Source organism: Myxocyprinus asiaticus, chromosome 5 (assembly GCF_019703515.2).
Source record: "Myxocyprinus asiaticus isolate MX2 ecotype Aquarium Trade chromosome 5, UBuf_Myxa_2, whole genome shotgun sequence".
Taxonomy (NCBI): Eukaryota; Metazoa; Chordata; class Actinopteri; order Cypriniformes; family Catostomidae; genus Myxocyprinus; species Myxocyprinus asiaticus.
In genome coordinates, this window is record NC_059348.1 from 38,854,061 (window position 1) to 38,926,149 (window position 72,089).

The following is a 72,089-nucleotide window of genomic DNA, read 5'->3' on the forward strand; positions in this document are numbered from 1 at the left end:
TCCTTTAAGATAGTGGTCCTCAAACAGGGGGCCTCAGCAAACTTTCAAGGGGGCCACACGATGACTAATAAAAAAAAAAAGAAAAAAAAAGTTTATTATTCATCAATTAATGACTTCGCAATGGGGGGCCTTGGAGTTAAAAAGGTTGAGAACTTCTGCAGAGGAAGAGTAATGAGTAAAATGTATCAGAAGACCACTATCTCACTCAAACTCTTTGTAAATGAGCTCCACCCTGTGGCTGAATACATTTAGTTTGTCATTGTATAGGTTCAGGAGGTCTTTCAGCATGTGTTTTCTTTTTTTTTTAAAATACAACTTCAGGACATTGAATTTGATAAACAAGCTGCAAGAACAAATAATCTTATTTTCTTTTTTTTGTTTTCTTGATTTTCATTAGTCGTGCTATCATGTTTCTAACAGCTATGCAAGGTAAAACACAATGGCATGTAGGGTGTCCAATTAACTCTAGTTTAAAAATTTAATATTCAATTTGATTACATCAGGTTTTTAAATCAAGTCTGCTGTTTCTAAGATACAGCAGTACTGTACAGTCATCTTAACTGCAGCTGATCCTCTTTGTTGCTGTATACAGTTAGAAGTAGGCCCAAATATTTAAGGGACAAGAATATGGAAAACTCAATCCTTAACTAATGATGCCATAAAGGAAACCGCTAAGTTACAGTTTTTACAGGATTTCACCAAATCTATCAAAATACCAGTAAATTAGATCTTTGCCTTTATTAGAAAAACATACAAAATAGAACTGAACATGTACGTTTTTTATTCATCAGCTGTACTTTTTTTTTTTTTGTCAACCATTATGCTTTGTTTAAACAGTTAATCTAGCACCTCTTAGCGTATATATATATATATATATATATATATATATATATATATATATATATCTACAGGTGTGCGTGTGTGTGTGTATTTACATAGCCAGCCATTTAAGAATATGGTGTGGCTGGGGTATATCAATATGTTTTATGTTGTCAGGATTAAAATTTTTTTTAAAAGACTTGGAATGATTGGAATTAATACAAATTTAAAGATACTTATATAATTTGGCATAAGCCCCGTCCTTCATTTCAGCGCTCAGATACTTGAAGCGATGACGGCAGGGGAGCGAAGATTACTCCCACCCAGGACAGGACCTAAACATTTGAAGATGGGGTGGAGGGGGGTGAAAACAACAGAAGTATGCAAACAATGAGAGACAGCTGTGCAGGCTTATAAAGCGGAGGCTGTATTGTGATTGTATGAGATGCCTGTTAGAATGAATCCTGAGATCTTCCTGCTAGAACTATGCTTACGCTTCGATTCGTATGACTCTGGTTTCAGTGTAATCTTATTTACATTAACATTAAGGCATTTAGCAGATATTCAAACTGACTTGTGCATGAGAGTGCAGTCAAGGTATGCATACACATTTTATCAGTTTGTGTGATCCTTACAAAATTTAATCCATGACCTTGGTGTTGCCAGTGACATGCTCTTTTAGTTGATCTACATGTTTTTTATGAGTATGTACAAGGTCCAGTTTACTGTTAAAACAGTACAGTAGATTCATCAGATAGTTAGTTGGCTTGGTTGGTTTTCCATTCAATTTTGTACAGTGTGGTTGGGTTTCCTGTCACTGTGGGCTGCAGGGCACAGTAATACAGAGCAGAGTCTGTTACTGCAGCAGAGGAGATCTCCAGATCCACACGGTTATTCTCTTCATTTAATTTAGCAGACATTCCAGGAATTGGAAGATCAGCTGGCCGCTCAAAGTTGGCTTCACTAACTAAAAACAAGAATTCTGGTCTGGATCTTGCATATTGCCGATACCACAGGAGAGAATCACTGCTGTAAGTCCCACTGTAACTGCAGGACAATGTGATGGAGTTACCACTGGCAACAAATTCAGATGAGGAGCAAGGGGCTATTCCCTGTCCAATTGCATCACCTGAAACAAACAAACAAGCAGCATTGTTGTCATCAACACAAATCACTAATGATTCATGTCTGATTACCTGTATTTGAAACAAGGAATAGTTCATTAAAAAGAGCGTTCACCCAAAAATGAAAATGCTGTCATTATCTACTCACCCTAATTTATGATTTGTATGATTTATTGTATGTAGGCCAATAGCATGATTTCTTCCATGCAACACCGAACATTTTTTAAGTTCTGCTTAACGTTTTCCTTTGTGTTCCTCAGAAAAAAGAAAGTCGTACTGTTTTTAAATAATATGAGGGTAAGTAAATTATGGCAGAATTTTTATTTTTGGATGAAATCCTTTTAAAGTATTCCACTTGAATGTCAACTATCTTACCTGCAAAGAGAAGAATGAGCCAGATACTGCATAGGAACATCATGACTGATAATCTCAAGCTGCTGAAACTTTAGGGTTGACTTATTTTAGCTGATCCAACTCACATCTTCTCTTATTTAGCTGTTAGGCCCAATGCAATTGTTTACATTTTTCGGTGAACACTGCCCTCTACTGTACATGTTTAACAGTACAGTAACAGTAACCTCTACTGTACATGTTTAACTAATGCATTAATTAGCTTTTGCAATGACAAGAAGTTCAACTGATGCATTAGGTGATTGCTGTTTTTCCCACTGGAAGGTCCTAGGCTTACCGATTTTATATACTATATATATACAGGTGCATCTCAATAAATTAGAATGTCGTGGAAAAGTTCATTTATTTCAGTAATTCAACTCAAATTGTGAAACTCGTGTATTAAATAAATTCAATGCACACAGACTGAAGTAGTTTAAGTCTTTGGTTCTTTTAATTGTGATGATTTTGGCTCACATTTAACAAAAACCCACCAATTCACTATCTCAAAAAATTAGAATATGGTGACATGCCAATCAGCTAATCAACTCAAAACACCTGCAAAGGTTTCCTGAGCCTTCAAAATGGTCTCTCAGTTTGGTTCACTAGGCTACACAATCATGGGGAAGACTGCTGATCTGACAGTTGTCCAGAAGACAATCATTGACACCCTTCACAAGGAGGGTAAGCCATAAATATTCATTGCCAAAGAAGCTGGCTGTTCACAGAGTGCTGTATCCAAGCATGTAAACAGAAAGTTGAGTGGAAGGAAAAAGTGTGGAAGAAAAAGATGCACAACCAACCGAGAGAACCGCAGCCTTATGAGGATTGTCAAGCAAAATCGATTCAAGAATTTGGGTGAACTTCACAAGGAATGGACTGAGGCTGGTGTCAAGGCATCAACCACACACAGACATGTCAAGGAATTTGGCTACAGTTGTCGTATTCCTCTTGTTAAGCCACTCCTGAACCACAGACAACATCAGAGGCATCTTACCTGGGCTAAGGAGAAGGAAAAACTGGACTGTTGCCCAGTGGTCCAAAGTCCTCTTTTCAGATGAGAGCAAGTTTTGTATTTCATTTGGAAACCAAGGTCCTAGAGTCTGGAGGAAGGGTGGAGAAGCTCATAGCCCAAGTTGCTTGAAGTCCAGCGTTAAGTTTCCACAGTCTGTGATGATTTGGGGTGCAATGTCATCTGCTGGTGTTGGTCCATTGTTTTTTGAAAACCAAAGTCACTGCACCCGTTTACCAAGAAATTTTGGAGCACTTCATGCTTCCTTCTGCTGACCAGCTTTTTAAAGATGCTGATTTCATTTTCCAGCAGGATTTGGCACCTGCCCACACTGCCAAAAGCACCAAAAGTTGGTTAAATGACCATGGTGTTGGTGTGCTTGACTGGCCAGCAAACTCACCAGACCTGAACCCCATAGAGAATCTATGGGGTATTGTCAAGAGGAAAATGAGAAACATGAGACCAAAAAATTCAGATGAGCTGAAGGCCACTGTCAAAGAAACCTGGGCTTCCATACCACCTCAGCAGTGCCACAAACTGATCACCTCCATGCCACGCCGAATTGAGGCAGTAATTAAAGCAAAAGGAGCCCCTACCAAGTATTAAGTACATATACAGTAAATGAACATACTTTCCAGAAGGCCAACAATTCACTAAAAATGTTTTTTTTTATTGGTCTTATGATGTATTCTAATTTTTTGAGATAGTGAATTGGTGGGTTTTTGTTAAATGTGAGCCAAAATCATCACAATTAAAAGAACCAAAGACTTAAACTACTTCAGTCTGTGTGCATTGCATTTATTTAATTTATTTAATACACGAGTTTCACAATTTGAGTTGAATTACTGAAATAAATGAACTTTTCCACGACATTCTAATTTATTGAGATGCACCTGTATATATATATATATATATATATATATATATATACTGTACATATGTCAAACACACGCACACACAAACAAGCTGTTTCTCATGCCAGAGAGAATATCTACAACAGTTTTTCCACTTTCTTGAGGACAGAAGATGATCCAACTGATGATCTAACAACACATCATGGTATTTGCTTACAACGAGGCTCTTGCTCCCATGAATTGTTCTCTCTTCATAGTGCCATTCGAAGTTATGATCAGCGCCAGTTACAACACAGCCAGACGCGCTAATCAGAGTAGGTGGAGGTGCATTCTCGTTCTTGAAAGAATTTGATTGGACAGAATTAATGCAGTAAGTTGTGAGCCATAAATTTTTCTGGGTCTGTTTAGCAGGAAGAGAGAGAGACTGCAGATTTGTAATGCTTATAAGCGCAAACAAATTTTTTTTTCAACTTTTAGAAATACACTAGCATATAGATGGCCTGAAAACTGATAGATATGGACTAAAAGCAACAAAACTTCAATTTTGATTTCACAGGGTCTTTTAAGGTGAATTTTTAATGAGTAAAATGTCCCACCCTAACCTTTAACCTTTACATAAACCTTACCATTAGTGTCCTGAAAGCACAGCAGAGGTAAACAGACATCCTTACCCGTAACTAACACCTAAACCTAAAGGCGCATTCAAATTTACCTTTGCATGGCGAAATTCCCAGGGTGAACTACAGTCATCTTAATGGGAATCTCCACGCTTGTAAATTTTGCCAATGGACTTCTAGTGGCAAAGAATTTCATGTGGAGTTCAAGTTTGGTAATGTTCAACAGGGGAATTTGCTGCATTGACCAATAGGAAGCTGCTTGGTTTGGCAAAGACCTCTGTGTGTACACAGCTACACTGAATATTCACAGTGGACAAGGAAATCGTTTAGAGGCAAGTTTCTTTTTAACTTAAATTTACCATACTAATATAAATTGCAGCATTAAAAAGAAGTAGTTTTTTCATTGTCCGACCAAGCCTTCTTTGCCAGTGGAATTTCGCCATGCAGTGGCAAATGTAACAGGGCCTTTACCGATAGTGTCCTAAAAGCAAATCAAAGGTAAAGAAAACAGACATCTTTACCCTAAACCAACACCTAAACCTATGTGATAGTGTCTAAAAGCAAATGTGACAAATGAAAGCACTTTTTCTGAAGAAACTACATACAAGCTTGCATGCTTGTGTAACCAGTCCTGCTCGACCCACTCCGAACGGGATTCAAACCAGCATATGCGGTGTGGGAGGCAGGTGCGCTAACAAGGAGGTTAAAGGCTACAACCCCTAGTGCACCTCTTGAGGCCAGGGGAGTGATGTTTACACACTGCACAGCTACCTACCAGCTGGCTAACATTACACTTGGCTGGATTCGAGCCATCACCTTCCTAGTCCAAAGTACAACACTGTATCAGGTGAGCTACTGTGCAAGCTAATCATGCTGGAATTAGTGTGTAAATGTAAGTGGGTCTGTAAAACAAGTGTTTTAAAATGCATAGTTTTTCAAATGATGCGTTAGAGCAATGGTTCTCAACCTTATTTTGATGAACGCCCCCCTACTTTCACTTACTTTCAAGGGTAAATTCAAGGGTGGTGATGTAGAATTCTGTGCCGAATTCAAATGGTTTCCACTTCTCGCGCCTTGCTTCTCATTGATTCTCGCAAAGCTGTGAGTTTAAAAGCTGGAACTTTAAGAGTTTTTTCTCTAGCACTGCTCTGTCCATTGAGCTGTATCCAGCTACAGAGCCATTAGCCAAGGTTGTGCCTCCGCCTGTGTATTTGACGCTGCTAAACCAGATACTTCAGATGCTTCGCTAGACTTCAAAATCAGATGGACCGTGGTAAAAATGCATACCAACCCGTATAATTGAGAACCAATTGATATACTCCAAGTCTAGATAAACGTTTTAATGCAAAGAGGAACTTGATGATAGATTTGATTATTATGACTGAGAAACGCCCCCCATTTGTAACCTAACGCCACCCTCTCTACTAATTTACTCTCAGTGCCCCTTGGCATCCTTTGAACGCCCACTGGGGAGCGGTACCGCCCCTGTTGAGAACCTCTGTGTTAGAGTAAAAGTGTTTGGATATAACACAGCAAAGTGTGAGTAATATAGCAAAAAATAAATGTTTATAAAGTCATAATCAGCCATTGCACAGTTATTGTAGCACCTAGTGTTAATTTCAACAGGAAACTGCTGCAAAATATATAATGCGCTATGTAAAACTCAGTTTGCAAAAATTAAGTTATAGTAATGTTTTTCTATGAGACTATGTTTTCTTATTTATAGAAACCGTCTTTTCACATTTTCTGTGATAATGTTTTTTGTGGGGGTGGGGGGAAATCTGTGGAATTCTGTGGGAATAACACATAGTGAAATGTGTTGAGCTGAGAGAACAACTTATTCTTGTCAACAACTTGTCTTATTGATAGCTTAAAGCAAAATAAAATTATTCAAAGTGTTGAATAAATGAAACTACAAGGAGCTGGGAATGAGCTGACCTTTGAAATAACATTCAATAGCTTTCTGTGGAATTCAGCTTGCACATTGTGTGAGCCCTTACAAGTGGACCAATATTCACTTTATGTAATTAAAACTTTCATAGAAGTTTTTGCACAGTGTTGTTGTGTTTCCTGTCACTGTGGGCTGCAAGGCACAGTAGTACAGAGCAGAGTCTGTTACTGCAGCAGAGGAGATCTCCAGATCCACATGCTTATTATCTCCCAGTTTGCCATCCAGTCCTTGGATAGGGGTGTCCGCATGTATTACACTCCATTTAGATGACACAATGACAAGGAGTAGAAATTCAGGCCTGGATCCAGGAAACTGTCGATACCATTGCAGACTGTCTGCATTTCCATCATATTTGCATGAGAGAGTGATCTTCTCTCCCTCAGTGGCATGTACTTTGTTCTGCAATGGTGTTATTGACTGTGCAAAACCTGTATTTGTATATTGAAAATAATTCTTTCAGTTAACAGTCACAAAATGTTTACAAAATTTAAATCAAATAGCAGATGATGAAATAATGATCATTCATTAGTATGTACTAGCATACATTTTTTTTTGTTGATACAGTTTATTACTGTAACTCCGTTGAGCAAAATTTCACTTACCTTGTGTTACTGTTAACACAAACAGACAGCACAGAAACATCATCTTTGCACAACAGCAAGCAGATGGAATCTGATGACAGATCTGATGTGCAGTTTTGTTTGATCTTTTAAAGCTCCACCCCAAACTGCCAGTGTATCTTTAAGAGAGTGAAAATAATCAGATATACAGTATAACAGGTTATGTGTGTACCAGATTCATTTTATTGTTGAAATATGATTGATACATATAATGTTTCATGAATTGAAAGGGGGTCATATCATTTTCTATGATCTTTTGAGATACTGTAGAAGAACTTTATCAAGACAATCTGTACTGTAAATTCCAGAACTCAAAACTTCCTCTCAAGTCCAAATTGAGTACTTATTACAGTGCCCTAACTTTACCCCGAACCCTAACTGCGAAACTTCTAAAATTAATGCAGCAACCACTTAGAGCAGAGTCCTTTAACAGAGGGTCCACAAAGGTACTGCAGGGGATCTGCTAATTAGATTTTGATATCATACTAATTTTTGTGAAAAATGAAAATGTGTTAAACAAAAATTCAATGTTAAAGGAATAGTTCATCCAAAAATGATAATTCTCTCACAGTAGTACAGAGCAGAGAAGTACAGAGCAGAGTCTATGACTGCAGCAGAGTTGATCTCCAGATCCACCTGCTTATCTCCCATTTTCAGTTTGCCATCCAGTCTTGGAATAGGGGGCTCTGGATGTATGGCACTCTTTATGGATGACTCGATGACAAGGAGCAAAAATTTAGGCCTGGATCCAGGATATTGTCTATACCAGTGCAGACTCTTTGCACTGACATCATATTTGCATGAGAGAATGACTGTCTCATGCTCCATGACATCCATTGTGTTCTGCAAAGGTGTTATTGACTGCACAAAACATGTCTCTGCATATTGAAAATAATGTCTTCAATTAGCAAGAATGATAAGATAAAAAAGTTACAACAAAATGAAAATTGTTGTGGAACCTAACTATGCGAGAGCTGTGTGTACAAGTGTGTTGTTAATCCATCACAGATATAAAGTATATTCATTGGCTTATACAGAAATCAAATAGCAGATGATGCTAATTAAAAGCTTATTCATACAGATTACTGTATGTTTACTAGCTTTTAATGAATGATGTCACTTACCGTGTATTACTGACAACACAAGCAGACAGCGCAGAATCATCATCTTTGCACCATAAATAGGAAATGAAAGCTGGAGACAGATCAGATGTGCATTTTTGAGAGATCCTTCAAAGCTCCTCCCAAAGATCTCATTTTTAGTTGCAGTTTGTGCAGCATATTTCAGCTGATTATTTAATTTATCTTGTCACAATGTGATGCATGGCTTTGCACAGAAGCTGATATTGAATGATGAGGGAGTTAAAGAAACTATATTGGACACGGAAGCAAAGCTACAGAGCCGGAGCAAAGCACTGTTTCTCATTTAACATTTGAAGGGGATTTTTACATAGAGCCTTAGGGTACATTTACACGACAATGATGTACTAAAAACTGAAAAGTTTTCCGTTTGCGTTTCTGAAAAGTTTCGCATATACACGACAACGTTGACAAAACGATCCCCGTTCACACGGATCCGCGAAAGCTACTAAAAACGCTGTATTATGCATGCCAGGCCAGTAGTTGGGGATGTCACTTTGTAAAGAAACACTACACGCCTGCGCACATAAGCATTCTTCCACAGAGCGATGAATACAAACAATGCAGATGGCAAAAGCATCGAGCAATTTTGTCTGGACGGACAATGAGGTTGCTTTATTTCTACAATTACTTTGCTGGAGAAATGTCAATAAACTCAAAATCTTGAGCAGCACAAACACAGTCTTGTAGTCCACCATTGTAGTTTTGAATGTCTCGCGTGTTGTTTTGAGGTACTCACGTGCATGCCTATAGGCTGAAAGTGTAATACGCGTGCGCATGACGTCATCGTTTTCACAAAATCGCATTTTTGTATGTTTACACGGAGACGACAACAGCATCATTTTCAAAAACGTGCACTTTGAAACCTGTTTTCAAAAGTTTGCGTTTTCAGGCCCCAAAACGGCAGTGTCGTGAAAACGAACAGCCAAAAAAGTTTTCCGTTTTTAGTTGAAAACCTTGTTGTGTAAACGGCCCCTAAGGCAATGAAGATATTTAGAAGAATATCTCTGCTCTTCTGGTACATACAATGCAAGTGAATGGGTGGCAAAATTTGGAAGCTCCAAAAGTCACATAAGTCAGCATAAAAGTAATCCATAAGACTCCAGTGGTTAAATCAATGTCTCCAGAAGTTATATGATAGGTGTGGGTCCATTTTTACTATAAATACTCTTCCCTGCTCAATCAGTCTCCACTTTAACTTTCACTTTCACATTCTTCTTCTTGTGTTTTTGCTGATTCACATCCTTCATGCATATGGCCCCCTACTGGGCAGGGAGAAGAATTTCTGGCAATAATTGACTTAAATATTGATCTGTTTCTCACACAAACCTATCATATCACTTCTGAAGATATGGATTTTAACCACTGAATTTATATGGATTATTTTTGCTTTTATGTGATTTTTGGAGCGTACATTTTTTTTGGCACCTATGATTCACTTGTATTGTATGGACCTACAGAGCTGAAATATTCTTCTAAAAATATTAATTTGTGTTCTGCAGAAGAAAGAAATTCATACACATCTGGGATGGCATGAGGGTGAGTAAATAATGAGAGAATTTTCATTTTTGGGTGAACTATTCCTTTAATAAGGGTCAGAGAGAGGGTGGAAAATAGTCACAAAAAACTAAATTATGACTGTTTGGGCAACAAAAACTTTACATTATAACATTAAACGTTTATTATAAGTTTGATACATTAGTTATAATATTATTAATGTTATAAGTGGACCTCAGGGAATAAAATGATACTTGAATCTGAAGCATAAAATTTAATCAAACCTCCAAAAATCTTGATTTAATGAAAATTGCAGTCATTTAAACAGACAATGCCAATATTGGAGCTAAAGCATTGATAATAGATTAGTTGGAATGTTAAGGATGCATGGAAGGGACTGTCACTTAATAATAATATTAGATTATAATAATATACTGTAGAAACACTCCATAAGATCCAATCTCTATCACAGAGGTTTTCTGTACAGTGTGGTTGCTTTTACTCTCATTGTGGGCTCGAAAGCACAGTAGTACAGTGCAGAATCTGTGAGTGCAGCAGTGGAGATCTTCAAGTCTACCAGCCTCTCCACCTTATTCACTGTGGCATCCAGTCTTGGGAAAGGGGGATCTGCATGTATCACATTACTTGATGACTCATAAAGAAGAAGCAGGTATTCAGGTTTGGATCCTGGATGCTGTCGATACCACTGTAAACTACGTGCTTGGCTATCATATTTGCATGAGAGAGTGATTGTGTCTCCCTCCATGGCATGTTCTTTGGTCTGCAATGATGTTATTGACTGAGCAAAAGATTCATCTGCAAAAATGTATAATACCATATCAACCATAATATCTATAATCTTATTACCAAACTATTTCAAAATAAATGAAAAATCAAATTTATTGATCAAACTATGTTTGATATTCACTAACTATTATTAAGGAGTTAAAGAAAGATTATATCACTCACCATGTATGACTAATAGCACAACCAACATACAAAGAGACATCATGTATGCACTGCTGGAGAAAAAGTTCAATAAATAGGAAACCATGATTCACAGAGAAATCTCTCCACCTGTAGACCTCTAGAGGCTCCACCCACACATCTCGGGATGATAATTTTTTTTTTTTGCTTGTACCACTAACAGTTTTGTGAGTACTGAGGCCACAAACACACCAGTATGTTTTCAGGTTGTGAATGCATTGATTTTGCTACGTTAACGCCTCGCACACTGGAATGGCCAGTTCCCCTCCACCAAAAAATGAGACTTTCGTAACGCTCTCCAGTACTGCATACTTTGAAACACATTTTCAAGAGAAAACATATTAGTGTGGATGTTGCATAAAATAAATGAAATACTGAAAAGGAATAACTGAAGATATTTGGATTCATACATCCATATGTGCCAGTACTGTAGCTCAAGCCCATTGAGCAGAGACACTGAACAGAGTCATGCTTCCATTTTTTTTTTATGTTTTAGGAGCCATTGCATTATAGTTACCAATGTACAGTATATTATATTGAACATTTTCTTGTATATTCACTGTTGCACACAGGGCAGCGTATGGGTATCCACCTTTTTCCTGAATGCAGTAGTGTTCCATGATTCTTAGCGGAAGCCTGTTTTTGTTTTTCAGTCTCCAATTTTTTCACTTGCTTTTGCGTTTACTTTTTGCGGAAAATGTGTGTTTAGCGTGTTAAGTTTATACAAATTGCCAAAGAAAAAAAAAAGCCGCCCAGTGGTTGGTCAGAAAAACTATGGATAACAGGTGGACATTATGACTCTGACTGTGATTTGCTTGAACTTGGATCTTGATGTGCATCATTGGTGAAATACTGTGTAACTACTTATCGTAGATTACATTGAGTCAAATTGTAAATAAAGACCCTAAAATTTAAACACTGAATGGAAATTATTTTAGGTCTTTTGTTAGGAATATCCCAATCAGCAAGTGAGCCCTTAAATGGTAACGTTTGAGTCAATAAATGTCTAATTTTTATAAAGAGCTGACATCTCCTGCCACTGTGGGCTTCAGAGCACAGTAGTAGCTACAAAGCAGAATCGGTTAATGCAGTGGTTGAGATCTCCAAATCCACATCCTCATTTAATCTAGATATTCCAGGAATTGGAGGATCAGCTGGCTGCTCAAACTTGGCTTCATTAACCAGATACAGGAACTGTGGTCTGGATATTCTTTGGTACTGACAATACCACAGGAGAGTATCTGTAGAGGCTGATCCATTAATATTGCAGGACAGGGTGACTGAGTCACCTTCAGATTCAAATTCATTAGGGAAATTGGTGCTATTCCCTCACTAGAGGCATCACCTAATATAAAAGGAAGGAAATGGGGTAATAATGAGTGGAGGAGAGGGAAAAAGAAGTCTTCAAGTAACTAAACAAAAACACAACCAGCTCATATATATTCAAATAGCATAAAGTATTACATTTAAAATATTTCATTCCCATCTGTTTGATTGCATTTATCTGATCTGTTAAGAGATAAGCCACAGAAGTATCATGTCTGACAAGAAACTTGTAAAAAATTAAGTTAAACTATCTCTAACTTCTGCATGTCTCAAGTAAATGCTTTATTTCTCATTCCCTTGTGTGTCCTTGAATAATTTTCTTTACATTTTTATTCACTTTTGGGTGAAGTGTGCCCTCTTGTGGATCATTTCAGCTATCACATCACATGTTTGTAAGCATTTCACATTTGCTCAGAGAAAATACATTTCCTAGTAAGGGAGACCATAAAGACATCTCACAGTGTACATTAGGGCAAGGGTTTTCAAACTGGGATCTGCAGAACCCCAGAAGGACGCTAGGGGGTCTGCCTAAAAATGTGTGAGGGGAAAAACATTTGTTTTTATAATTTTTTTAAACAGCAGTGATAACCTAATCTGCATATCCATATTGCATTGTATATTATTTTAGTCTTTTTAGAATTTATTTATAGGAAAATAGAGTATAGGCAAGTTGGGTTGCCACAGCTCTTATAAAAAGGAAAAGGCAAATTATAATATATTTATAATGAATAGTTTATAGTTATATGGTCACAGTTTTAGAGTAAAAGCAATGAATTAGAGTGTATCTCATGCAAACACATGTGAGTTACTTTTATTAAGATGTTTTTACTGGAAATAGTTCTGTAACTTCAAAACCATTTGTTTATAGCTGAGGAAAGTTAAAGAAGTGACTGTCTTCTACAGTGATGACCATACAGATTACTGTATATTTAGAGCTTCATAGAGGTTTTTGTACAGTGTCGTTGGGTTTCCTGTCACTGTGGGCCTCAGGGCACAGTAATACAGAGCAGAGTCTGTGACTGCAGCAGAGGAGATCTCCAGATCCACCTGCTTATCTCCCATATTCAGATTGCCTTCCAGTCTTGGGATAGGAGGAGATGCATATATTACACTCCTTGTTAATGTCTCAATGACAAGAAGCAGAAATTCAGGTCTGGATCCAGGATATTGCCGATACCACAGCAAATTATCTACGCTCCCTTCATATTTGCATGAGAGAATGACTGTCTTCCCCTCAGTAGCATGTGTTGTGCCTTGCAGTGTTGTTATTTTCTGTGCAAGGCATTCATCTGCAAAATGTTGGAAGAAAATGTTGATCAGAAAGAATAATTGTGAACATTGGTGAATTATTTGAAAATAACAGGTGCATATAATAATATAGAATGCTAAAATATATATGATTTATAATACAATACATATTATAAATGGTCTCTTACCTTGTATAACTGACAGCAGAAGCAGAGAGCACAGAAACATCATGATTGCAAATTAAATTCAAGACTGAATGTCTGCATTTGAATGTCTCTCTAAGCTCCACCCACACATCTCATCTCTATGTTTAAAGGTTAAAGATGTAAATGGCCAGGATAAATACATTTTGCAAAAAAAAAAATAAATAAAATAAATAAATAAAAAAAAGAGAGAGAGAGAGAGAGAGAGAGAGAGAGAGAGAGAGAGAGAGAGAGAGAGAGAGAGAGAATGCATGATTTTATTTGTGTGTGATTACATAGTGTGATATGGATGCTGAATTTTCCTACTGTCAGGAAAACTGAACTACAGTATGACTGTCTGAGAGTGGGGTATATCACCTTTTGGGCAAACAACATTCACACTTCCCTCTCTTTTTGCTTATTATGATTTAAAAATAAATTAAAGCTGCTTCTTGGCTCATTAAAGGATACAAGAAATCAATCTATTAGTAGTCACAAATTAAAGGAATAGTTCACCCAAAAATGAAAATGTTCTCATTATTTACTCTGCTTCATGCCATCCAAAATATGTATGACTTTCTTTCTTCTGCAGAACACAAATTAAGATTTTTAGAATAATATCTCAGCTTTGTAGGTCCATACAATTCAAGTGAATGGGTGCCAACATTTTTGACATGACAAAAAGCACATAAAGCACTCATAAAATAATCCATACCACTCCAATGTTTTAATCCATGTCTTCTGAAGTGTTATTATAGCTGTGGGTGAGAAACATGAATATTTAAATCCTTTTTTTTTATAGAGATTCTTCTCCCTGCCCAGTAGAGGGCGATATGCATGAAGAATGTGAATCACCAAAAAGACAAGTAGAAGAATGTGAAAGTGAAAGTTAAAGTGGAGATTGACTGAGCAGGGAGGAGAATTTATAATAAAAAAAAGGACTTAAATATTGATCTGTTTCTCACCTACACATATCATATCACTTCTAAAGACATTCATTAATCACTGGAGTCTTATGGATTACTTTTATGATGATTTATGTGACTTTTGGTGCTTCAAAATATTGGCACCCATTCACTTGCATTGTATGGACCAGCTGAGAAATTCTTCTAAAAATCTTCATTTGTGTCAGCAGATGAAAGAAAGTCATACACATCTGGGATGGCATAAGGGTGAGTAAACAATTAGATCATTTTCATTTTTGGGTGAATTATTCATATAATCAGTTAAAGCCCAGCAATACAGGTACCAGGAATTTTTATTTACACATAACAGGCTACAACAGGGCTAAAGGCTCCCCAAGGGATAAAAGGCTCCTTTGATTTCATTTTCTCCCAGAACACTTAACAGCAACAAAAACTACCACAGTACTTTCCGTAACACCTGTTTGTCCATGAGATCATTGTGTACAGTGTCTAAAGTTTGATTTTGAGGTAATTTGATCTAATATTTAATCATTTTTAAAATGTTGCTAATTTATGTTGCTAATGAGAATCCCTGAAATGATCACATTTAGACAAAATGCTTATTCTTCATTTTTAGTTTTGTTCAAGGTGATTGAATCAAAAGTGTTTTTAATAACAGCCCAATAAGTGAAAGGATAGTATTTGGGGTAAAAAGCCCCCCGATGCAGGTGCTTAAATGCCCTTATTAAACACATTGTTTTCTTATGTGTGTGTGTGTGTGTGTGTGTGGGGGGGGGGGGGGGGGGTGGGGGGGTGGGGGGGGTATTGATTCATGAAGAATTTTCCAAGTGGGCTCACATTGACTGATCCAATCACAATGGAGATTTATTTATAGAATACTTGAGATGTTCTGAAATGTCAAATGTGATTGAAATAAACAAAAAAAGAAAGGTTAACCCTTTTCTGATGTGGTTATTTTTTTTTGATAAGGTTTATCTTAATTTGTTACTCAAAAAGCATCTTGCTGTCCCATAAGACAAATTTTGCCTAAACTATTGTCCTTATATTTACATGATATCACTATAACCCCCCTGGGTGCCTTTTAACACAAGTGTGGGGTAAAAGTCTCCTTCGCCAGTAAAAAAAAAAAAAAAAAAAAGAATATATATATATATATATATATATATATATATATATATATATATATATATATATATATATATATCCATGTCCATGTCCATGTCCATCAATATTGAATAAAAATATATGTATTGTTTCAACTTGATACACTTTGTGACTAGAAAAAATAGCACTTTTTCCTTAAATTGTGCTTTTAGACCTGTTGTACTTTAACAGGCATATTATGCAGTCATGCAAGTGATCTATTCATTATCAATGTATATTCACCAATTCTATAGATGTTGAATTGAACTTAAGCTACAAACAGAGTAAAATATTCATCTTATCCTCATTGTGTTAATGTTAAATGTAAAATAAATTCCTCTGTTTCAAGTTTTTGTATAGTGTTGTTGGGTTTCCTGTCACTGTGGGCTTCAGGGCACAGTAATACAGAGCAGAGTCTGTTACTGCAGCAGAAGAGATCTCCAAATCGATCTGTTTGGTGTCTTTATTAATTCTTGGTGTTAAATGTGGTGGTATGTCTTCACTCTTCATCCCACTTTCATAGATGTAAAGGAGGAACTCTGGTGCAGATCTGGAATATTTACGGTACCACTGGAAAGTACTTCCAGGATCTGCGCTGTAGTTGCATGTCAGTGTTACGCTGTCACCTTCTAAAACTTGTTTTTCTGAGCCATGGGAAATTATTGTGTTTGCTAGGATGTTCCCTATGAGAACCAGTAAAACAAACAAACAAACAATATGGTGAAGACCTAAAGTCACTGATTTTCAGAAGGAAACTAGTATTTTCATTGAGCACATAACTTTGCATTCTTTTGAAAGGAAATTTTGTTTAATTTAGTCATTTATTAAATCCAAGTAATTAATGATAAATGAATAATAACTCACCTATATAAAGAACCAAAATAACAATGACAAGAAAGCACATGTTGGTTGATGCACTGAAAAAGAATGACAGTGAACTGATTCAACAGACAACAAGCCAGATCAAATAACCAGAGAGCTCCACCTCTTGACAGAATGTTGTACCCACTGGAAGAGAGAGAGAGAGAGAGAGACAGAGAGAGAGAGAGAGAGAGAGAGAGAGAGAGAGAGAGAGAGAGAGAGAGAGAGAGAGAGAGAAAGAAATGACAATGATTGTCAAATTAGATAAGGTAACACATCAGGAATAGCAGGTGGGTTTGTTGGAACTTAGGCGAGATCAAGATAATAGGCAATAACATAACATTTATAAAATAAAAACAGAACCAATGCAAATATAATTGATTAGTGTGTTGAAATTGCATTATTTTTTTTTGCTATACTATATTTACGCCTCATTTCCACACTGGAACTGCATTCCCCCTTCTGTCACTCGACGTTGTGTCGATGTAGTGACACTAGGGGTCGCTCTTGGGAGCCCCAAACACCTCTAATCTTTGAGAAAAGGCCAATGAGAACTGGCGAGTGGAATTTGCATGCCACTCCCTCAGACATACGGGTATAAAAGGAGCTGGCTCGCAACCACTCATTCAGATTTTTTCTTCGGAGCCGAGCGGTTGTATGTCAGCGATCTGAATTCCACTGCCGGTCCATTCACCTCAGATAGAAGCGTATGCTGTTGGATATACGGCGCATTCCAGCGGCTTTCTCTCCTTCTGCATGCTTAGTGCAGACTACGCCCCTGGGTGATTCGACAGTGCTACTAAGAGAGTATATATCTCTGCAAAGAGTATATTTTCCTCTATTAGAGCAGCACATTGACGTGAACGTCTTTTTAAAGATGCCATTCCGTCTTTATGTAATTCCTGAATGCGGTCGTTATTTCTCCGCCTCCGACGGCCACGTGCGCTGCCTCACGTGTCTGGGCCGTGCTCACACTGAGGCAGCATTTGTGGATGGTTCGTGTTCTGAGTGCAGGCGGTGGGTTGCGGCCAATCTTGGACCTGCAAGTTTTGAACCGGGCCTTACACAGACTCCCATTCAAGATGCTGACGCAGAAGCACATTTTGGCGTGCGTCCGGCATCAAGATTGGTTCACGGCAGTAGACCTGAAGGATGCGTACTTTCACATCTTGGTTTTACCTCATCACAGACCCTTCCTACGGTTTGCTTTCGATGGCCTGGCGTATCAGTACAAGGTCCTCCCCTTTTGCCTGTCCCTGTCCCCTCACGTCTTTACGAAGGTCGCAGAGGCGGGGAAAGGGAAGTGGGCATCTGCATACTCAACTACCTCGATGACTGGCTGATTTTAGTGCACTCTCGAGAGTTGCAGTGCGCACACAATGACCTGGTGCTCAGGCACCTCAGCCGTCTAGGGCTTCGGGTCAGGTTCAGAGCATCTCTTTTCTCGGCATGGAGTTAGACTCGGTCTCAATGATAGCGCGCCTCACAAGCGAGCGCGAGCAGTCGGTGCTGAACTGCCTGAAGTCATTCAGGTGGAAGACAGCGGTTCCACTGAAACACTTTCAGAGGCTCCTGGGGCATATGGCATCCTCGGCGGCGGTCACACCGCTCGGGTTAATGCATATGAGACCACTTCAGCACTGGCTTCAGACTCGAGTTCCGAGATGGGCATGGCGCCACGGCACACATCACGTGGTTATCCAGCTGATTTGGGGTCGATTCGGCAAAGCACAGGTAGACCTGTTCGCTTTCCGAGAATCCTCCCACTGCCCGCTCTGGTATTCCCTGACGGGTGCCCCCCTCAGGACAGATGCGCTGGCACACAGCTGACCCCGGAGGTTGCGCAAATATGCGTTCCCCCCAGTGAGCCTACTTGCACAGACCCTGTGCAAGGTCAGGGAGGACGAGGAACAGGTCACCCTCGTGGTGCCATACTGGCCCACTCAGACTTGGTTCTCGGATCTCACACTCCTCGCGATAGCCCCTACCTGGTAGATTCCCCTGAGGAAGGACCTCCTCACTCAGGGACGGGGCACCATCTGGCACCTGCACTCAGACCTCTGGAACCTCCACATCTGGCCCTAGGATGGGATGCAGAAGACCTCAGGCCAGGGCTCCCTCTATGAGGCAGCTTTATGCCCTGAAGTGGTGTTTGTTCACGAGTTGGTGTTCATTGCCAGAGATGCGCAGTCGGGACAGTGCTTTCCTTCCTGCAGGAGAGGCTGGAGGGGTGGCTGTCCCTCTCCACCCTGAAGGTTTATGTGGCCACCATAGCGGCACACCACGATGCAGTTGATGGTAAGTCCTTAGGGAAGCACGACCTCTACAAGGAGTGTGGCATCCTCGTGGGCACTGGCTAATGGCGCCTCTCTAGCAGATATATCAATCTCCGGGTTGAGCAGGTTTCATTCTGTGTTTTGTCAGGTACGAACAGGTAAGTTTGGTAATACGGAACAGCTGGCCGGGTGTATCGCTTGCGTATAGCACCTTTCCCTCCATGAGGCGAAGACGTATGCTTCTCTCCCATGCGAGTTCACGAACCGTGAACCCTGGATGTCCTTCCTCCCTAGCCCTGTGGCTCATGAATTCAGCAGAGGAATTTGCAGCCAGACCCACTACGGGTACTAATATGCCCTGTACTGAGATAGGTGCTCCACAGGTGCTGGTTACTCCGGTAACCCCCTGTGATGTATTTTCCATGGTACAGTCTCCCTGTTGGCAGACCCGTGTCTCCCTTGGGCAGAGCCCTCTCTGCCCCTGGCCGCTGTGTTTGTAGAGCTCCTCCCCTTCCGGGCAGGATCTACCACCGCGCCTCTTCCATGTGTGGCTGGTGAGGCCACGTGACATATTGCCACATGTTACCTCCCCTCCGAGCAGGATGTGGTCTCCGTGGGGTCTTTTCCCCCTGAAAGAATAGGAAAGGAAAATAACACCTTCCCCGGCGCATGTAATAGCATTAGACGGCCCCAGCCGAATCGAATAATCTGTGGAGAGAAAACATAGAGAGAAAAGGCCGCGGCTGGCGCGGCCTGCTCCCACACTATTTACATCGCTTCCCCCCCTCTGGGATGTGGGGAACTACATGATGTCTTGTGGCTGTTGGGGGAGGATACGTGTGGACTGATGCACCTGCTATTACACAGGCAGCAGCTTGCTTGCAACTGCATCGGCAGTTCATGTAACACGGTCCAGCTGTTGTGGCGTTTTTCTATAGGGACCCATAGTGTCACTACATCGACACAACGTCAAGTGAGTGACAGAAGGGGAACGTCTCGGTTACTGTTGTAACCTCTGTTCCCTGATGGATGGAACGAGATGTTGTGTCCCTCTTGCCACAACGCGGTACTATCCACTGAAATGGCCGGGACCTTGTCTCGGCTCCTCAGCACAAAACCTGAATGAGTGGTTGCGAGCCAGCTCCTTTTAGACCCGTATGTCTGGGAGAGTGGCATGCAAATTCCACTCGCCAATTCTCATTGGCCTTTTCTCAAAGATTAGAGGTGTTTGGGGCTCCCAAGGGCGACCCCTAGTGTCACTACATCGACACAACGTCTTGTTCCCTCCATCAGGGAATGGAGGTTACAACAGTAACCAAGACGTTTCTTCAGCTGAAAACAGAGACTTTAGAAACACTATCCTGTTCTTAATACATTATACTGTAAACTGCTAATTTTGAACAAGTTTTTAAGGGAAAACATTTGCAGTAAGTGTGGATGTGGCCTAAAACAAATGAAATTCTGAAAAGGAATAACTGAAACTATTTGGAAGGAAAAAAGCAAACATCACTATGTTCATAAGCAAAGACACTGAACACAGAGTCCAGCTTCCATTTTTTTTCATGCTGTAGGGCCCAATGTATTATATTTTCCCTCAGAGGACTTGAGAATATGGAAATAACAAGAGATAGTGATAGAATAGATTCCCTTGATGTAAGCACCGTCCTAAGGTTCAGGGTCAGGATTCTCGCTGAAACCAACAGATCCTACCAGAAGGCGATGATGGCAGGGGAGAGGAGCTTAACCCCTTCAACAAGATGGACGGGACCTAAACTGGTGATGTTGTGGTGGCGGGGATGGGGGGGCGGGAGGTGGGGTGGGGGGGGGGGGGGTTGTATAACAGGTGTTATTCACTGTAGGGGAAATGGTCCAGTTCATTGTATTTACAGGAAGAAATAGTCAGATTATTTCTCTGGGGAAGCACTTTTGCAGTTTTTGACCATTAACTTGAGTATGGAATTTATTACAGTTACTGTGATTAGCTTAAACTTGGATATGAAATGTGAGTTTTGAATCTTGAGTTGACCTTTTTTAAGGTATATAGTCAGGATTCAATCTAAATAGCTGAAGCATTTTATTATTTTTATTTTTAATTTTTATTTATTTTTTAGCATTTTTTTGCTAATGCCTCAAAATTCTATCTTTTTTTTATTTTATATTTTTACATAGTTCTACCCCTTTTTTCCACTCAGTCTGTTGCACTAGATAAAGTACATAATTTGACAGTCAATGTAAATACAATGTGGGTACAACATTCTGTCAAGAGGTGGATCTCTCTGGTTATTTGATTTGGCTTGTTGTCTGTTGCATCAGTTCACTTGAAGTGGAGTTTGGAAGCTGAAACCTAAATCATAAATGTGAATTTAATGGTGAAATACCATATGACTACATGGAGCCAAGTTGTAAAGACACTGAAACTAAAACACTATAGAAAATATATATAGAAATTATTTTAAATCACATGTCAGGAATATTCCAGTCAGCATGTGACTAAATGGTAGTGTTGAAGTCTCTACATTTGTGTCTCATTTTTGTGCAGTGCTTATATGTTTCCTGCCACTGTGGGCATCAGAGCACAGTAGTACAAAGCAGAATCAGTTAATGCAGTGGTTGAAATCTCCAGATCTATTTGATTTTTCTCCTCATTTATTTTAGTAGATATTCCAGGAATTGGAGGATCAGCTGGTTGCTCAAATTTAGCTTCATTAACCAGATACAGGAACTGTGGTCTGGATCTTTTTGGGTACTGACGATACCACAGGAGAGTATCTGTAGTGGCTGATCCTTTGTAACTGCAGGACAGGGTGATTGAGTCACCTTCTGAGACAAATTCATTAGGAGAGATTGGTGCTATTCCCTCACTAGAGACATCACCTAATATAAAAGGAAGGAAGGGAAGAAGGGGAATGAGTGGAGGAGAGCGAAAGAGAAGTGCTGAAGGAACTGAACAAAAAAACAACCAGCTCACATGTATACAAGTAACACAAAGTAATACATTTTAAACCTTGTATTCCCAGCTGTTTGATTAATTGCATTTATCTTACCTGTTAGGAGAGAAATAAGCCACAGACTAAATGGTACTATCATGTCTGACAAGGAACTAATGAGAAATTAAGTTGAACTATCTCTGAAACTTCTTTATGTCTCATTAGTATGTATTTACTAACCTTATATACCCTCCCTAAATGTACCCACTGGATGAACATTGTCTCAGTCTTTTACATTTTTGGATGAAGTGTGCCACCTTGTGGATTATTTCAGCCAGCACAAGTATCAAATACAGTGTGCAACTCGGTTGTAATTTCACATTTGTCTTGAGACAACACATTTCTCAGTGAGGGAGACTATCCTGTGTCCTTATTTTTTCAAGCTCTGAGAATAACAGAACTTTGTAAAAGTGTTTTATGAAACCATAAATCAGTTACTGTATCTAACTGTACAGTAAAGTACAGGATATATTACTTACAGATATGTGCTGAACCATGTGATGATAATGTGTATTCTATTTAGCCCATTGTTTTATTAATTGTACTTTTCTAATCTTTACATTTGTCATTACCCTACATTGTAAACTAATAATTTCAGTTGTATAGGCTTATGGACTTATTTTTTTTGCTCAAGTTGTTTTTACACCAAAGGAGAACTGCCTTCCCTACATTAGTGTGAAAATGAATTCCATTTATACACAGTTTAGCACTGTACATATAACTGGACAACTATAATGTATTATAGTCATATTTTTATTATTTTGTTTACAGTTTTGGGTTACTTTTTAGTATAATGTATGGTGTTATGATCACAACTGTACAGTTAAATCAATAGTATGCAGCAGGGATACTGTATATATATATATATATATACAGGGTTGGGGAGTAACGGAATACATGTAATGGGATTACGTATTTAAAATACAAAATATAAGTAACTGTATTCCACTACAGTTACAATTTAAATAATTGGTAATCAGAATACAGTTACATTCAAAAAGTATTTTGATTATTGAAGAGATTACTTTGCAAATTGTCATTTGTTTCATTTAATATTTAGTCCTTTCAGATGGAAAACATTTATACATATAAATTCAAAAAAGTGAATTTGAACAGCGGTGACACACTTTCTTATGATGTGTTACATTCATACGAGCAGACAGAGAAGTAAGTTTGAAGTAAGTTTGGAGCAGAAGAAATAGAAATAAACCTTGTGTAAATTGTCAGCTTTACGCTAAGCTAAAATGCTATTTCTAGCCATTATACATGCACGTTACCAGGCACAATCATATTTTTTTTATCAAGAAAATTCACGTTGGATCATAATTTCTTTTTTTCTAGTAAGACCTTTGATATTAGGGCAAAAATATTCTTGATAATAATTTTTGTATTGTTTTCCTTTAAAAATATTGAAAAATCCTTAAAACAAGATCAATTTGATTGATCTTGTTTTAGAAACAGCATTGTATAAGATATTTAGGTTTTTCAGAGAATGTATTTTTAACATGTGTATTTTGTCTTACTGTACTGGCAGAATTTTAATAGTCAAAAGTGAAAAAATCTACCAGTGCTGAAGAAGTAATCCAAAGTATTTAGAATACGTTACTGACCTTGAGTAATCTAATGGAATACGTTACAAATGACATTTTAAAGCATGTATTCTGTAATCTGTAGTGGAATAAATTTCAAAAGTAACCCTCCCAACCCTGTATATATATATATATATATATGTGTGTGTGTGTATATATATGTATAGATTTAAATGTTTTGGAAATTGTGATTTAAATGCGCTCTCCCACATTGATGACCATTATAATGTACTGTATTTGCATAGGTTCATAGAGGTTTTTGTACAGTGTCGTTGGGTTTCCTGTCACTGTGGGCCTCAGGGCACAGTAGTACAGAGCAGAATCTGTGACTGCAGCAGAGGAGATCTCCAGATCCACCTGCTTATCCCCCATATTCAGTTTGCCATCCAGTCTTGGGATAGGAGGAGATGCATATATTACAGTCTTTGTTGACGACTCATAGACAAGTAGCAGATATTCAGGTCTGGACCCAGGATATTGCCGATACCACAGCAAATTATCTACGCTCCCTTCATATTTGCATGAGAGAATGACTGTCTTCCCCTCAGTAGCATATATTGTGCCTTGCAGTGGTGTTATTTTCTGTGCAAAGCATTCATCTGCAAAATGTTGATAAAAAAAGAATGATAATTTGAAGTATGAAAGGCATAAATCAAACTGGTGAACTATCAGAATATAAGGCCTTTCAAAAATAACAGGTGCATGACAGAAGGAACCCATATACTGTATATAACGTAGTAAAAAAAAAAAAAAGATATATATATATATATATATATATATATATATATATATATATATATTTTTTTTTTTTTTTAAATAGTCTCTCACCCAGTATTGCAGACTGCAGAAGCAGAGAGCTCAGAAACATCATGATTGCACGGTAAAGACCAAATGAGGCTCATGATTAAGAATGAATGTCTGCATGTGAATGTCTCTCTAAGCTCCACCCACACATCTCTTTATTTGAGGGTTAAAGATTTGAATGTGATCGGCCAGGATAAATAAAAGTTGCAAAAAGAAAGTGGAAAGAGTGAATGATTTTATATGAATGATTACGCTGTGATGTAGGTGATAATTTTCAAAGTATTATTTCTGTTCTTAAAGTTCTTAAAGAGCTTCCTTAAAAAAGCTGTTAGTTTTTAATTTCAGATCTGTTGCTTTAAAAATAGAGATATTGATTGATAGTAAGTTTTAACATAAATAAACGGCAAACCTTTAGATTCTTGTCTATTATCCTTGTTTTGTTTGAAAATTTGGTTTTTATTAGATTACAGAGCACAGTAATACAATGTCAAGTTTGCTTCTTCAGAAGACAACATTTACAGATCAAACCTCTCTTTTTCTGAGGTTTCTTCATTATCAACTTTTTCATAATGTGGAGGAATGGGGTTACTCTATCTATGGTCTAGAACAAAGACAAGCTACAACCTTATTAATCTCTGAGGGATTGTTTGGTTTTTGCAGTGCAACTGCATTAATATACCTCAGAGTCTTTTACAGTAGCACAAGAGATCTCCAAATCCACATACCTCATTGTATAATTAACTCTTTGTGTTAAACGTTGTAGTATATTTTCACTTTTCAGCCCTTGTTCATTGATGTAAAGGAGGAACTCTGGTCTAAATCTGGGATATTTATGGAACCACTGAAGATTGTCGGGACTTCCACTGTAGTTGCAGGTAAGAGTTATCTTTTCACCCTCTAAAACGTGCCTTTGTGAACAATATGGTGTTATTGTTTTTGTAAGGGTGATGCCTAAAAAAAAGCTGTTAAACAGTGTAGTTTTTTGTTACCATTTTACACAGCTAAAATAATGGATTTGTTCATCAAGCAGATGAAAAACTTGCTTACCTATGTGAAACACCACAATTATCACACTAGTAACTAACATGTTGGCTAAGCTGCAAAATGGGTAAATTATTCCTTATAAGAACAGCCATATGAGGTCATACGGGGCTTGAACACAGAGCTCCACCCTTATCTTACTGTAAAACAAGCTATAATTCAAGTACATTTAATTATAAACAAATTAAATTCTTAATTTTAAACATTTTGATAATGCATGCTAATTACTTTGGCTATTTTGTCAAAATGTGATAAACTGAACAAATTATGGGGAAAAGAGGTGTGTGTTTTACTGTCACAATTGTACTCAAGTATGTGAAGTCCAGTTCTCAGTTTTAGACTACTGTGATAGGTTGATACTTGAAGCTAACAACTGAATGCATGCATACTTGATAAACACACAAAGTATTGATTGACAAAGATGCCTTTGCCTTTTTTTTTCTAAGTGATAACCTGTATGAATGGCCTAAGAAAATAAGATGATGCATAAGACAATAGGAGGTGTGCAATAAACCTTTCTGCTTCAAGATATTCTTAATCAACATTACTTTCTATGTTTTTTCATAAGCTTCCATTTGTTTTTCCGTTCTGTATAAAATGCTTCTGTAATGGCCTGATCTCAAGCGCTTTTTTTCTTAAGTAAATAGAGTGAATGTATAGCTTTACCATACATGTCATACATTTCAGTTTTAGACAACTGCAGGTGTTACCACAAGTGCTTTATGTCCTAATTTGTCTGTAACCTATATCAGGTTTGGGGGCAACTTTCATCCTCTGCACCTCAAAGATAAACCGCTAATAGGCTACAGATAGAGACTGGTGTCAGTTCAAAACAGTGCTACAAGGAAACTATTTTTGAACATCAAAGTACAATGACAGGTGATGGGAGCAGTGCTTAGTAATATGACGAGAAACAAGACGACTTTAATTTGCACAGTGGAATTATTCAACTCACTTTTTTCAACTTTAATTCAGTTGGTGGTTCATATAGAGAAGGTAATATGCCATCTGTAGGCTGGAATGTGACACAACAACTGGGAAAACAAGTATTTTCATTGAGCACAAACACTTTGCATTATTTTGAAAGGCAATTCTGTTCAATTTCATTATATATTAAACCCAAGTCAAACATTTTATTAGAAATGAATCATTACTCACCTGTATGAAGAACCAAAATAACAATGACAGGAAGACACATGTTGGTTGATGCACTGAACAGAGAATGAGAGTGAACTGATGCAACAGACAACAAGCCAAATCGAAGAACCAGAGATCTCCACTTCTTGACAGAATGTTGTACCCACATTGTATTTACATTGATTGCCAAATTATGTATAAAACTTTATCTAGTTCAACAGATTGAGTGGAAAAAAAAGGGGTAGAACTATGTTAAAAAGATGATATAATTTTGAGGCATTAGCAAAAATGCTAAAATAAATAAATAAAGAAAATAAATGCTTCAGCTATTTAGATTAAATCCTGACTATACCTTAAAAAAGGTCAATGCAAATGTGAAAAATCCTTCAGCATTTTAAAACATGTCATTCGGGGAAAAATTAGAGGGTCACAATCAAACTCTTTGCCTATATATTTGAATTTCAATTAGTCCATAATATTATTTTCCAACAATTCACAAATACAGAAATAAAAAGCAAATCTTATCCCAAATATTTGTTATATATGTAAAAAATCCAACAAAGAGTCTTATGCTATGATGGTCAACCTCCTTTTTCCTCAATACAATAAATATTTCATTTTGATGGATCAGCTGTAATTTCACTTATGAAAAATTAATAGATAAAAAAATGAATACACCTGAACAGTTGTAGTAAACCACTGTTTGACTAGATGTGGTCAGAAAACATATTAGCAACTGGGTATGTTGTTTTATAGTCTTTTTTTGTGCTTAAATACACTGTCAAGTCAGCATCAGGTTTTTGTACGGTGCTGTCGAGTTTCCAGTCACTGTGGGCTTCAGTGCACAGTAGTACACTGCAGTGTCGGTTAATTTCACAGAGGAGATCTCAAGATCCATAGACGTTTTCTTTTCATTTAATTTCACTGACATTCCAGGTCTCATGTTTTCAGACTTCCCAGCGTTCTGTAGTAGCAAAAGAAGGAACTGGGGAGTTGATCCTGGATATTGACGATACCAGTATAAAGAAAAGGCTGCGGAGTAGTTGCAAGAGAGTGCTATTTTATTTCCACTCTCCCCATACACCTCATTGTGGACAGGAGTAATGATGATCTCTCCAGAGCTGCCATCTGAAAATAATTAGTGGCACTTTTGTAGATAAATGGTTATCTTTGATGGTCTTTGTATTTTAGGGGTCCATTGGGAACCTAACCTATGATTAATATTACTGTTCAAATCAGTATCTCATCAAGAACATTATAATGTGTTTGGTTATAAAATAGAAGTTATCAAAAACTTAACAAACAAATCAATTGTATGTACTTACCTCCAAGCGTGTAAAGAAAACTAAGCAAACATAGTCAAATTTTTCAGCCTGATCCTTTGACTGACAGCTCAGCTTTTACCTAATCTATCTTAAAACCACATCCTCAGGATGGCCTAGATGGTGTCAAAACACTGAAGCCCCTCCTACTGACCCAGAACAGACAAATTAAGGTTTTGAGTTAGGGGTCCAGTCTTAAAAGACATCCTAAAATAATTAAACAAACATAAGACATTAAATCTTAAATGTTATTTAATTGTTGCAGCATTTTTTATTACCATATTTATTTTAAAGGGCTTTTTGGTCTTTGTAGTGCCCCTCAGATGACAAAAGTTTACAGCAGAGTCAGCTTCTTTAAAGCCAACAATAGTCTATGATATTACTACTAATAGGCTTATTAATAAGAAAAATAATGGTATGTGTGGGTGCCTTGTGCCGCCCCACTGCAAGATGCTGCCCTGGGCAACTGCACATGTCGCCCATGCCTAAATCCGCTACTGAAGGCAATGTAACTATTCTGAGCACATAAAGATAAAAAGAGATCTTTTAAAAAATCTTTTAAAAGGCTGAAAAAAATATAAGGCAGTTTGGCATAATCTATAATTATTGTCTTTTAAAGAAGCAGTTTTGTTTTAAAATGTTATTAATAACTTTTGCCCAACTTTTGTCATACATTTATATGACGTTTAAATATATATATATATATATATATATATATATATATATATATATATATATATATATATATATCTGAGAATATTGTATAAGAGCTTCTTTTCTATATAATTAAACATCTTTTGCACATGGGCAAGTTTAAGGACTGATCAGGTGATAAATATTGAATTCCACTGCAGTTGGATCAAATGGCAGTATTTAATTGACAAAATAACACTAATGACTGACTCTATGTAGAAATTCTGCAGTATTCAAAGTATTTCACATGCCAGAAGAGGATACATATTACCTGTTGCTAACTGAGTTCATAAACTGCAATGCTAAAAACAAGGGGTTGCTTCCCTTGCAGTATATTTGAAAGATTTAATTAAAGTTCTCTTATTCAGGTGCATATTTATGAAATTGTACTGATCTGCCTGAGAGATTTTGGTCAAGATTATTGAAAAATGTAGTAAAAGCATCATCTGGATAGTGGATACTTAAATATTCTTCATTTCAACTTCATGCTGTTTTCACATTGCAAATGCTGTTTCATTACAATCACTGGCTTGATTTTGGCTACTGTTATCATTGGCAGGTGTTCCCACATGCTGTATGATGCAAGAGTGGTTATGCAGATAATGAATTTTGGTTTTGATAATACTTTTTTTATTTATTTCAAAAGGAATATTAAGCATATGAGTTTTTGTACAGCTTCTCAGAAACTTTGTATCACTGGGTCTACTAAAGCACAATAATAGAGAGCTGTATCTTTCAGAGTACCCTCTTTAATAATCAGTTCAGTGGATGTTCTGGTTGTAGATGATTCAAAATGAGGATCTGGTATATTTTCTTGACCAGCTCTTGATCGTGCACCTTTCCACAGTAAATACTGTGGCTCACTGTTTGGATATTGTCTATACCAGTAAAGATCAACATATTCACTGCTTGTTTCATATGAGCAGCTCAGTGTCACCCGGTCTGTTTCATTTCTAACAATAACAGCTTGGTTTGGTCCAATGTGATCACCAAGAGAAACTGCAAAAGAAGCAAACAGTTGTATGTGACAGCTTTGTGATTATTATAAATCTTCATTCTATACAATTAGACATTTAAATTAGAAATCCATATAAATCACGTATTGCGTACCTGATATAGTAGCTATGAGAATTAGTATCACTGATCCCCCCATCCTGAATCTGCACATCAGTTATGTGCTTCTGTTCACAATCCTCTGAGCTATTGCTTTAGACGTTTCTGTGTAGTCTTGTGGTTGAAAGCACAGACATAAGAAAACAGGAAGTGATATCTTGATCGATATGGTAGATAATGTTGCTAATTCTTCCTATCTGTTTCACTTGTCATGAACTTTAGAATGGCTCCATCCACTCATCAATTTTTTTTTTCTGTGACTTTTCATAGTTATGGTTAAAAAACACAAATCAACAGAATTTCAATCCATAATTTTAGTTTGTTGATTTGCTAATTATCATTTACCTCACACTGTTATGCAAGCTAGCATTAGACAGTTTAAGAACTGCAGTCACAGTATTTTACCTACGTTATTAACTTAACTGTCCTGCTAAAGGCTACTGTAATGATAGATCAGGACCTTGACTTTAGTAACTGTTCAGTGTATGGATCACTCATGTCTGTGACAATACACCAAACATGACACTGCAGTACCAAATATGTGCAGTATAGAACAAATAGCAAGAATGCCAGCATTTACACTGGGTGTTTCTCATAGACTTTGTATCACTGAGCTCCATATTTTAGAGAACAGCAGAAATGTATATGTAAATTTAAGATCATTAATTATTTAAATGGAAAACATGACATACATATGTAGGTGTTGCAGATGTAAATAGCTACATAGTATAATCAGTAATTATTGTGATGGTGATTGGAATGTGTTTAAGTCATCTGAGATAATGATATATGAGTATTGTTTCCAGCATCTACTGTACGTACAGTCAAGAAATGCCCTATTTGCTGCTTTTGTCTGATTTTATGGATGACATTCACAGTTTGATTTATTTGAATTCTGTCAAATAATTTTCAGGGCAGTTGTTTCCATTTTCACTTAACATGAGATTTTCTGTCTGTGATGAGGGGGAAAAATTCATTAACACTTTACAATGAGGTTGTCTTCATAACATTAGTAAATACATTAGATATCATGAACTAACAATGACTTTTTACAGTATTATTCATCTTGGTTAATAGTCATGTATCAAATTACTATTGTTCTTTGTTAGTAAATATTAGTTCAAATTGCATTAACTAATTTTAACATATACAACTTTTAATGTAACAAAATATATTAGTATATGTAGAACTGTTAAAATTAATCAAGATAACAAAATGCTGTTAAAGGAGTGTTCATGTTAACTAATGTGTAATTAATGTTAACGAATACAATCTTGTTGTAAAGTGTTACCCAAGTTTCTTTAGCATCTATAGCATAATTTAGCTCTGAGCAGGTTTTTGTATGGTGAAACTCGGTTTCCTGTCACTGTGGGCTGCAGTGCACAGTAATACAATGCAGAATCCTTCACGTCTGCAGGGAAGATTTCCAGATACACTGTCCTGTTGTTTTTTAGAACTGAGGCTTTCAGTCGAGGGTTAGGAACTGTTGCAGTCTGATTTTGTCCCGACTCCATGATTAGAACAAGGAATTCTGGCACAGTGTTGGGATACTGACGATACCACTGCAGGTTATTCATTGATACAGTGTACTGGTATTTACAAGAAATAGTAACTTTTTCGTTCTCCTTTGCAATAACTACGGGGGATGTTGGAGCAATACTGTCTTGTATACTGGCACCTGAGAAAAAAATGGAAAAAATTACCCACATACATTTTTATCATAAAAGGGATAGTTCACCCAAAAATGGAAATTATTTTATCAACCCAGGTGTGTATGACTTTCTTTCTTCTGCAGAACACAAATGAAGATTTTTAGGAGAATATCTCAGCTCTGTAGGTCCTCACAATGCAAGTGAAGGGGTTCCAAAATTTTAAGCTCCAAAATCCACATTAAGTGAGCATAGAAGTAATTCATATGACTCCAGTGGTTAAATCCGTGTGTTCAGACACAATATGATATGTGTGGGTGAGAAAGAGATCAATATTTAAGTAATTTTTTTTATCATAAATTCTCCTCCCTGCCCAGTAGGGGGTGATATGCATGAAGAATGTGAATCACCCAAAACAGAAGGATAATGTGAAAGTGAAGATTGAGCAGGGAGGCAAATTTATAGTAAAAAAGTACTTAAATATTTATCCTTTTCTCACCCACACCTATCTGATCACTTCTGAAGATATGGATTTAACCACCAGAGTTGTCTGGAGTACTTTTATGCTGCCCTTATGTGGACTTTGCAACTTCAAAATTTTGGCACCCGTTCACTTGCATTGTGAGGACCTACAGAGCTGAAATAATCTTCTAAAAATCTTCATTTGTGTTCAGCAGAAGAAAGAAAGTCATACACATCTGGGATGGCATGAGGGTGAGTAGAATTTAATTTTTTTGTTGAACTATTCCTTTAACTAATGGCACTGTTAACACAACTAAAAGTATGTCCAAGTTTAAAACAAATAAGCTCTTTTTATCTGAAAAGAAAGGTAATGTAATGGTAACTGATCGCACATTGTATAGAATTGAAATCTTACCAATGAATGCCAGTAGAAGCAGGAACAAACAGAGAGACATTGTGTAAATAATGACTTCCTCAATGAGCTTTGCAGAACTACATCAACAGCCCTCATACACAACACAACTGAATCTCTCAGTCAGTCCTTGACTTGTAACATCCAATTACTTTGCAGTGATGTCTTTTGCAGGCGTTGCCAAATGCAATAGGCTCAAAGGGGCTGTTACAGACTCTGGGGTTAATGTTCCTGTGATCTCCAGTACTGTAAGGGAAATAATATGTACTGGAAATGCTTATAGCTGAAATACTTTAAGATGATATAGTAGCATTCAAAAGTTTTAGAACACTAAGAAATGCTTCTGTTCAACAAGGTGCATTAAATTGATCAAGATTACAGCAATGCAAGTGTTTGGGATGTACTGTTTTTTTAAACTGCTTGCTTAGAATCGTCTGTTTCTCGTCTGTTTCTCAAACGAGAGACTCTGATATGCTTGTCCTCTTTCTGTTTTGTAACCCCCCCCCCCCCCCCCCCAACCTTATTTCAGGAGAAAAAAGATTCCTTTTTTACCAATTTTGTTTGTTTGTTTGTTTGTTTGTTTGGTTTTTTACTTGCAAGTATAAAGTGAGTTGTATGAAATGCACATGTACCTAAGCACTCAGAAACTGGAAGAAGACACTGTATTACACTGTAAAAAAAAATCCTGTTGTTTAATAAAAAAACAAAACTGGCAGCTGTGGTTGCCAGAATAATTATGTAAAAATGTAAACAACTTTACAGAATAACCTGTACATTTTACAGTTTAAAACTGTCGTAATTTACATGACCACGATGGCACTGTAAAAATAAAGTAAAAAAAGTCATAAACTTGTTATTAAGCTTCTGAAACTGTAAAAATTTGCTTTTTTCTTTATAAGGTATTGCTAATCAATGTAAAATATTACAGAAGAGCACATGACATTAAGTTCACCAATAGTGGCTCTTCCAGGAGCAATGACCAATAAACATGTAGAGACAGTGCTCTCACAAACACTAAACACCATCAGGGTAACATGTGAAATTTAAATAATGCAGTAAACATTAACTAAACTACATTAAATATAAAACAGAACACCCCAAAGAACATAACTGATATTAAAAATAAGAAGAAGCATAACTATTCCCATAAAATATAATGAAATGTAATGGGTCACGCAGGGAATTCTGGGAACGCCCGATTGTTAGTTTTTACTGTAATTTTAGCAATAATTTACTTTGAAAAGTACATGTACTCCCTTATTAAACAATATACATTTTCACCATTAATTATACAGGAAAATCCTAATTTTTACATCTAAAACATACAATTTTTACAACATTTTATTGTAAAAAACTACCGTTTTGTCTTTTAAAATATATTCACATTTTTACTGTATATTTTACAGTTATTATTCGTTAATCAATTAATGTTTTATTTCTGTAGCATTTTTACAGTCTTTTACCATTAAACTTACAGACATTTTTTTACAGTGTGCAATTTCCACACTTCACTAAGTAGCACAAATTTGTTCAACTCTTCTAATAATAAGAAAAGTTTCTTAAGTGCCAAATTAGCACATTTATGATGGTTTAGGAGACACAGTATATTCTTAGAAATAATTATGTTGTAATTATGTTATATTATGAACATTCAATGACCACTGAATTGTAAGTTGACGTTTCAAGAAGAAATCGTGTGAATTAACTTTGATTTTAAGTTCATAGTTTTATGTGTATATTTTAAAATATCAGCACAAAACAGTGTTGTTTTTTTTACAGACAATGGCATAAAACCTTTATATATATATATATATATATATATATATATATATATATATATATATATATATATATATAATATTGCACTCTGTGGGTTGAGAATGCCATGTTTTTGTTAGAATATTCAATATCCTGTTTTCACAGTGGGCCTCAGAGCGCAGAAATACACAGCAGAGTCAGACAGATGAGGGCTCCGAACAGTCAGTGTAACTCTTCTTGCTGCAGAATCCAACTGGGATTGGAATCTTTTGTTGGAGAAGTCTTTAGCATTATTTCCATTTCCAAATTTATGTCTTACTAATATATACTCTGGAGGTAAATTCATTGCTTGTCTGTACCACAGCAGGGCAGGCATTGTGTCTGTTGTATTATATTCACAGTTCAGGGTTACCATCTCTCCTATAAATGCTGAAGTATAGGTTGTCGGCTGATGTACAGTGTGTTGTCCTCTGCATTCTGTAGGGAACACATGATACTGTATCACTTAATCCAATCTGTCTCTCACATAACATTGTCAAACACAGTATGAAAATGTGAAATGAAAAATTGATGTACATCACCTAGAAAGGATAGAACAATAAGTAGTTCCCTCAGCCAAGTTCTCATCATGGTCTAAAACCAATTTGCAAAGAAGATCTAAAAGCAAAAGCAACAGTTAATCATGGACCTGAGGCAAACTCTCTCGGTGTCTGTGCATCCTCTCAAGGTTATATATATCATTTCACACAACATGACCAACATGGTCAAAACTCTGGGTGCTCCCTGCTGGTGTAATGTAAAAATGCAACCATCTGCTGCAATGGGTATTCATGCTTGCTGTATAACATTGAATTCTCTTGAGTACTGTTGTAAACTAAAAGTCAGCAATGTGGACACTTGACTAAATATGTGTTTCTCATGGTCTTAAACCTTAACTAATCTTCACTTAAGGCATAGAAGCTTGAAGCTTAAATTGTTGAAATTAGTGGGAATACTTTACAATATGTTTCCATTTGTAAACTTTAGTAAGTGCATTAGATATAATTGTACAGCATTTGTTCATCTTTAATGCTAATTTATGGAAATACAATTGTTCATTGTTAGTTCATAATGCCTTAACTAATGTTAACCTTTACAACTACAAAAAAGTATTATCAGTGTGGAAATTAATATTAACTAAGATTAATAAATTATTCAAATAAAATCAATTAAACTTAAATGTATTTTCAGTATATTATATTTATAACTATATTTAAGTTATATTAATTTCAATTTAACTATTTTTGAGTGTTGTTTATGTTAGTTCATAATGCATTAACTAATGTTATCATATGCAACTTTTATTTGAATACAAACTCGTTATTTTAAAATGTTACCAAATTAGTTTTGTTGACAGATATATGTCAATATTGTGCCAATAAAACTAATATTTTAATGGGGAAAAATAGATGTACTGTATGAGTTGGACCAGACAGTGAAGGAAAAGCAGTGAAAAAGTGCCCAGCATCATGGGGACTTTCATGGGGAAATGTGTCAATGTGGAACAATCACATGAAAGAATGAGTCCCGCTTTGCATTTTGCTCTCTGATTTTTGTACAGTGTTGTTGGTTTTCCTGTCACTGTGGCTCCAGGGCACAGTAGTACAGAGCAGAGTCCATTACAGCAGCTGAAACGATCTCCAGATCCACTTCTTGGGCTTCTTTTCTATGTTTAATGGATATCCCTTGGATTGGAGGTTCAGCTTTTATTGTACTTCCTGAATAGTCCAGTATGAGGAACTGAAGGTGTGAACCCAAATACTGACGATACCAGTGAAGACTACTCACATAACCACTGTAGTTGCAAGAAAGAATAACTCTTTCCCCTGAAGTGGCAAACATATGATCCGTCTTTGAGGTGATGACATCTCCAGCACTTTTACCTGCAAAAATCAACACCCAGTCAGCCGCAGGACCACAGAGAAAGCTTTACAAAATATTGTCAAAACATAAACATAAACAAGATTTTTGCATGATGTCAAGTCATTTTCTCACACTGTCAATGACAATAAACTGTACATTGTAGTACAATCATCAACTTAGTTTATATGTTAATAATAATACATCTGCTTTACCTCCAAGTGCTGAAAACAGTAGTAAAGTTAAAAACAACATAATGACTCAGATCTCACACAGAGTAACACACTGATCTCATCAGTCTGACTGCTTTGTGATGTACTGTAACTCCTCCTCACCTTATACATTTGCTCATGCCAAAAATAGACATCACATTATTTCTTCCAGCTTTCTTTGTGCATATCAAAGTGCATTTGTTTATTTTATTTTATTTTTTGTCTTTGTTTTGTTTGCTTTCATGATCTGTTTTTGTACAGTGTTTAAAAAAAACAAGTTTATCTGGCTCTTTTAAGGACAGAAGAACAGATAGCATCCTAAATACTATTTCAGGAGCATGGAAATTTTTGTTGTTGTGTTTATGGATTCAAGAACATAATAATAATAATTACACAATCATGCTAAGTACATAATAAAATAACAGAGGAATACATTGATTCCAATCTTTTGGAGCGATATTAATTCATCTATTTGGAAACTAACTTTTTTCACTTTATTTATTATTATTTATTTATTTATTTATTTATTTATTCTTTGTGTACTTACTGGTACATACGTTTATCATTAATGTCAGAAAGCATTAGGACAGTACATTTCCCAGGTCAGTGTGCTGAGCCTAATGGTCCATCAGGTGGCAGATTAATCCTACAGAGTCAAAGAGATGGATAGATGGAGTTTACTTCATGATCTGTTCTCTTTTCTCCATATAACTTTCATAATATAATAGTATATTGTTGTAACTGTTTAGCTATGTAAGAACTTCATGTTTTTTTTAAGTAGAATTTCATAGAACATGTCTGTGTGTCCAAAGTTCTAAAATCCTTTGGTTTTATGAATAATGAAAATGATGTACATTGTTAAAAACTAATTGAGCTTGGAGAAAGTTATTTATTTTAGTTTATTTTAGTTGATCTCAGATTACTAAGTAAATGTGAACATGAAGAATATTTGCATCTTTACATAAGGGCACACATGTCCTCATGTCATTGGACATTTATTGGAAATAAGAAGGCTTTAACAAAATAAGCAAAGTTATAAACAAATGTGGGTTAAAAATATTAAACAAATTCAGAATCTGATTGGTTCTTAGGCAAACATACTGGATTATGTATTGTCAGGTTTTTGTACAGTATGCAAAGGTTTCCTGTCAGTGTGGGTGACAGGGAACAGTAGTACAGTGCAGAGTCTTCCACTTTGACAGAGGAGATCACCAGATCCACTCGGTTTTTCTTTTCATTCAGTCTCGCTGAAAAACGAAGATCTAAATTCTCTGCGCTCTGGACACGTTCCGAGGTTTGCAGAATTAATAATAAATATTCAGGAGCGGATCTGGGATATTGCCGATACCACTGTAAACTAACTGCTGAGGAGTAGCTACAGGACAAAGTTACGTTGGCACCCTCCTCTTTATAGACCTCAGTTTGGTCTGGTGTAATGAGACTCTCAAACCTTCCACCTGAAAATGGCAATAAATGTAATTACATTTCAATGAATTACATTACAATTGTATTTATAAACTATAACAATCCTTCATCAGTAATCTAATATACTTTGTTTTCTTTGGGACTGTTTATGTAAATACATTGTTATGAATACAATCAGGCAATTCAACAGTGTAACCATTTTCACATATGGTTCTATTAAAACAAACACAATAATTAAAAGTCTATAGGATTGGTACTTACATGCTATAGCACAGAGCAGAATAACTGTGTGGAGCAGCATTATGTTGAGATGATGGTTGTGGTGGCACTGCACTCATCATTTGCTTATGTTGAGATCTTTAGAGATGGTTGAAGCACCTCCTCCTAAGTGTGAATAATATTTGAGTCAAAATTTTTTTTAGAGCATCATAAATCCTTTTATATCACACTTTAAATAGACATATACTATATACAGTACATGCATTGCAAATTCATTTTATATATGACTGGATAAAAATAATTATTTTAATATTGCAAATTTTAATTTGTGCATTAATTACAAGAATATGTGCTTACCCACAGGATGCATAAATTACGCATTATTTAATAATAAATATTATTTTGTGTCACCCAGTTATTTAATTAACAGCTGCAACCTATCCTGTGAGGGTTTTTGTATAGAAAAGTTTGATTTCCTGTCACTGTGGGCTGCAGAGCGCAGAAATACAGGGCAGAGTCTTTTACTGAGGAAGAGGGGATTTCTAGATCCAAACGATTTTTCTCTGCATTTAGTTTTCCTGTAAGGCGATCATCAGAACTCTGTATTATTTTTCCAGAGCTTTGCATGATGAGCATGAGGAACTGAGGAGCCGATGCATGATGCTGTCGATACCATAAAAGACTGTAGGCTGAGGAATACCTACAGGACAGTGTAATGTTCTCAGTCTCATCTGCATTCACTTCTGCGTGCTCCGGTGTAATGCCATCTGCACAGCTAGGATCTTAAATTAAAAAAAAGTTTTCCACAAAATGTGAATAATACAGTTGGCATTAAAGGTAAACATTTTTAAGGAGTAATATATTCACACCTTAAGTGATTAAAATACCTACCTGTAAGAGTTAATATCAAAATAACAAAGTACTGCAGCATTGTTGGCCTCTGCAGAGCAAAATAACAGAAACTGGTGAGTGACAGAAATGTAACATTTTGGAAGCTCCGCCTGCTTGCTTACAATGCTATTTGAAAGACTGGATGTGGCTTGAACAACTTTTTTAAAACCTTGTGTTATTATCTAGTAACATTTCAGAATAGAGACTAATAATCATATTATCTGCTGATTGCTTTTTCGAAAGCACATTATGATTTTATTATCTTCATTTGCCAGATGTAACCACTTCGCCTAGGCACCTATTTTATTGTTCTCAAAATATGGGAAGGAAATTATTTAATCAGTCTTTGGTTTTGAAAGACTGCAAGTGTGTAAATTAGTTTTTGTACAGCTTGATAAACACATTTCACGATGGTGTTTAATCCCTCCAAGCACACAGTGGTAGGAAGCTGTGTCTTCTAGCTTTAAATCTTTAATGATGAGATGAGTGGATGTCTTTGAAGTTTCAGAATCATAGCGAGGATCACTGGTATGATACCGTGTATCTGATCGAGCACCCCTAAGCAACAATACTGAGGTGCCTTCATTGGGATCAGCCTACGCCAGAGAGCACAAAAGAAGAACTGCTTGATTCAAACAAGCAGGTGAGAGTCACAGATTCCCCCTCTCTACTGATTGCACTTGTGCCTTCTGCCTTTGGTCCAGTATGAGCACCGGAAGTGATTTCTGCAAATACAAAAATGGATATTTAAGCAAGGAGAGGCTAAGCTGAGTGATGTATGAAGTATTATAATACACTGCATTTGTACCTGCCAGAAATGTGAGACAGATGAGGAGTGATGAAGTCATCTCTGTTGTGTTGCTTGGTGAATCATTCGATAAGCAGTTTCTTATAGGCCTCCAGAACAGGAGATTCTGCTAGTGTCTGATTGGCTCATCCATTCATGAAGCATGTTAGCACATCATCTTAATGTATTATCAACACAGTCCCACAATCTGTCCCAACAATATTCTCCACTTCAATGTCCACTTTCTAATATTAGATTAGAAGGCATCCTACATGCATTTATGTATTCTCAAAAGGTAAGACAGAAGAAAAAAATATTAGCCCTCTATTTAAGTGTTTCTACTCTACCTTACTGTACATGCAGCTGTTCAATTTTTAGCAGGTGTTACTATATCCTGTAATTGAGGCTCAGTGGTTCATAGAAGACACAACTGTGGTTTGATATTTTATTTTATTACTCACAGTTCAAAGCAACAATTATCTGTGAGTTTTTGTAAAGCCTCTCAGGCATTTTGTATCACTGGGATGTTATTTGAAGAGCACAGTAATAAAGAGCTGAATCTGACAATGTTACACTTTTAATTTTCAGTGAAGTGGAGGTCTGAGATGCAGTTGCTCCAAATCGAAGGTCTGGTATGTTCTCGTAGGTGTCTGATCGTCCACCCTTCACCAGTATAAATTGTGGCTTTGTGTTAGGGAAGAGCCTATACCAGAAAAGACGAACATAATCGCTGCTCGAATCATATGAACATTCCAGTGTCACAAAATCTCCTTCTGTGCTGCTAACTCTGGTTCTCTGGTTGCTTGGTCCAATCTGATCTCCACAGATTACACCTGTAAGGAAATATTTTCAAGTAGAGAGGGTTTTTGACAATAACTTTTATACATTTGATAGATGATTTTATCCTTGGCTACACGTGTTCCATTTGGATTAAACCTGTGACCTTGAGGATGCTAACACCATGCTCTACCAGTTGAGCTACAAAATCAGCTATAACTGTAAAAGTGATGCAAAGTTGTACCTGATGATATAAGGAGAATCGCTAGTAGGTATCTTTCAAAAGGTCGACTATCTAGTTGGTTTCTTTCCATGATCACATTAGATGAGTGTTCATGTTATGAGTTCCTTTACAGTAGATGTTGATCTTTAAATCTCTCAGGGGTGAATGTGCAAGCAGGAAGTCCTCTAAAATACTTGTCACACAACATCTACAGTATGTTATTTTAAGGCTCAGGTTTGAAAACCTCAGACTGGGCTCAACAACTCAAAAAAAAAAAAAAAAAAAAAAAATGCCTAAGCAATAATTTAGCAGGCATCATTTGCTTTCTTTTAACTGCTTGAACATGCATGATAACTTTTTGTCCATATATTTGTGTTTAGGTTTATTGTATACATTTTTATGAGCTTATTCTTAACTTATTTTGTTTTACTCTCACAAGCCTTTCCTTGGACACAGAGAATGAATTACGTTTGGTCTGGGTTTTCTTGTACTTACTGAAATATTAAAAGTTATACAAAGTTGACACAGAATACTTTTGGAACGCTGACATGTTCTGTGGTGTGACATGCTGTTGTCCATCCAAAACTATTTTTAACAGCATTTTATAATTATTCTACTTGCATTTTTTATGATAACCTCATATTAACTGAGAGTCTAAATGGAATGTTTGTACTTAAAAACAGTTGTCACAATGCAACACCAAAAATTTCCCATATGTATTCATTTAAATTTTAATCTAAAAGTTTATGTTGTCAAGAACATGACAATTCCATGGCATTATCTACTCATATGCAATCTTCACAGACTAGGTCTATCAATCAATCTAAGTATAGCCTACTTATTAAAAAAAAGTGCATTAAAAACTTAATATAGATGGTTTAAACACAAGCAAAAAAAATTCATTTATAGTATATGACTGCTGATTTCCTAATATTTCCAGCAGGTGGTGATCTCATTTCATAAAAGTGTCTCTGCTGAGTCTAGTGTCTGATCATGTACATTCAGTGGTGAATTTAGGCATGGACGACATAGGCAGCTGCCTGGGGTGGTATATTGCTGGGGGCATGGGTGCTGAAGGGGGGGAGTTCGCCCAGGGCGCCATACAAGCTAGAACCACCACTGTGTACATTGATACTCTTATACTTAAAAAGCAATACATTATATTTTATGTCAGGGTATGTAACTGTTGCTTAATGTTGTGTGTGTGATTCATTTTCAATATAATTTATAACATTTAAAATAAGGTTATATTTCTTAACATTAGTAAATGCATAAGGTATCATGAATTAACAATGAACAATATATTATTACAGCATTGATTAATCTTGGTACAAGATACTATTGTTCAATATTTGTTCAATGCATTAAATAATGTTAACATCTACTTTACATTTTTAAAAATGTATATATAGAAATTAACAGATTAATTGTTTCAGTGTCATCAATGTTTTCATGAACCCTAATTACCAAGATTCATGAGTGCTGAAAAATTATTGTTTATTGTTAGTTCATGTTATCAAATGTAGTGAATGTAAACAAAAGCAACCTTATCGTGAAGTGTTACCATGTAATTAAATAGTCAATAGACTCGTGTACTGATTTGACAACATGCACAAATTAAGATTTTTAATTCAAACTTAAGTGTAGATGCAAAAATACTGCTATAACCTACTGTACCAGGAAGTGGTCTAAAACACAGTAATGGTTCATCAGCAAAAGAAATGCAATATATTTAGTATATTTTGCTGGTATATTTTCACACAATATGTACCACTATTAAAGAAAAAAAATCTCTCTGCTGGAGTTGTTTCATAAGGGTTTGCAAATGTTATACAATACACATAAAATGTGCAAATTAGCCTTTATTTTCATGGATATTTGCTGTAACTTCAATGTTACTTTAAATTTTTTTCACATTTTCAAATAAGTAATGCACAGTACAATAGTATTTTACAATCAGCTATTGCTGTTGGGAAGGTTTTTGTACAGTGTTGTAGTGTTGGGTTAAAGTCCACCTTAATCGAGTCCGAGTCAAGTCCGAGTCGTTAAACAATCGAGTCCGAGTCGAGTCCGAATGAATCTGTTCATGAATCTGAATTAACATTGTAACCGTAAACTCAACATCAACATTTTAAGCTTATTTTAAACAATTTGTCAATATACATGTAACAGAGGCATTTTTGTTGCATTTCATATTCATATGTTATGATTAGTATCCTGCTGAACAAACTTCAAATTGCTTTCAGAATGAAACTGAAAGCTGTGTTAGTCATTACAACCAGAGTTGTTATTATTTCAAATTTTAATTTAGTTTTTTTCCTACTTCATTTTCAATTTGTCCATTCAATTTAGTTTAGTTTTATCTACAATTATGGGTGAAATGCATGTAATGTCATTAATTATATACATTTAATGTGTTTAATACATATAAATAAAAACGATCAGATACCATTAGAAATGTATTTTTATTCTACTACAGTCCTCCTGCTGTGTCCAGGTGTAGCCAACTTCCCTAAAGTTAAGATCAAATTTTTATGACAAACTGTCCTTGAGCTGACATGTTGTTCTTTTCACATTATGTTTAGTATGGATAATAGGTGAATAGAGACTTCTGCTCTTCATTTTATTTTCTGGCTTTTTTTTTGCCATTGAAACACAAGTGCCAGCTTTACAGGTAACACACAGAGGTTGCACCACAAATATGTGAGTTGTACAATTTCCATCATGGTCTATTTCATCTTTCATATTAGTTTAAATATCCATAATATGTAGCATATTTGATTTTGTCTCAGTAGTCAACATTTTCAGTTAGAAATGGCTTCGTGTAGAAACGTGAGTCCGATAAAACATTTGTTCTGTTTAATCATTTGCAGATTTGGTGAACGTCTTTTAAAAGTGTACTTACATTATTGATATTTCTGGATGAGAGTGGCAGAGCACATGTGGGATCTCTTTCACGCACACACATACAGCACACGCGCAGGTGAGATTGAGAGAGAAAGTACTTTGAAAGTATGCTCGCTGCTGCTCTCAGCCAGAATAATCGCACATAAGGACATATACACATGAAAACTGATGTGCAGTATCAAATACACTGAATGTATGATAGTACTAACTGTAGAGAGCGCATTATTATGAAGACAAAGCCAAATCCCTGACATTTAGATGCAATTTTGAAATCCTGGCTGGACGCTTTTTTCAGGTCTGTAAAAGAGTATGTATGGTCACCCTATATTACAGTATTTGTTTGCTTGTTTGTTTGTCATTGCATCACAAATGCCATGTACTCGGATAAAAAAATCCTGAGTCCTAAAGGCTTGAGTCTGTGACAAGTCCAAGTCCATTTAAATTGGACTTGTGACTCAGACTTGAGTCCGAGTCCGAACTCGAGTACCCCAACTCTACAGTGTTGTTAAGGTTTCCTGTCACTGTGGACACCAGGGCATATTAGTATGGTGCAGAGACTCACTTTAGCAGAGGAGATCTCCAGATCCACATAAGTCTTCTTATTATTTATTCTTCCAGAGAATCGAGGATCAAGATCCACAATTTTGGACAAATTTGCCCTGTAGCATGTAGAATGAGCACAAGAAATTCAGGAGCCGATCCAGGATATTGGTGATTCCACTGTAGTGTGGATGCTGAGAAGTAGTTACATGACAGAGTTATATTTGCTCCCTCTGTCCCATTCACCTCAGTCTAGACAGGTGTGAAAATTGCCACCTTCAAAATCAAGAGTCAAAATTCATGCAATGTACATAAAAATAACTACTTCATTAAACAGTAAAATAAAAAGAAAAAAAAAGAGAATTAAACTTGTCACTCTCAACCAGACAAATTAATATATAATATTTACAGATAATAGAAAGGACAAACATAGTTTGTCTTGATTAACTTAGAGAACAAAAAGAACAAAGAAAACCAGTTAAGCAGAGAAACATTTTGATGTTAAGCAGGATGATGTACTTGTTAGTTCACCACAAACTGTTCAACTCAACTAAAATTCTGAGACAGAGGATGTCTTAAACTGACTCCTCCCCTTAAAGATGCAATCCATAACTGAAACAGGATTTGACTTATAAGTGAATCATTGTTGACTTACTAGCTTTTTTGATAATGTAGTGGAGTTGGGGGATAACAGTGTTGTGTAGAATAACGAATTTAGGTTTTTAAAGTTAGAAAAGAATTTGACTATGCCACCCTGTTATTAACAGGGAAATACTAACCCAGTCACAAATAGAAAGGGCACACTGGCTTACCAGAGCAGGTATCTAGCCGAGCAGAGTGATCCCCCTATAAAAAGACACTTCATCCACTCACACAAGCACACAGGTGAATCAGTTGTGAATACACTGCACTCAGCATGTGATAGGGGCACCACCACCATTTAGCGGGGAATGGCTAGCCCCCTACACTGGCCCTCAGCTCCTGAGAAAAGACAGAAGACAAAATTAAACTGAGAAAACAAACTCTGGCCACCATTAAGAGGACACAGACCTAACAAAACTCAAACAAGGGTTTTAACACACAAAACAAAATATGTTAGTGTGAAGGGCAGGAAAGAGGAAGCTGATGATGAATCACCCTGCTAAGATCAACATCACACAAACAATAACAAAATAAAATGGATTTAATTGGAAAAAATAACACTGTTTCCAAACTCATGACAACCTCATTGGCCCAAGACATATACATACTGAGAGAATGATAACACTTCTCACTGCAAGTCCTAAAAAAGTACTTTCAGAGCCAGTGACAAAACAAACAAAAACAAAGAAAACTGAACAAAACAAAAACAAAACGGTGAGCAGTTTATTTCTCTGATAATGTTGGAGTGACAGCCATAAACATGGCCACGAACACACAGAACGCCAAGGGCACAAGCAGACTAGAGGAAGGCAGCAATCGGACAGCGAAACTCAAAACGAGCCTCGCACACACAACCGCTTTGGAGCGGGAATGTCAGATATTGGAAAGGGGGAGGTCATTAGACCGTGATGCATGTCAAGGTGGCACATAGCCGCCCTAATATACCCCATGAACGCACGATGATAGGCCACCAAAACCCACCCAATTCCGTGGGGGCGTGATACAAAAAAACATACAGAAGCGCTGTTCTTGTCCAAACTGTATAATGCAAGTCGCATTAGAGTTAAAATATATTATGCATAAAAGGGAAGATCACCATTATACACAATATAAAAGAAATGACAAAACCAGGGGAATAATAAAGTAAAGCAGTCCATCTCTCTACAACAATATGTATTCTATCCTCAATAAGTTTTGAGGAGATTTTGCCATAAACCCATTTAGTAAATTATTGAGAATATCTTTATTCATTATCTCTACATTATACCATCTGTAACATCAGGAAAGAGCACATAGACATGTATTGGTGTTCAAAGCATATTGTAATCAAATAACGAAAGGCTGTTGTGACATTTTGTTAAAATGTCATCCCCTAGTGGTTTTGTGGACAAACATTACTCTATTTAACTTACTATGTAGCTATTACTTTGCACTATATTATTGTTACTCGCTACTAGACATGCAATGTTACAGGCTGTTACAAGCTTTCCAATATTATGGCTGGCTACAAAAGAAAAAATAAATATAAGGTAATTTAGATTAAGACATTTTACAAGGCATAATTTAATGCCCTGGGTGACTGAAAATCCTTGCAGTCATCTGACAAATATTTTCATAAAGAATTAATTCAGAAACCTCTCCAGACAGGGAAACTCATATAAATGACCAATTAAGCCTCCAATTTACAGTATACAATGTTGTCTTATGTCACTGCAGCATAACCAAGGAATGAAAATTAACTTATTCATAGTAGTAGCCTCATCTAAATTCTAACAGGTGTTACCATATCCTTACATCAATAGAGGCTTTGTGGTTCACAAAAATAATAACTGTGGTTTGAGTTGTACTTTATTAAATACTGTTCAAAGTAATAATTTTGTGTATAATTTTGAGTTTTTGTAAAGCCTCTCAGGCACTTTGTTTCACTGGGCTTCTATTCTAAGAGCACAGTAATAGAGAGCTGAATCTGATAGAGCTGCATTTACAATAATGAGTTCAGTGGACGATCTGGATGTAGTTGACTGAAACCGATGGTCTGGTATATTGTCATAATTGCTGTTTAATCGAGCACCTTTCAGAAGTAAAAACTGAGGTTCTGTGTTAGGATACTGTCTGTACCAGAAAAGAAATACATAATCACTGCTTGTTTCATATGTGCAGCTCAGTGTCACAGATTCTCCTGAGTATATCCATATCCTTGTCTTTTGGACCAATGCTGTATGCAAATACACCTGCAAAGGAATTATTTCATATTTCACAAGAGTTAGAATTAGACATCTGTCATGTCCTTTAGTACAATAAAATATCACAAATAAACAACATTAACAATATTATACACCATATGAAATGTGTACTCTAATTCACAGCTAGTAGAAATATGAACATGCTCAACATATTTGAGTCTGACTCTGGCATTTAAAGTTTACTTTACCTGACACTGTTAAAAGAATGAGTAGAATGTATCTCCTCATGTTGATTTTTTTCCCCTAATACACTACATCATTACTGTCTTTATGAACTGAAGCTTTAAGGCAAATGCATGGCCTGTTGTGTAACTATTATGTAGGTAAGTGTGAGTGTGGTTTCTGATATTTAGACTACCCTCTATCTTTTCATAGTAGAAACTGAGATGACTGTGCCATAGCAAACCAGCATTTTCTCTTGATGTATCATACAAAAAACTCAGTCTCATAGTTTTTATGTTAACACTTCTAGTAACACTTACTGTAAATATACCATGCTATTCCTGTATTCAGGTTTAGTAATCTAAAAAAATAAAATAAAATAAAAAATGCTCCTGTACTATTTTCTGCTCTCCCAAACGTGAATCAGGTATACACTAAAAATTTTTTTTTTACACTTAAATTTTGAAAGTCATAATGTTGATGTCTGTCCCCTGGAGAACACATGTGGCTGTGTACTCAGACTAAAGTTTGCTTTAGATTTGTGTGTTCATAGATTATTTAATTTCTAACCTTTTCTAGCTTACTAACCCATCTCATTGCAGAAAGAACCCTTCTGTTGTGACTGATACATCTTGATACTGATCTGTAGAATGCACTGCAAATTTGTGAATACTTGACAGTAAAGTGATGTATGCTCGTCTTTCCTCTTTCTATGTTGGAGTGGGTTTTTGTTCATTGCAGTTAGATTTCCTGTCACTGTGGGCGTCAGTGCACAGTAGTACAGAGCAGAGTCTGTTACTTTAGCTGAGGAAATCTCCAGAATCACTTGGGTTTTCTTTTCATTCACTTTTCCAGAGAATCGAGGATCTAGATTAACAAACTCTGACTTTTGTGAAACTTTCCCAGTGGCATGTAGAATGATGAAAAGATATTCAGGAGCTGATCTGGGATATTGTCGATACCACTGTAAAGTACTTGCAGAAGAGTAGTCACAGGACAGAGTTAAATTTTCTCCCTCTTCACTGTAAATCTCATTTTGGACTGGAGTGATGACATTTGCAAAAGAGCCATCTGCAAAATGAAAAGTCAAAATGTAATGTATGTAAAACTGTATGGAAACAACATTTTAACACTTGCTAGTATCAATCACAAAAACAGATTTTCAGTCTGAAAAAGAATACTTACATACAAAAGAACAAAGTAAAACATGTAAGCAAAGCTTCATTTTGAAGGATGATGTATTCAGCACAGACTCTGTTGTTCAGTGTTCAAAATAAATTTGAATTCCATGTCAAGGAAAGGATGTCTTAAACTAACTCCTCCTCTTAAAGGTGAAGTATTTAATTTTTTTAATGTTATTCAAAAGTTTCTATGTTTAGAAATTTTACTTTTAACTTTATCGTTCCTGATATACAGCATGACATGGAAAAAAGTGACTCATAGCAGTAATTATTCAGCAAAATCATATTGTCTTTTTATTCACCTCAGCTAACTTTCTGAAGGTGTTCCATATTCCATCACGTACAGGGGTTTTGAGGCTCACATAAAATAACTGTGGTTTGATTCTTACTTGCTTAAAGACTTTTCAAAGCAATAACTGTGTTTATGTTTTTTGTAAAGAAAACTTTGTATCACTGGGTTCCTACTCTAAGAGCACAGCAGAGAGCTGAATCTGACAGAGCTGCTTTTACAATAGTGAGTTCAGTGGATGATTGGGATGTAGATGACTGAAAATGGTGGTCTGGTATATGCAGACCGCTGTATGATCGAGCATAGGGTTTCCACCGGTCCTGTAAAATACGGGATCTTCCTGTATTTCAAGATAAAATTATGCATCCCAAATTGAATGAATTTGTCCCATGTTTAAGCTAGTCAGATGGCGTCACGGTGAAATTGTTCTAGATCGCCAATTTAACATTGATATTAGTTGGAAAAATTGCTGGTGGGTAAGGGACCATCTGAAATGTCCACAAATGGTGGTAAAACTGTGGAGTTTTTTTCTATACAGTGGTGGATTTAGGCATGGGCAACATGGGCAGTTGCCCAGGGCGGCATCCCCCTGGTCAACAACAACTTTGGGAGCGTTCTCATTTACAATCACCAACCCCCCACGCACCACCCACCCCCGGTCAACAACTTTGGGGGCGTCTTGAAGCGGGTTTCGCCCAGGCAAGCTAGAACCGCTACTGTTTCTATATAAATGTTCAATAAAATCAAACAATTTATGAATACAATCATAAAGACATGTACAGGTGAAGGAAAAAAATAAACAAAATAAATAAAAATTATAAATAAATAAATTAAAAAAAATATGTATAAACCATTCAAAATGTATACATAAGATAAAGAATACAAATAATAAAAAAAAAATTAAAGAAATATAATTTTAACATAAATATATTTTTTTTAATAAGTCATGGGTCAGGAAAGTTTTCATTTTAGCATATAAGAAAGGATATACAATTTTAATATTAACAACGCATTTACCTGGCATTATTATAAAAATGAGTAGAATATTTCTCCCCATGCTGATTGTTATTTATTTTTCTTATAGACTGTATTATAACTGGCTTTATGAAATGAAGCTTTAAGGTTAAAGTATGGCCTGTTGTGTAACTATAATGTAGTTGGTAAGTGTGGGAGTGGTTTGTGACAATTAGACCTCCCTCTATTAGAAACTGAGATGACTGTGCCAATATCTAACCAGCAATTCCTCTTCATGCATTTTACAGTATGATCAAATCTGCACTGAGTTAGAAACACCTAAATATACCATGTGATTTCTGTATTCAGATTTAGTAAAAATAAAAAGTGAAGCAACCACATCCTTTTGTGGTGCTTCTATGACTCTTTTGCCTCCCATGTTGACATTAGGGTAAGGTTGCGCCAACTGTGCATAAGTTAGGATTTAAAGTTAAAACTAAGGGCTTAGAAACTACTAGTTAGTTTGTAACCAAGTCAGTGTTAATTTGGTTGCACCCGCAGTTCTTAATGCAAGACTTAGCATGTTAAGCTGTTTGTATAGCAATATGTAGTTGCATAACATGATGATTACATTTATTGATCCAATAAGCTGCTTTCAATTTCATGTGGCTGTGCTATGCTTCAAACACAACCAGACTATGCCACTCTCTTTGTATTTGGGTTGGGAGATCCCTTTTCTCTATGTATATAGGCACACACAAGGTTAAAGTCCCACTGCAAGTCCCCTGTTAAGAGAAGCTCAGGAAGCACCAGCAGATATACAAATCACAGTTTATTAGAAAACAGCATTCATTATTAAAACATTTAGTAAAATGACTCAATTGTGCAAATTTGCAATTCAAGAATGCTGGCCTTTTATCTGACTGGGAAACACTCATCAAATACATAGGATCATCCAACCAAAAAATAAACAAATAAACAAATAAATAAAGTAATATAAACAACATCAAATACAATTAAACCCCAAATAAGGCATTACACACATAAAATGGTGAGAGAGAAAAATACACACTCAATAGGGGTGACCTAAAGTACAAATGATCCCGGTCAGATGAAAGATTTATAGTCAGATAAAGTATTGCAGATTATTAAACGGTCCACACAAATCAGAATGATCTAGAAAATTATTAAATTACTTAGAACCTGATTGGTTTAAATACAGAAAAACTGGTTTGGAAATAGTCAGATGTCACAACCGGCACCATGGAATACCAGAGTACTGCACTATTCCCAATAAATCAGAATGATTTAGAATATGATTAAATAAGTTAGAACATGATGAAACGAAACAAAAAGTAAATAAAAAAAGGATTTAGAAATAATGGCATACATACACTATAGAAATGTCGAATGTTGCACTATTCTCAATGGAACACAACATTAACTGGCAACACACCAGTTTACAAAATACACGAGTCAAATAACATATCAAACACCTGCATCACAAAATCCTTTGAAGCTCAGACACAGATGCAAAATACTAATAAAAAATACTATGAGTAAAACAGTGGTTACACTCTATGTTGCAGCCAGGTTTGGCTGTATACCACCGCCTGGATTCACCTTTCTCAATGTTCATCACTCATGCCACAGTATAACAACCAGCCTGCATGCCCCCTCTGTTTAATATGGCGTCACAATCTCTGCTGATACTGCAACAATGTCGATCCAAATGGGAAACATACTCTCAAACGCGACGCTGCGAAAAGGAGAAGGCCAAACAAAAGTGCTCAACCTCAACAAAGGAATGCTGCTCATCTTTATAGGGGCCTAAGCCAATGGCTGCTGCCAAATGCGCAGGTGAATAAACTGGAAGGTTCATTTGAAATCTCATGAGCTTTGAGTATACAGCCTACAGTGAAAGGCAACCAGGAGCAGGGGTACAGCAGTAGTGTAATTCTGTGATACTAGGTTGCCCCATGATGAGAAAGGTAAATGTATGTAGTGGAGAGATGGCCCTTTGTGTGTAATGTGGCTTAATGTGGATGTGATTATCTGTGGCACTCTTACAGCAGTCTTACAGCATAAACACTGAATAAAGTGACTCATAGTAGTCATTTTCAGCAAAATAATTTGTAATTTGCTAATTTTTAGCAGGTGTTTCATATCTTGCCATGAACAGGGGTTTTGCAGTGTGCATAAAATAACTGTGGTTTAATTCTTACTTGATTATTAAAGACTATTCAAAGCAATAATTTTATGAGTTTTTGTAAAGCCTCTCAAGCATTTTGTATCATTGTGCTTCTCTAAGAGCACAGTAATAGAGAGCTGAATCTGACAGAGCTGCTGTTTCAATAATGAGTTCAGTGGATGAATAGGATGTAGTTGCCTGAAATTGACGGTCTGGTATATCGTCATCACTGCTCCATGATCGAGCACCTTTCCGTAGTAAATGCTGAGGTTCTTTGTTGGGATATTCTCGATACCAGTAAAGCATAACATAACTGCTGCTAGTATCATATGTGCAGCTCAGTGTCACAGATTCTCCTTCACTCCTGATTATTTTAGAATCCTTGTCTTTTCAAATCAAAAAATCAAAATCAAATCACTTTATTGTCACACAGCCTGATTATTTTAGAATCCTTGTCTTTTCAAATCAAAAAATCAAAATCAAATCACTTTATTGTCACACAGCCATATACACAAGTGCAATGGTGTGTGAAATTCTTGGGTGCAGTTCCGATCAACATAGCAGTCGTGACAGTGATAAGACAGTACCAATTTACAGTAACATCAAATTAACACAACACAATTTAAACATCTGATATACACATAATTACACTCAAAAATATACAAATAATAACATACACTGTACAGTATACAATATGCACAATATAGATACACATTATTCAATAAAAATAAAAATATATAAAAAAGTATATACAGTATATATAGAATGTACATTATTGTACTGTATTGACATTCAGGCTGTCGGTTGATAGTCAGTTGTTAAGAGAGAATGTAATATAATAATAATATAATTTATGACAGTCCACTGTGAGATATAAGAGTAATAAAGTGCAGTGCTGATGTATTTTGATCATGGGAGATCAAGAGTTCAGAAGTCTGATTGCTTGGGGGAAGAAGCTATCATGGAGTCGGCTGGTGCGGGTCCTGATGCTGCGATACCGCCTACCTGATGGTAGCAGTGAGAACAGCCCATGGCTCGGGTGGCTGGAGTCTCTGATGATCCTCCGAGCTTTTTTCACACACCGCCTTGTATATATTTCCTGGATGGAGGGAAGCTCACCTCCGATGATGTGTCTGGCAGTTTGCACCACCCTTTGCAGTGCTTTGCGGTTGTGGGCGGTGCTATTGCCGTACCAGGCGGAGATGCAGCCAGTCAGGATGCTCTCAACAGTGCAGGTGTAGAACCGTGTGAGGATGTGGCGGTTCATTCCAATCTTCCTCAGCCATCTCAGGAAGAAGAGGCGCTGATGAGCCTTCTTCACAACGACTTCAGTGTGGATGGACCATGTGAGTTCCTCAGTGATGTGGACACCCAGGAACTTGAAGCTGCTGACTCTCACCACTGGTGCTCCATTGATGGTGATGGGACTGTGTTCTCTGTCTTTTCTTCTGAAGTCCACCACAAGCTCCTTTGTTTTACTGACGTTGAGGGAGAGGTTGTGCTCCTGACACCAGTGTGTCAGAGTGTACACCTCCTCTCTGTAGGCTGTTTCATCACTGTCAGTGATCAGACCTACCACCGTCGTGTCATCAGCAAACTTAATGATGGCATTGGAGCTATGTGTTGCCACACAGTCATGTGTGTACAAGGAATACAGTAGTGGGCTGAGAACACAGCCCTGCGGGGCTCCAGTGTTGAGGGTCAGTGATGAGGAGATGTTGCTGCCTATTCTAACCACCTGGCGTCTGCTTGACAGGAAGTCCAGGATCCAGCTGCACAGCGAGCTGTTTAAGCCCAGAGCCCGGAGTTTCTCATCTAGCTTGGAGGGCACTATGGTGTTGAATGCTGAGCTGTAGTCTACAAACAGCATTCTCACATAAGTGTTCTTTTTTTCCAGGTGGGAGAGAGCAGTGTGTATTGTAGATGCAATGGCATCATCAGTGGAGCGGTTGTTGCGGTAAGCAAACTGCAGCGGGTCAAGAGAGAGAGGCAGCACAGAGCAGATGTAATCTCCTATTAGTCTCTTAAAGCATTTGCTGATGATGGGGGTCAGAGCAACAGGACGCCAGTCATTTAAGCAAGTTATTTTTGATTGTTTTGGAACAGGCACAATGGTGGATGTTTTAAAGCATGTGGGGACTACAGACAAAGAGAGGGAAAGGTTGAAAATGTCCGTAAAAACACCAGCCAGCTGGTTCGCGCACGCTCTGATGACGTGGCCCGGAATGCCGTCTGGGCCCGCGGCTTTGCAGATATTCACCCGTCGAAAGGATTGGGTTACATCCGCTACAGAGACGGAGAGTGAACTAACCTCTGTAGCTTCAGCCGCGAGAGCTCATCCGGGAGAGAGGCAGCGGTGTTCATGGCGGAGTTTTTATTCCCTTTAAAGTCCGTGATGATGTTAATTCCCTGCCACATGCTTCTAGAGTTGGTGGTGTTAAACTATCCTTCAATCTTGCTCCTGTACTGGCGTTTTGCGGTTCTGATAGTTTTTCGGAGGGCATAACTGGCTTGTTTATGCTCCTCCGCATTCCCGGAATTAAAAGCGGAGGTCCGCACATTAAGTGCCGTGCAAACATAGTTATTTATCCATGGATTCTGATTCGGATAGATCCGTACTGTTCTGGTCGGAACCACGTCCTCCACGCACTTTTTGATGAAACACATTACGCTATCAGCGTAAAGCTCGATGTCATCATCAGAGGCGGACCGGAACATCTCCCAGTCCCTGTGATCAAACAGTCCTGTTGCATGGAATCTGATTGGTCCGACCAGCACTGGATCGTTCTGAGGGTGGGTGCTTCCTGTTTCAGTTTCTGCCTGTAAGCGGGCAGAAGCAGAATGAAAGAGTGGTCCGATTTGCCAAATGGTGGGTGGGGGAGGGATTTGTAGCCATCCCGGAAGGGAGAGTAGCAATGGTCCAAAACCCGGTCCCCTCGTGTGTTGAAACTAATGTACTGGTGGTATTTTGGTGCAACTGATTTTAAACTGGCTTTGCCTCAGGGTGTGCGGTTTCCTGCTCACTTATACTCCATACAGTTCCTTGAGTGCCCGGTCTGTGTCAGCTTGTGGGGGAATCTACACAGCTGTGATAATGACCGATGTGAATTCCCTTGGTAGCCAGAATGGTCGACACAGAAGCATAAGAAATTCCAGATCAGGAGAGCAGAAAGACTTGATAGAATGTACGTTCCTCTGATCACACCAGGATTTGTTGATCATAAAACATACACCACCTCCTCTGCTTTTACCTGAGAGGTCTTTCGCTCTGTCCGCTCGGTGTACGGAGAACCCCGTGGGTTCAATGGCTGAGTCTGGAATCTCCGCAGACATCCAAGTTTCTATAAGGCAGATAATGCAGCAGTCCCTTGTATCTCGTTGGAAAGAGATCCGCGCTTTCAGCTCGCAGAGCTTGTTATCCAGAGACTGAACATTTGCCAGTAGAATAGTGGGTATTGGGGGTCGATTTGCGCGACTTCTTACTCTGATGAGAACGCTGGCTCTGTTTCCCCTTTTCCTTTTGCGGAGACAAAGGGCTCCGCTTGTGTGTTTGTAAACAGCGGGTCGGCATTGAGAAATTTGAAGTCCGGTTTACGGTTTGAAATTGCTGAACCAATGTCCAAAAGTGTTTGTTTGTCGTAGACAATAAGGCAGACAACATCCAAGACAAAAAACATAAGAATTGTGAACAAAACAAACAAAACACTACTATGTTGTGTCGGAGCTCGCAACGCAGCAGCCATACTCGGCGCCATCTTGAGACAAAAGTTACTGTTGGTCCGATGCTGTCAGCAAATACACCTGCAAGGGATTGGTTATATTTCAGAAGACTTTAATCAAATATCTCTCTTTTTATTGGTACATTTAAAAATATAACAGTTATAAAAAATATTATATTCTAAGATCTGGTAGTTCACATATTTGAGTCTGACACTGAGATTTTAAATGCACTTTACCTGGTACTATTATAAGAATGAGTGGAACATATCTTTCCATGTTAATTTTCATATAATATATAATTACTGTCTTGGTGAATTAAAGTTGATAAATGAACGCAGAGGAGAGATTAGTTGATGTGAAGCTGTAATATGGGTGTGGTTTCTAACATTTAGTCCATCCTCTGTTCTTCCACACAAACACAGAGATAGGAAGCCAACACCCAGCTCCCTGTTGATGTATTATAGAAGAAACTCTATAATCTTCTTCTCACTACCAGGGTTGGGAGGGTTACTTTTGAAATGTATTCCATTACAGATTACAGAATACATGCTGTAAAATGTCATTTGTAACATATTCCGTTAGATTACTCAAGGTCAGTAACGTATTCTAAATACTTTGGATTACTTCTTCAGCACTGGTAGATTTTTTCACTTGTTTTGACTATAAAAACTCTGCCAGTACAGTAAGACAGAATACGCATCTTAAAAATACATTATCTGAAAAACCTAAATATCTTATGCAGTGTTGTTTCTAAAACAAGATAAATCATATTGATCTTGTTTTATGGATTTTTAGATATTTTTGCAGAAAAACAATACAAAAATTATTATCAAGAGTAAGATTTTTGCCCTAATATCAAAGGTCTTACTAGAAAAAAGAAATTATGATGTAACATGAATTTTCTTGCAAAAAAAAAAAATATGATCGTGCCTGGTAACGTGCATGTAAAATGGCTAGAAATAGCATTTTAGCTTAGCGTAAAGCTGACAATTTACACAAGGTTTATTTCTATTTCTTCTGCTCCAAACTTACTTTGAACTTACTTCTCTGTCTGCTCGTATGAATATAACACATCATAAGAAAGTGTTTCACTGCTGTTCAAATGCACTTTGGATCACATCATTTATATGTATAAATGTTTTCTGTCTGAAAGGACTAAATATTACATGAAACAAATGACAATAAAATGCAAAGTAATCTCTTCAGTAATCAAAATACTTTTTGAATGTAACTGTATTCTGATTACCAATTATTTAAATTGTAACTGTAGTGGAATACAGTTACTTATATTTTGTATTTTAAATATGTAATCCGTTACATATATTCTGTTACTCCCCCAACCCTGCTCACTAAATATAAGTATCCTCCTACAAAGTCACATGTGGTAATAATGATGTTTTCAGTTTAGAAAAATAAGAATGGTTGAAGCTCGTACTGTGTTGTCTTTTCTCCCAAAACTGAATTTTAGGTTTACAGGTTTACAGTGAAATCTCTTTGAGATGAACTATTGTACTTTATCTGCTTTTCCAGATTGGTGTTTTGATAAAATATCAAAAATATTTTTGAAAGTTATAATGTTGATGTTTGTATCCAGGAGAGTGTGGCTTGAACTTGTGTTCACATCCTAATGTTTCTGTCTCATATTTGTGTCTTATTGTAACGCACATAAAAAAAAAAAAGAAAAAAAAAAAAAGGCTTAATTGTTATGAAAAAAATCTCATATTGCACAAAATCTTAATGCTCCTACATATACACTTCATTTCCTCATGGAGATGAAGACAAGGTAGCTGATTTTAAGGAACAGTTTCACTCAGTTTTAGCAGAAAATTCATCATGGTCCAATAATCTATATGTACATCATTAATATTTTGTGTAGTGTGAGATTTTTTTCATGACAATTAATCTTTTTTTATTCACCCAAGTAAAGGATCAATATTCTATATGAGTTCAAAAACAGAACCATGTGTTTACATTTCAACTAGCATTGTGATCATGCATTTTCAATTCTTTATTAAGAATTTATAGAGCAATAGGGCCATCTGCTGATGCGTACTGAACAATTCAGTACAGATAAAATGGTGTGGTCTTTCTAAAATGTTTGAATATCTCTGAAAGAATTTCCCCCCCTAGTGGTGCTGTGATATTAAGACTTTCTCAGACAACATCTGCACTGACAATATACAGGGTTGGGAGGGTTACTTTTGAAATGTATTCCATTACAGATTACAGAATACATGCTGTAAAATGTCATTTGTAACATATTCCGTTAGATTACTCAAGGTCAGTAACGTATTCTAAATACTTTGGATTACTTCTTCAGCACTGGTAGATTTTTTTTACTTGTTTTGACTATAAAAACTCTGCCAGTACAGCAAGACAAAATACACATGTTAAAAATACATTCTCTGAAAAACCTAAATATCTTATGCAGTGTCAAATAAATCAAACTGATCTTGTTTTAAAGATTTTTAGATATTTTTTTACAGGAAAACAATACAAATTTATTATCAAGAATATGATTGTTGCCCTTATATCAAAGGTCTTACAAGAAAAAAAGAAATTATGATCCAACGTAAATTTTCTTGATAAAAAAATATGATCGTGCCAAGTAACGTGTATGTAAAATGGCTAGAAATAGCATTTTAGCTTAACGTAAAGCTGACAATTTATACAAGCTTACTCCAAACTTACTTCAAACTTCTCTGTCTGCTCATATGAATGTAACACATCATAAGAAAGTGTTTCGCTGTTCAAATGCACTTCGTATCGCATCATTTATATGTATAAATGTTTTCCAACTGAAAGGACTAAATATTTAAAGAAACAAATGACAATAAAATGCAAAGTAATCTCTTCAGTAATCAAAATACTTTTTGAATGTAACAGTATTCTGATTACCAATGATTTAAATTGTAAATGTAGTGGAATACAGTTACTTATATTTTGTATTTTAAATACGTAATCCCGTTACATGTATTTCATTACTCCCCCAACCCTGTCAACCCTGACTATATATATATATATAAGTATTAATAAATACATAAACTGATAAAAATTACTTCAGCAACTTTTACCTTAGGGAATCCCCATGTCTGTACACTGTATAGTCTAATCTGAACAAGATCATGACCTGTGATGAAAGCATTTTAATTATTGATATTTTACCATACATGACTGCATGTTTCAGAATAAAGTCTGATGTTATATCAATGCTAATTTGTGTCATCTTATTCAATAATATGAATATACTAATTAATGAATGCAAAATTAATAATTCTGTTTTATTAACAATTTAAAAGTACATTTAGTGTGTACAGCAACCACAGCCAGAAAGCTTTTAATCTAACATCAGATATTGAACATAGTATGTATAGTGATTATGTGTTGCTAACAGATGAGTCATGTTTTTGCATGGTGTGAAGTGTTTTCCCTGTCACTGCAGAGCAGAGTCTGATACTGCAGCAGAGGAGATCTCAAGATCCAAACTATTAGTTTCATTTTCTGTGTTTGATGGAGATTCCAGAAACTGGAGGACGAGCTTCAGTAATAAATCCTGAGTAATCCAGTATAAGGAACTGTGGAGGCAAACCTGTGTATTGCCGATACCAGTGAAGACTATCAACAGAACCAGTGTAGTTACAAGAGAGTGTCATTCTCACTCTCACTGGCAATTGCTGCATCGCTATACGGGGTGATAAAATCTCTGGCTCTGTTTCTTACAAAAAAATGAAAACTGTTATTTGATTGAGCATATTTAAAATATACTGTATGTATAATATATTTGTTACAGTATTGCACATTTATGTAATATTGTGATATAATGATACTTGTAATATTTCACCTTCAGTTAAAGTCAGCAATATAAGTATAAAGGCCAACATGGCAGGAGATAAAGAACAGGTTAAAACAAACATCTGCTGCTTCTCCCAGTGATCTGTGATGTGGATTACTAGTTTTACTGGTAATGTTTTACCTGCCTGTATTAAGCCCCGCCTCATATATGTAGCCTTCTAAAATGACAGAAATGAACATATATTAGGTATAGTTAGACAGGCAAATGTGATTGATGGATCAATATTCTATACCCAAATCAGCAAAAAAAAAAAAAAAAAAAAAAAATCAAGATATTTAGGTCTCTCAGGCTGAGAGGCCTGCGATGGCGCAACACTGAGAAACAAGGCACTGCATATGCAAAATTTAAATAAATAGACAAACAGTGCTTGAATGTGTGACAGCCATATTATCTCACCCTGGGCCCCTAATCAGAGGACCAACTTAAATAATTTATGTATTTTAACATATCTGCACTTGGCTGCCTTACATGTAACCAACTGCCAGTGTTGGGGAGTAACGGAATACATGTAACTGGATTACGTATTTAAAATACAAAATATAAGTAACTGTATTCCACAAAATTTACAGTTTAAATCATTGGTAATTAGAATACAGTTACATTCAAAAAGTATTTTGATTACTGAAGAGATTACTTTGCATTTTATTGTCATTTGTTTCATTTAATATTTACTCTTTTCAGATGGAAAACATTTATACATATAAATGATGTGATCCAAAGTGCATTTGAACAGCGGTGAAAATTTATTTTTTACACTTAAATTTTGAAAGTCATAATGTTGATGTCTGTCCCCTGGAGAACACATGTGGCTGTGTACTCAGACTAAAGTTTGCTTTAGATTTGTGTGTTCATAGATTATTTAATTTCTAACCTTTTCTAGCTTACTAACCAAGAACCCTTCTGTTGTGACTGATACATCTTGATACTGATCTGTAGAATGCACTGCAAATATGTGAATACTTGACAGTAAAGTGATGTATGCTCGTCTTTCCGCTTTCTATGTTGGAGTGGGTTTTTGTTCATTGCAGTTAGATTTCCTGTCACTGTGGGCGTCAGTGCACAGTAGTACAGAGCAGAGTCTGTTACTTTAGCTGAGGAAATCTCCAGAATCACTTGGGTTTTCTTTTCATTCACTTTTCCAGAGAATCGAGGATCTAGATTAACAAACTCTGACTTTTGTGAAACTTTCCCAGTGGCATGTAGAATGATGAAAAGATATTCAGGAGCTGATCCGGGATATTGTCGATACCACTGTAAAGTATTTGCTGAAGAGTAGTTACAGGACAGAGTTACATTTTCTCCCTCTTCACTGTACATCTCATTTTGGACTGGAGTGATGACATTTGCAAAAGAGCCATCTGCAAAATGAAAAGTCAAAATGTAATGTATGTAAAACTGTATGGAAACAACATTTTAACACTTGCTAGTATCAATCACAAAAACAGATTTTCAGTCTGAAAAAGAATACTTACATACAAAAGAACAAAGTAAAACATGTAAGCAAAGCTTCATTTTGAAGGATGATGTATTCAGCACAGACTCTGTTGTTCAGTGTTCAAAATAAATTTGAATTCCATGTCAAGGAAAGGATGTCTTAAACTAACTCCTCCTCTTGAAGGTGAAGTATTTAATTTTTTCAATATTTTTCAAACGTTTCTATGTTTAGAAATTTTACTTTTAACTTTATCGTTCCTGATATACAGCATGACATGGAAACAAGTGACTCATAGCAGTAATTATTCAGCAAAATCATATTGTCTTTTTATTCACCTCAGCTAACTTTCTGAAGGTGTTCCATATCCCGTCACGTACAGGGGTTTTGAGGCTCACATAAAATAACTGTGGTTTGATTCTTACTTGCTTAAAGACTTTTCAAAGCAATAACTGTGTTTATGTTTTTTGTAAAGAAAACTTTGTATCACTGGGCTCCTACTCTAAGAGCACAGCAGAGAGCTGAATCTGACAGAGCTGCTTTTACAATAGTGAGTTCAGTGGATGATTGGGATGTAGATGACTGAAAATGGTGGTCTGGTATATGCAGACCGCTGTATGATCGAGCATAGGGTTTCCACCGGTCCCGTAAAATACGGGATCGTCCCGTATTTCAAGATAAAATTATGCATCCCAAATTGAATGAATTTGTCCCATGTTTAAGCTGGTCAGATGGCGTCACAGTGAAATTGTTCTAGATCGGCAATTTAACATTGATATTAGTTGGAAAAATTGCTGGTGGGTAAGGGACCGTATGAAAAGTCCACAAATGGTGGTAAAACTGTGGAGTTTTTTCTATACAGTGGTGGATTTAGGCATGGGCAACATGGGCAGTTGCCCAGGGTGGCATCCCCCTGGTCAACAACTTTGGGGGCGTTTTCACCCAGGCAAGCTAGAACCGCTACTGTTTCTATATAAATGTTCAATAAAATCAAACAATATGTGAATATAATCATAAAGACATGTACAGGTGAAGGAAAAAAATAAACAAAATAAATACAAATTATAAAAAAATAAATAAAAAAATATGTATAAACCATCCAAAATGTATACATAAGATAAAGAATACAAATAATCAAAAACATTTAAAGAAATATAATTTTAACATAAATGTATTTTTTTTTTAATGAGTCATGGGTCAGAAAAGTTCTCATTTTAGCATATAAGAAAGGATATACAATTTGTATTAATAACGCATATTAACAACACATTTACCTGGCATTATTATAAGAATGAGTAGAATATTTCTCCCCATGTTGATTTTTTTTTTCTTATAGACTGTATTATAACTGGCTTTATGAAATTAAACTTAAAGGTTAAAGTATAGCCTGTTGTGTAACTATAATATAGTTGGTAGTGTGGGAGTGGTTTGTGACAATTAGACCTCCCTCTAGTAGAAACTGAGATGACTGTGCCAATATCTAACCAGCAATTCCTCTTCATGCATTTTACAGTATGATCAAATCTGCACTGAGTTAGAAACACCTAAATATACCATGTGATTTCTGTATTCAGATTTAGTAAAAATAAAAAGTGAAGCAACCACATCATTTTGTGGTGCTTCTATGACTCTTTTGCCTCCCATGTTGACATTAGGGTAAGGTTGCGCCAACTGTGCATAAGTTAGGATTTAAAGTTAAAACTAAGGGCTTAGAAACTACTTGTTAGTTTGTAACCAAGTCAGTGTTAATTTGGTTGCACCCGCAGTTCTTAATGCAAGACTTAGCATGTTAAGCTGTTTGTATAGCAATATGTAGTTGCATAACATGATGATTACATTTATTGATCCAATAAGCTGCTTTCAATTTCATGTGGCTGTGCTATGCTTCAAACACAACCAGACTATGCCACTCCCTTTGTATTTGGGTTGGGAGATCCCTTTTCTCTATGTATATAGGCACACACAAGGTTAAAATCCCACTGCAAGTCCCCTGTTAAGAGAAGCTCAGGAAGCACCAGCAGATATACAAATCACAGTTTATTAGAAAACAGCATTCATTATTAAAACATTTAGTAAAATGACTCAATTGTGCAAATTTGCAATTCAAGAATGCTGGCCTTTTATCTGACTGGGAAACACTCATCAAATACATAGGATCATCCAACCAAAAAATAAACAAATAAACAAATAAATAAAGTAATATAAACAACAACAAATACAATTAAACCCCAAATAAGGCATTACACACATAAAATGGTGAGAGAGAAAAATACACACTCAATAGGGGTGACCTAAAGTACAAATGATCCCGGTCAGATGAAAGATTTATAGTCAGATAAAGTATTGCAGATTATTAAACGGTCCACACAAATCAGAATGATCTAGAAAATTATTAAATTACTTAGAACCTGATTGGTTTAAATACAGAAAAACTGGTTTGGAAATAGTCAGATATCACAACCGGCACCATGGAATACCAGAGTACTGCACTATTCCCAATAAATCAGAATGATTTAGAATATGATTAAATAAGTTAGAACATGATGAAACGAAACAAAAAGTAAATAAAAAAAGGATTTAGAAATAATGGCATACATACACTATAGAAATGTCGAATGTTGCACTATTCTCAATGGAACACAACATTAACTGGCAACACACCAGTTTACAAAATACACGAGTCAAATAACATATCAAACACCTGCATCACAAAATCCTTTGAAGCTCAGACACAGATAAAATAAAAACACTATGAGTAAAACAGTGGTTACACTCTATGTTGCAGCCAGGTTTGGCTGTATACCACCGCCTGGATTCACCTTTCTCAATGTTCATCACTCATGCAACAGTATAACAACCAGCCTGCATGCCCCCTCTGTTTAATACGGCATCACAATCTCTGCTGATACTGCAACAATGTCGATCCAAATGGGAAACATACTCTCAAACGCGATGCTGCGAAAAGGAGAAGGCTAAACAAAAGTGCTCAATCTCAACAAAGGAATGCTGCTCATCTTTATAGGGGCCTAAGCTAGGGGCCTTTTGGCTCCTGCCAAATGCACAGGTGAATAAACCGGAAGGTTTATTTGAAATCTCATGAGCTTTGAGAATACAGCCTACAGTGAAAGGCAACCAGGAGCAGGGGTACAGCAGTAGTGTAATTCTGTGATACTAGGTTGCCCCATGATGAGAAAGGTAAATGTATGTAGTGGAGAGATGGCCCTTTGTGTGTAATGTGGCTTAATGTGGATGTGATTATCTGTGGCACTCTTACAGCAGTCTTACAGCATAAACACTGAATAAAGTGACTCATAGTAGTCATTTTCAGCAAAATAATTTGTAATTTGCTAATTTTTAGCAGGTGTTTCATATCTTGCCATGAACAGGGGTTTTGCAGTGTGCATAAAATAACTGTGGTTTGATTCTTACTTGATGATTAAAGACTGTTCAAAGCAATAATTTTGTGAGTTTTTGTAAAGCCTCTCAAGCATTTTGTATCATTGTGCTTCTCTTAGAGCACAGTAATAGAGAGCTGAATCTGACAGAGCTGCTGTTTCAATAATGAGTTCAGTGGATGAATAGGATGTAGTTGCCTGAAATTGATGGTCTGGTATATCGTCAGAACCGCTCCATGATCGAGCACCTTTCTGTAGTAAATACTGAGGTTCTTTGTTGGGATATTCTCGATACCAGTAAAGCATAACATAACTGCTGCTAGTATCATATGTGCAGCTCAGTGTCACAGAGTCTCCTTCACTCCTGATTATTTTAGAATCCTTGTCTTTTGGTCCGATGCTGTCAGCAAATACACCTGCAAGGGATTGGTTATATTTCAGAAGACTTTAATCAAATATCTCTCTTTCTATTGGTACATTAAAAAATATAACAATTATAATATAAAAAACAAATATATATATATATTATATTATATTCTGTGATGTCTATATTCTAAGATCTGGTAGTTCACATATTTGAGCCTGACACTGAGATTTTAAATGCACTTTACCTGGTACTATTATAAGAATGAGTGGAACATATCTTTCCATGTTAATTTTCATATACTATATAATTACTGTCTTGGTGAATTAAAGTTGATAAATGAACGCAGAGGAGAGATTAGTTGATGTGAAGCTGTAATATGGGTGTGGTTTCTAACATTTAGTCCACCCTCTCTTCTTCCACGCAAACACTGAGAAAGGAAGCCAACACCCAGCTCCCTGTTGATGTATTATAGAAGAAACTCAGTGTCACACGTCTTCTTCTCACAACATATAAGAATCCTCCTCCACTGGTCCAATTTTATTGGCACATGTGGTAATAATGATGTTTTCAGCTTAGATAAATAAGAAAGGTTGAAGCGCATGCTTTGTTGTCTTTTCACCCAAAACTGAATTTTAGGTTTACAGGTTTACAGTGAAATCTCTTTGAGATGAACTATTGTACTTTATCTGCTTTTCCAGATTGGTGTTTTGATAAAATATTGAAAATATTTTTGAAAGTTATAATGTTGATGTTTGTATCCAGGAGAGTGTGGCTTGAACTTGTGTTCACATCCTAATGTTTCTGTCTCATATTTGTGTCTTATTGTAACGCACATAAAAAAAAAAAAGAAAAAAAAAAAAATCTCATATTGCACAAAATCTTAATGCTCCTACATATACACTTCATTTCCTCATGGAGATGAAGACAAGGTAGCTGATTTTAAGGAACAGTTTCACTCAGTTTTAGGTCAGAAGAAAATTCATCATGGTCCAATAATCTATTCGTACATCATTAATATTTTGTGCAGTGTGAGATTTTTTTCATGACAATTAATCTTTTTTTTTTTTTACCCAAGTAAAGGATCAATATTCTATATGAGTTCAAAAACAGAACCATGTGTTTACATTTCAACTAGCATTGTGATCATGCATTTTCAATTCTTTATTAAGAATTTATAGAGCAATAGGGCCATCTGCTGATGCGTACTGAACATGTGAATTCAATACAGATAAAATGGTGTGGTCTTTCTAAAATGTTTGAATATCTCTGATAGAATTCCCCCCCAGTGGTGCTGTGAAATTAAGACTTTCTCAGACAACATCTGCACTGACAATATACAGGGTTGGGAGGGTTACTTTTGAAATGTATTCCATTACAGATTACAGAATACATGCTGTAAAATGTCATTTGTAACATATTCCGTTAGATTACTCAAGGTCAGTAACGTATTCTAAATACTTTGGATTACTTCTTCAGCACTGATAGATTTTTTTACTTGTTTTGACTATAAAAACTCTGCCAGTACAGTAAGACAAAATACACATATTAAAAATACATTCTCTGAAAAACCTAAATCTCTTATGCAGTGTTGTTTCTAAAACAAGATAAATCAAATTGATCTTGTTTTAAAAAATATTAGATATTTTTACAGAAAAACAACACAAAAATTATTATCAAGAATATGATTGTTGCCCTAATATCAAAGGTCTTACAAGAAAAAAAGAAATTATGATCCAACGTAAATTTTCTTGATAAAAAAAAAATATGATCGTGCCTGGTAACGTGTTCTGATTACCAAGTATTAATAAATACATAAACTGATCAAAATTACTTCAGCAACTTTTACCTTAGGGAATCCCCATATCTGTACACTGTATAGTCTAATCTGAACAAGATCATGAACTGTGAGGAAAGCATTTTAATTATTGATATTTTACCATACATGACTGCATGTTTCAGAATAAAGTCTGATGTTATATCAATGCTAATTTGTGTCATCTTATTCAATAATATGAATATACTAATTAATGAATGCAAAATTAATAATTCTGTTTTATTAACAATTTAAAAGTACATTTAGTGTGTACAGCAACCACAGCTAGAAAGCTTTTAATCTAACATCAGATATTGAACATAGTATGTATAGTGATTATGTGTTGCTAACAGATGAGTCATGTTTTTGCATGGTGTGAAGTGTTTTCCCTGTCACTGCAGAGCAGAGTCTGATACTGCAGCAGAGGAGATCTCAAGATCCACACTATTAGTTTCATTTTCTGTGTTTGATGGAGATTCCAGAAACTGGAGGACGAGCTTCAGTAATAAATCCTGAGTAATCCAGTATAAGGAACTGTGGAGGCAAACCTGTGTATTGCTGATACCAGTGAAGACTATCAACAGAACCAGTGTAGTTACAAGACAGTGTCATTCTCACTCTCACTGGCAATTGCTGCATCGCTATACGGGGTGTTAACATCTCTGGCTCTGTTTCTTACAAAAAAATAAAAAATTAAAAAAGTTATTTGATTGAGCATATTTAAAATATACTGTATGTATAATATATTTGTTACAGTATTGCACATGTATGTAATATTGTGATATAATGTTACTTGTAATATTTCACCTTCAGTTAAAGTCAGCAATATAAGTATAAAAACCAACATGGCAGTAGATAAAGAACAGGTTAAAACAAACATCTGCTGCTTCTCCCAGTGATCTGTGATGTGGATTACTAGTTTTGCTGGTATTGTTTTACCTGCCTGTATTAAGCTCTGCCTCATAATATATATGTAGCCTTCTAAAATGACAGAAATGGACATACATTAGGTACAGTTAGAAACGCAAAAGTGACTGATGGATCAATATTCCATACCCAAATCAGGTAAAATATCAGATATTTAGGATTATGTTTAGGAAGAGCATGTTTAAGTCTCTCAGGCTGAGAGGCCTGTGGTGGCGCAACACTGAGAAACAAGGCACTGCAAATGCAAAATTTATATAAATAGACAAACAGTGCTTGAATGTGTGACAGCCATATTATCTTACCCTGGGGCCCTAATCAGAGGACCAACTTAAATAATTTATGTATTTTAACATATCTGCACTTGGCTTCCTTACATGTAGCCAACTGCAGATATCCAAAAATATATGTAAGTATGTGTTTTGGTCATGTCTGATGATGCTGCTTTGTGATTGTATTTTTTATGATTATTTTAAATAAAAGTTCCCTAAAAAGCTTCCCTTAAGTGTTTTGCATGAGCAAAATGAGTAGTGGCCATTAGCTAAAGCTTGAGTGTGTTTGTTAGTTATCAGCTATCCCTTGCACAGAGTAAATATAGTTAATATAATAAATTGATCACAAATGCTGGAGCAGTGGTGCATCTAGAGCATACAGCATTATTGATACTACCAGTATGATTAATGCTGGAAATACTGGAAAAGTATAAGGGATCTCTACAGTGGCTTTTTGTGTTAATGAATTTCCTGTCACTTAGGGCACTCGGTCCACATAGGTTTTATTTTCATTCACTTTTCCAGAGAATTGAGGATCTAAATCTACAATTTTGGAATTTTGTGAAACTTTCCCTGTTGCATGTAGTATGATTAAAAGAAAATCAGGAGCTGATCCTGGATATTGACGATACCACTGCAGACTAATTGCTGAGGTGTAGTTACAGGACAGAATTATATTTTCTCCCTCTGCCCCAGACACCTGAGTTTGAACTGGTGTGATGACATTACCAGTGCTTTCACCTGCAAATAGGAAGATAAAATAACAAATTCATGACATTTTATCATTACATTTTCTTAATCTTCTGAAGGAACAGCAAAGAAAGAAAGAAACAAAATTGTGACATTCAGGAATTAAATACTTACATGCTAAAGAACAAATTAAAGGCAAAACCAAACACTTCATTTTTCAGGATTATGTATTTGTTCAGCACAAACTGATACTGAAGTTAACATTAATTCATTTGTCTGTCAGTGGATGTTTCAAGCTGCAGTAGCTCCTCCCCTTAAAATTGCAATACAGCATTTTTAAAGCAGATCACCACAGTGGTGTTAAAGAAGAAAATATAGAATCTTATCATCTCTCCTACTGTCACAGTGTGTTTCCGTCGTGTTTCCAAGGACTCTTATTTTGATATAGTTTTTGTCTTCTGCAAAACATTTTGTCTTTGTAAACTGTTTTCCATGAACTACATTTCCCACGGTGCACTGCCCTCATCACAGCCATCTGTTCCCCATCATCCTCACCTGTTCTCCATTCCCTCATTTATTCCTGCTTGTATAAATACCCTCAGTCGCTGCCCACCATGGAGGTCGTTCCCCAGTTGCTGCCCGTGCTCATGACCACGGTGGTCGGTTTCCAGTTGCTGACGGCTCCGCCCTCAGAGTCTTCCAAGGCTCTGCCCTCACCCCCTCCTACGGTTCAGCCCGCTCTGCCACTATCTCCACCTCCTACGGTTCAGCCCGCTCTGTCACTATCTCCACCTCCTACGGTTCAGCCCGATCTGCCACTATCTCCACCTCCTGAGTCTCAAATCCCAGATCCTCCTGTGGCTCCGCCTGCTCCACCTCAGGTTCCTCCTCTCAACCCAAATCCTCCATCCTCCTGTGGCTCTGCCCGACCTCATTCCGTGTCCTTCTCCTGAGTGTGCTGTTTTTGATCCTCCAGCAGCTCCACCTCCTGACTCTCAAACTCCGGCTCCTCCTGCGGCTCCGCCCACTCTTCATCCTGAGACTTCTCCTCCGACTGCTCCACCCGCTCCGTCTCCGGACCCATCTCCAGCTCCGCCATTGGGATCTCAAGTCCCTACTCCTGCTACTCCACCTCTGGATCAACCTATGGCTCCGCCCTAAGTTTCCACCTCCTGTGGCCAAACCGCCGAACCCCGTTTCCTTCCTAGAGCTGCCTCCCAATCCTCCTGTCCCTGCCCTGTGGCCGCCTCCCAGGCCTCCCGACCCTGTTCCTGCCCTGTGGCCTTCTCCTAGGCCTTCCAACCCTGTCCCTGCCCTGTGCCCATCCCCCAGGCCTCCGGATCCTGTCATTGCCCTGCGGCTGCCTCCCAGGCCTCCTGATCCAGTCCCTGCCCTGTGGCCGCCTCCCAGGCCTCTCTATTCTATCCCTGCCCTGAGGCCACCCCCCAGACCTTCGAACCCAGTCCCTGCCCTGGGGTTTCCTTTCTGGCCACCTGAGCGTCATCCATCCATTCCCTCATTTATTCCTTCTTGTATAAATACCCTCTAGTTTTGTTCCCTCTTTGTCAGTTCTTGTTTGTTGCAACTTGAGTTCACGTTTGTTTGTTTCACCATCATCTTCATTAAAAGCTTGCAATTAGATCCAGCATCTCCCGTCTCATCTCAGCAACTACCCGTTATATATATACAATTATATAATACATACTGTAAAACCAGTGTGAGGCTTCGGGGTACATAAAACAGTATTTATGGCAGCAGTGATGAGTATCAATGACAACCAGTGCCTGTAAATTACCAACTGTATTTTAATGGTGGCAATATCTGTATTCCAGTACTGTGGGGATATTGGCTGGATAGGGGGTCAGATAAAGTTGCTTCATCTGTCTGTTGCTGCTTCAGTTGTATGTAAACACATTGGAGATATGTAGGGAATGTGCCTAGTCCAAAGTGGACACAAGTTACATGTGATTTTATACCCAATGTTTTAGGTTCACACACATTATACTTTGTTTAGTGCAGATTCAACTGAAAAACCCATTAAGAAAATCCCAATTTCCCTCAGTCAAGTGCACCTGTATCATTCTGCAATTTAAATATTGAATCACTTTCGAACACTTTCTTAGATCTTAAGAAATGCCTATAGGGAAGTCATGTAAATGTCACATTTATTGAATAATAGTGCTTTTGTTTCCCCTATCCTTTTTTACATTTATTTTCAGCAGGTGTTGTCATATCTTATGTTCAGAAGCTTTGTGGTTCATATACCTGTGGTTTTATTCGAATTTGATTATAGTGTGTGAGTTTTTGTAAAGCCTCCCAGGCACTTTGCTTCACTGGGCTTCTACTCTTAGAGCACAGTAATAGAGAGCTGAATCTGACAGAACTGCATCATCAATAGTGAGTGAAGTGGATGTATCAGAAGTAGTCGACTGAAATCGTTTGTTTATTGTAGCCTGATGGCTGCTCCGGTATCGAGCACCTTTATACAGTAAATATTCAGGTTCTCTTTTTGGATACTGTCTATACCAATAAAGATAAACATAATTGCTAAGTGTATCATATGAACAACTCAGTGTTACACGCTCTTCATTCCTGTAAATTATAGTCTCCCTCTCTGTAGGTTGAATGCTGTCAGAACAAACACCTGAAAGAGAAAAGGTCAGATTTTAAATATCTGTACTATCAACTTGAGATATCAGGGTTATCATTGAAAAAAATTATCAACAAATGTAGTTTTCTTTCCAAAGCCATATGATGTCAGTATTCTAATTCAACATTATAAAATATAAGCGTGGTCAAAACATTTGAATCTACAGCATATTTGAGTCTTACACAGATTAAAAGCTTTCTTGGTACCTGGTATTATTAAAAGAATCAGTAGAGTACATATTTCCATGATGAGAACATTAGCTTTTAAACCATGTCATAACTGACTTCATGAAATGAATTCGGAAAGGTAATTGCAGTGGAGTGATAGCCTGTTGTGTAGCATTGATATGGATGAATGTGGGTGTGGTCTCTGACATTTAGAACACCCTCTGTTTTTCCTCAGTAAAGACTGAGACAACTGTACCAGTTATGAACAAGCACTCCCTCTTGATGTTATACATGAGGAACTCAGTGGTCCAGTTTAGATCAGTAAACATCCTTTCAATATGATGTTTCATTTTATCTTGATCTAATTGGAAAGAAAGCCCATTATTTTACTAAATATGATCTTAAAATATGCAGTGAATACATTCAGATTTAGATCAAGAAGCATGATTGTATTTCAATACATAAACATGTTCCAAAATGACTGACTGCTTTGCTTATTAATAAAATGTATTCTTACCTCAATATGCTGTGAGACAAGAAACATTTTAGTATGAACACATACCTACATTTCTCATTAATAAGCACTTGTATAGCACAAGAACATCATCTGGTGTTCATTGTTTATGTGAAATAAGTACTGAAATGCTGGTTCAATGATTTTAAGATGGGAGCTACCATTTTTTTTTTTTTTTTTTTTTTTGTAAATTTTACCCACTAGTGGTTTTGTAGGCAGACATTAATTTGTATCAAATTGATCTGCGAATGTAAGAATTTCACATAACATTAACTAAAATGTAAGTTTTGCTTTACTATAAGCTATTATTCAGAATACAATAATATGGTACAAAGAAAATAAGATTCACAAGTCATGTGGTGTGGTGAATTGTCTTTAATAAATAATAATAAAAAAATAGAGTCAAGAGAAGGTATCATGCAGTGTATAACTGATACATTTTTGCAGTTGTCCAATTCTTCATAAATCTTCAGAAATTTGTATGAATGATCAATTAAATGACCACTTTTTGAAATCATGTACAGTACTACCACTAAAGCATAAATACCAAATAACTGTCACTCCATACAGTAGTAGTAATCGAAACCTTTTTTATATATTTTTTATTCACTTCAACTAATTTTCAGCGGGTGTTTTTAAAAAAAAAAATATATATATATTATTTTTTTATTTTTTTTTTAAACACTGTGCTTTAAATATTACTTGATTAAAGGCTGTTCAAAGCATGCATTTTGTGTGATCTTTTGTAAAGCCTCTAAAGCATTTTGCTCCAATGGGCTACTACTTGAAGAGCACAATAATGAGAGCTGAA

General features: G+C 36.6%; 2 protein-coding genes, 1 long non-coding RNA gene and 6 gene segments (V, D, J or C); all 9 read right to left on the reverse strand.

Annotated features, from left to right (window-relative positions):
* Positions 1 to 1,324: 1,324 nt before the first annotated feature.
* Positions 1,325 to 11,035, reverse strand: LOC127441176 (uncharacterized). The gene is made up of 7 exons (XM_051698376.1): positions 10,993 to 11,035; positions 10,509 to 10,839; positions 7,957 to 8,171; positions 7,370 to 7,378; positions 6,871 to 7,195; positions 2,319 to 2,386; positions 1,325 to 1,948 (listed from the first exon to the last, which is right to left on the reverse strand). The coding sequence occupies exons 1-7, from the start codon at positions 11,033 to 11,035 to the stop codon at positions 1,578 to 1,580; spliced, it is 1,362 nt and encodes a 453-aa protein (XP_051554336.1). The 3' UTR covers positions 1,325 to 1,577.
* On the reverse strand, positions 6,292 to 7,429 carry LOC127441539 (T cell receptor alpha variable 25-like). The segment is given in 2 exon segments: positions 6,292 to 7,195; positions 7,370 to 7,429. Coding segments are annotated over 2 exon segments (408 nt in total).
* A 2,219-nt stretch (positions 11,036 to 13,254) lies between the features above and the next one.
* Positions 13,255 to 13,815, reverse strand: LOC127441177 (T-cell receptor alpha chain V region CTL-F3-like). The segment is given in 2 exon segments: positions 13,255 to 13,625; positions 13,773 to 13,815. Coding segments are annotated over 2 exon segments (414 nt in total).
* A 2,338-nt stretch (positions 13,816 to 16,153) lies between these two features.
* LOC127441178 (T cell receptor alpha chain MC.7.G5-like) lies at positions 16,154 to 22,104 on the reverse strand. The gene is made up of 4 exons (XM_051698378.1): positions 22,017 to 22,104; positions 21,530 to 21,846; positions 21,351 to 21,357; positions 16,154 to 16,518 (listed from the first exon to the last, which is right to left on the reverse strand). Exons 1-4 carry the CDS (start codon positions 22,057 to 22,059, stop codon positions 16,154 to 16,156), a joined length of 732 nt encoding a protein of 243 aa, XP_051554338.1. The 5' UTR covers positions 22,060 to 22,104.
* A 905-nt stretch (positions 22,105 to 23,009) lies between these two features.
* Positions 23,010 to 24,442, reverse strand: LOC127441461 (T cell receptor alpha variable 14/delta variable 4-like). The segment is given in 2 exon segments: positions 23,010 to 24,147; positions 24,377 to 24,442. Coding segments are annotated over 2 exon segments (450 nt in total).
* Positions 24,443 to 30,362: 5,920 nt separating this feature from the next.
* On the reverse strand, positions 30,363 to 32,310 carry LOC127441070 (T cell receptor alpha variable 38-2/delta variable 8-like). The segment is given in 2 exon segments: positions 30,363 to 31,336; positions 32,185 to 32,310. Coding segments are annotated over 2 exon segments (417 nt in total).
* A 3,163-nt stretch (positions 32,311 to 35,473) lies between these two features.
* Positions 35,474 to 36,139, reverse strand: LOC127441585 (T cell receptor beta variable 9-like). The segment is given in 2 exon segments: positions 35,474 to 35,861; positions 36,054 to 36,139. Coding segments are annotated over 2 exon segments (345 nt in total).
* A 1,973-nt stretch (positions 36,140 to 38,112) lies between these two features.
* Positions 38,113 to 39,876, reverse strand: LOC127441587 (uncharacterized). The gene is made up of 3 exons (XR_007897337.1): positions 39,394 to 39,876; positions 38,586 to 39,310; positions 38,113 to 38,476 (listed from the first exon to the last, which is right to left on the reverse strand). It is a non-coding gene; the product is annotated as an uncharacterized LOC127441587 (long non-coding RNA).
* An 11,707-nt stretch (positions 39,877 to 51,583) lies between these two features.
* Positions 51,584 to 55,477, reverse strand: LOC127441179 (T cell receptor alpha variable 18-like). The segment is given in 3 exon segments: positions 51,584 to 51,869; positions 55,258 to 55,282; positions 55,438 to 55,477. Coding segments are annotated over 3 exon segments (351 nt in total).
* Between the last annotated feature and the right edge of the window lie 16,612 nt (positions 55,478 to 72,089).

Excerpts from the sequence above, each read along its gene's own strand:
- LOC127441178 (XM_051698378.1), bottom strand. The coding sequence starts at position 22,059 with ATGATAGTACCATTTAGTCTGTGGCTTATTTCTCTCCTAACAG. Across the intron at positions 21,847-22,016 it reads GCTTATTTCTCTCCTAACAG|GTGATGTCTCTAGTGAGGGA; the intron begins GTAAGATAAATG and ends CTTTTATATTAG.
- LOC127441176 (XM_051698376.1), bottom strand. The coding sequence starts at position 11,035 with ATGATGTCTCTTTGTATGTTGGTTGTGCTATTAGTCATACATG. Across the intron at positions 10,840-10,992 it reads TGTGCTATTAGTCATACATG|ATGAATCTTTTGCTCAGTCA; the intron begins GTGAGTGATATA and ends ACATTTTTGCAG. Across the intron at positions 1,949-2,318 it reads GCTCATTCTTCTCTTTGCAG|GTGATGCAATTGGACAGGGA; the intron begins GTAAGATAGTTG and ends TGTTTGTTTCAG.